This window comes from Melanerpes formicivorus, unplaced genomic scaffold, assembly GCF_026170545.1.
Source record: "Melanerpes formicivorus ecotype bairdi unplaced genomic scaffold, bMelFor1.0.p_v2 SCAF_2, whole genome shotgun sequence".
Lineage (NCBI taxonomy): Eukaryota > Metazoa > Chordata > Aves > Piciformes > Picidae > Melanerpes > Melanerpes formicivorus.
The window spans coordinates 33,139,120-33,204,928 of NW_027142354.1; the positions used below are offsets into that span (position 1 = coordinate 33,139,120).

Consider the following 65,809-nt stretch of genomic DNA (forward strand, 5'->3'; position numbering starts at 1 on the left):
TAACCTCACGGGAGGTAAGGGAAACCATAAAACATGGCAGTATAGGTATTGCTTGCAAACCCAAGGAGGAAACAGGAATAGGGTGAAACTGATGCTGTTGTTCAGAAATACACTGTCCTAAACCCAAGTTAGCACTCTAAAGGACTGCTCATCAAAAGAGTTACTCCTCACCTTAGACGAAGTTCCTCTTTGAAGCTTATTGCTGAAATTTCTTGGCAACACAGACTTCCCCAGGACTGGAAGAGTAACTCATCAGGTACCTCTGGCTGGTATTAGGCTGTTTCAGCTTTATCAGACAAGAAAAATTAATCTATTAGACATCAATTATATGCAGACTTCTCAAGAATTTTAAACAGTTTATAAGTGAGGTAATTAGGCACTTCTAGCTGCTGCTCTTATTCCTGCAGAGGTATTGAGAAGGCACAAGGCTGACATCCTGGGAAAATAAAACTATCAGAATGGGAAAATTTATGCAAAAATAAAACTACCAGCAAAAGTAAAGAAATCTTTCTGCATACAGTAGTAAGCACTGAATATATGCCCACACTCAGGAGGGTTGACACTGAATTTAGAGAGCAAGTAGCTATCTCACAGGTGAGGATAACAACACTGGACCCTTCACTAAAGGAGACTCCTGAAGGCTTCCCCAGCAACACCACTGTGCACACGGAGAGGGACAACAGCTAAGAGCTCAGAGGGCGCACACAAACACATCTAGTCCACCTGGGAACAATTCCTCCAGCAACCTGGAGAGCCCCAGTTGCCATTACATTTTTCCAAAACTTCAGAACACAGCTCCTACCCCTGACAAATTCAGCTGGCTGTCTTGCACAAGGTGCCTTGTACAGGCAGGAAACAAAGATCCTTCAAAACCACATTATGACAGAAGCTCATAGTCCTTGCTGGTCAGTCACCAACAGACTGACTCAGCTTTCAGGCCAGGTCACAGTGTGGCATCAGGAAAAGAGAAAAAAACCTGGATGCGAAAACACTAGTGACAAGATCTGAAGCATTTCTAATCTCAGAAAGCAGAAGAAACCACACCAGCTACAAAAATGTTTACATGCTATATTGCCACTCTCAGTGTGCAAGACATGAGGTCATTCCTATCATGAATGAGGAGACCCTTGAATTCTTGCCAGGGAATCTGGACACCACAGTGGGACAGCCTGCAAATCAGGAACAACTGTTTGGAAATAACACATTGTGTTTGACTTTGATCTCTCAAATGTCAGCCTTACAGACTAGCTGTTTCTTATGAGATTTGTCTGAAGCTATGAGCTTTCCTTCCTTTGTCCTTTGCCAAAGGTGCACTATTTTGTATAGGAGATCCTGCCCTAGCATACTGAAACTATCCTTTGCAGTATGACAAAACCCCATGTATTTCAGATGGCGACTCTCTTAGGAGTATACTGTTACCATGCATCCAGCAGTGGATGAATACTTGTGTCACCAGAGTAAGGTGAGGATAAGTCAATGAAACCTGCTCGAAAATGTTTGGTAATTGATTACACAATTAAAACCCCAAACCCCTTACCCTCCTTCAAAAAATATTAGAAACACCCCAACCCAAACCAAGCAAAAAAACCCTCAAACAAACAAAACTCCCAAACAAACACCAAAACCAACCAACGAATCAAACCAAACAAAACAAAACCAAACCAAACAAAAATCGAAACACCAGACCCCAAAGATACAATGAGCTCTACCTGATGCACCTTCTAGTTGATACATGGCATTGTTTCTGAACATCCTCTCCAATTGTCTGATATATTCTCTACTCCTTGAAAGTTACAGCTACTTTAACGTTGCATGCAAAGCACATCATTAAAGCACACCACTTCTCCCTTTTCTTACCCTTCAGTTCAGTGATATGATTATATTATATCACTGTCTGCATTAGAAATGAACCAGTCATCCAGACCATAGTATTGTCCAGTTCTGGGCCCCTCAGTTTAAGGACATTGAGACACTTGAACGTGTCCAGAGAAGGGCAACAAGGCTGGGGGGTAGCCTTGAGCACAAGCCCTATGAGGAGAGCCTGAGGGAGCTGGGACTGTTTAGCCTGGAGAAGAGGAGGCTCAGGGCAGACCTTATTGCTGTCTACCACTACCTGAAGGGTGGTTGTAGCCGGGAGGGAATTGGTCTGTTCTCCCAGGCAGCCAGCACCAGAACAAGAGGACACAGTCTCAGCTGCGCCAGAGGAAATTTAGGCTCAAGGTGATGTGACCGTTTTAGGCTGTGCCTTTAAGAAAGGGACAGTGCTGGAACACTCTGGCTGAATGTTTTGGTATTAAAACGAAAACATGATATTCTAAAGGAATTTCATTGGTAGATTGGTAGAATGCAACTTTAGTTCAGTTTGAGTCTCTGTTCCAGTCTGTTCTGCCTTTCCAGCCTGTCTGCTTCTGAGCAACTAGCTGGAGTGACCTTGGACAACAGATAAGAGAACTAATCCCTTATGCACTTTGAGGCCTAACAAAATTTCATCCTTATTAATTACCTTTTCTCTCTCCATAGCCCTTTTTGGGAAAAAAGGGATGTAGGGGGAGAGAGGGGGCACAGGGGGGGAACCCTCCTCTGTCCGGAGGAGGGAGGGAGAGCTGGGCCTTCTCTCACCACTACAGGTGAGGAGAAAGTTCTTCACTGAGAGAGTCGTTCACCATTGGAATGTGCTGCCCAGGGAGGTGGTGGAGTCACCATCCCTGGAGGTGTTCAAGGGGGACTGGACGTGGCACTTGGTGCCATGGTTTAGTTATGAGGTCTGTGGTGACAGGTTGGACTTGATGATCTTTGAGGTCTCTTCCAACCTCAGTGATTCTCAAATTCTGTGATTCTGTGATTTTAAAGCAATAAGAAAGTTCTTTCCCTTCTCTGGCCTTAGCCTAATCTTGGCAAAAATGCAAAAGCCACAGTGAGTAACACAAGTAGTTAATTTAGCTGGTGTTGGATACATAGGGAAAAGTTTAAGGACCAGAGGAGTACACCATGAGAGTTCCTCAGAATACCCTTGCAGCATCTGACAACTTTTGCGTAGGGAATTCTTATGCCTGAGGGTGTCTGGGCAATTAATAGTCTTCAATATATATAATTTTTCTTCCCCCAATGAATTTTCTGGTTCTGTTGTGCTGTTTAAACAGCTTATCTCTAAATACATTTCTTACTAGCATAATTCTTGTCAGTCTGCTATGAATTCTCAGAAACCACATCCCAAAAGAAACAATTACAAGTATCTTAGTAGTTTTAGTCTTCTGTTTTCTCTCAAGAATTAATAGCCTGACAAATTCATATGACAGATGTGGAACATCAGGCTCAGAGCTCATAAGCAGCCCCCTGCACACTGTGATAGAAACCTCAGGGCAGCTACCATACTCTGAAAAATTAAGATGTGAAATAGAAGTTTTAAAAGAAAAATGAGATAAACATGTTGGGAATGGCAAAGGCCTAAGATAGGTTTCTCTCACCCAAGAGAAGATTTTGTATCCACACTCCTGTTTATATAACCCTATAGCAACTAGGTCAGTATTATTCAGAGGTGTTTCAGAAACAGTATCTCCTAAATTTTTAAATCCTAAGTTCTACATCTTACAAAATTGCAACTTACCAAAAAAGGGACCAAAAACTGGCAGAAATAAATACTACTGTCATTTGCCTTGAGGTGCACTACAGTGATGCACAAGCAAGTGTAGTGTCTGACAGTATTTTCGACTAACACATTTTAAATGTGCTTTATACACAGAAGTAATTTATATAGGTGAAAAATAATTAAGAAAAATTCTGTTCTATTTTTAGTCAGAAGCATCCTTTAAGGTCAGTTGCTACTACTAAGCCAGGGAATTTTAAATGCATAAATATTTAACAATATAGCTGAAATTATAACCATGTTTTATATAAGCCTTCTTTTTTAATATAACCCCCTCTTTATTTTTTAATCAATCCCTTGAGTAAGCTAAACAGATTAAAAGATATGGCAGAAGAAATAAAGCCATTAGTTTCCTTGGCCTTTAGAGAAGGACTTTGAATTAGCATCTCTTAAATATTGCAGCTGTAAGTATGATTTGTACAGGCAATTAGGAACAAGTTAGGTAAAGTCAAACTACAGAAATGAAGCCAACCCAGGATTAAACTGTCTTGCAGTTGAAATTTAATTTGCATTAGCATTAATGCTTGGGGGGAAAATAAAGTGATTTCTAAAACTCTATTGCTTGAGTGTGGCTGCTGGTTGTTCTGACAACAGCAGCCTGCACACACTCTGTGTGCTTGCCTGTCCCCACAAGGTTGGTTTTGCACAGTCTATTGCACAGTATCATAGAATCATAGAATTGTTGTGGCTGGAAAAAACCTCTAACAGCCATCATAGTAACCATATACCACTTATATCCAGTAACATCATGCCATCCTCCTGAAGGACAAACACCCTCATAGCAACCAAGGACATGAGTAGAATAACCATCCCCTTAACTGACTTCTGGCAGTTTTAAGCAGCCTTGGCATGTGGTAACCACAAGCAATTGCTGGAATGCTATTTAAGTAGCTTCAAGGGAACCATAACAACAGATAAAAAGTCCCACTAGACATCTCTAACATTAGTCTTGAGGCATATCTCAGCTACTGATGAGGCCCAGGAACCTGATGGCCTGCTACCTACCAAATAACATCTGCAAAAGAGCAACTTCTTGAGGCGCTTGATCTAAATCTGCACTGCTCTCACAAGATCAGCCTGTTTCCCCCTTCAAAATGGCCAGGAAACAGCTTCTTGTGTAGTGTGGATTTTCAGATGCATTAGGTGGCAAAAGAGGTGCAAAGAAGATGGCAGGATTCCATAGCAAAGAAAAGAAAGGCCTGGACCACCCCTGGTGTCAGGCAGACCACCTTGGAACAGTTTAAGCTATGTGTGGAGCTGAAAGGCAAAACTGAGAGTGTTTTGATAGCAACAGATGAACAGCCCCTGCTTGCCAGTAACAACTGCTACAGGCAGACTGGGAGGGGAGCCTTTGCAAATTACCTGGGCAGAGTATGCAACCCTTACAGAGATACTGAATTAATCTCAGTGAAGATGAGTTGTCTGAAAGATCTATGGCAGCCATCATCCTAAAGTAGCACTGCCTATTAAATGTATTTCTTAGGACAGGCTGCCACATCTTTTGCAGGTGCTTGCTTCTCCACAAAGCTGCATAAATAGCTCATGGTATAGGAGTAACTTATATGACCAAGGGGTGTCAAAGGCAGGATATTCCATGTTTGTGTGACAGCTTCCTCCTTCTGGGGAATACAGCTCAAACTGTTGCAAAAGTGACAAGAGCCTTGTATTTAGGTTCAGATCCTTCAAGAAACTGCTTTGTGTGATGAAGGAAATAAGCACTGGAGAAGTCAGTGAGCCAGGTTCTGGTCTGCGCTGCTGTGACATGAGGAACTGTTGTTTGCTGCCCCAGGTCCAGTACATGATGGCCTGTTTGTCACTGCTGGACTGACAGGACTTTTTCCTGGCTTGACCTTTAAACATAGAGGTGAAGGGTGATGGGACAAAACAAGGATTGCTGCCAAAAACCAATCCAAACCAGCCCCAAGATGACAATTTCAGAATGGAGTGTAAAGGCATGTAGCTTCACAGCAAAGGACGCTTGCAGAGGCAGCTTCTACCAAGAGTTTCTAGCCCCAGACAATGTCATTAAGGAAAAAGTATCTTTCTGTGTCAGTCATGTCCTTTAGGGTCAGAAAATGAAGGCACAAGATGCCTGGCTTCCAGAAACAGTGTGATGTCCCTGTTAATGAAGGAATGCATATAGGCCAGGGCTCTTGCTCAACACCATCCCTGTAAGATGCACTGGCAGGAGACAACAGAAGGTATTCTGGGATGTGCCTCTGCTGGGCCAGCTGTACCAAGGGTTAATCATAGGTCAGTCCAGCCCCCGTAGAAAATCATGCAGGCAAGACAGCAGGTGTATTTCAGCAGCTCTCACATTCCCTGTACTATCACCCTTGTAAGCTAACAGTATTGCAAGCCCATACAGCCTCATCCCAGCTTTATCAACTACCAGGCTATAAATCCTGCATTTTAGCTAGCTAGAACTAGTTACCTGCTTCTTCTTTTTTTTTTTTTTTTTTTCCAGGATGTGAAAAACAAGACCCTCTTTCCTGAGCCTTCACAACCCATCAAGAGAAAAGCAACAGAAGTACAACACCTGTGCCCCAAGAACCGAAGGACATTGTCCCATGCCCTCACACACCCCAGTGTCTCTGGTCCCTACATACTGGCCATGAAGGAAAGCCAGATGCACACTCCAGGCTATCCCAATGTGTCATGTCAGCAGCTCAAGTGTCTTCACTGATCCCAAGCACTGCCAAACAGCCCTCCATGTAGTTCTAATTCCACAAAGGGTAATGATTATTAATCTTAGACAAAATTCTAACACAGATGAAGCAGAACTGTGATGTGTGGCAGTAAAGCACGTTAGTGACTGAGTACCAAAGTGAGGTGGGAAAAAAATGTTGGGGTGGTATGTTTTTTCACCAATTGATGTTCTTCACTTCAGTGTAATTCATGTGATTGGGATATCTGGAAAAAGGATGAATGACATGCAGGGAAACCACATACTTCTCCTGAGCCTATTCTTGACTATCAGACAGATGCTCTTATTCATATAGTCCCCGACACCTTGAATCTAAAATGAATTTCCTCTTTCAAGGCAAAAAAGATGCTTCCATTCTTCTTCAAAACATGAACTTCAGCAGGCCAGACCACCTTATCAGCGGTAAAAATGGTATCCATTTTTCACCACTATGGCCTCGTTAATCTCAGCCATATTTAGCGTGGTCTTGGGATTTCTTATGGTATTCTTCAATGTTTGGCATTGCTCAATAAAATGCAATTACGTTTTTAAAACCAACTAAGAGAAAACAGAAATTACAAGCTTTTCCAAGGGCAGATTATGCTAATATTTTGCCACATGCTACAGCAAATGTTCTTATGTTTGCAGCAGTCCATACGTAATATTTGTTAGCTTTAACCAGGCTAAACTACTCGTAATACAAATGACATTTACTGATCTTTTCAAAATGGATAGTGAATGTGTTGAATCAGTGTTCCACGAATGTACAGCATTGCCTGCCAAATATATAGAGAGATGATAAAACAGTGATAAACTGGGACTTTTGGAAAGGATTGAGATTTGTTTCTAGCCCAGCAGATTCAGAGTATTTTATGCAAGCATACAGCAGCACTTTTATAGTGATGCATGAAACTTTACATGTGTACAACTATATTGTTTCCAAAATCCTGGAAATGCATTAGTAGTAAAATAAAATCAAACTGGCTAAGTTCTCAGTGTGACAAACACCACTTTATTTAGCATAATCTTAAAAAAAAAACCCCACTACCACATATAAAAATTACATTTAACAAGGTCTGAAGGTATCTCATTCCTCTCCAAGGAAGGTTAATGTTTCATGACACATTATTTTTAAAACCAAAGAGCAATACTACACTTCTCAGCCTTAATTTTTAAGTTGGAAAAGATGATGGATTGAACATAACAACAAAGAAGCAGGGTGATAAGTAAAATTTCAACCCTGGACTTTAACAGGGCAAACTTTCCACTCTTCAAAACTCTACTTAGAAATATGCAGTGGACTAGGACTCTGGAAGGAAGGGGGGCCCAAGAGAGCTGGTTAATATTGAATGACCTGGATGAGAGGATTGAGAATACCCTCAGCAAGTTTGCTGATGATACAAAACTGGGAGGTTGACTGACACCCTGTTGGGCTGTTCTGCCATCCAATGAGATCTGGACAGGGGTTATGGGGTGCTCCAAACCCCCCTTCCCCTACCTCCATCAGCATAGGTTTGAATGGGGAAAGACAAAGGCACAAAATTGCCTTCCCCTTCCCCTGGGGACAGGTAAAGCGCGCCAGGGTGGAGGTCTCTCACAGGCATTTACCAATGAGGGAAATCCGCTGGGTTTGGGAGCTATGATTAGCAGGGTGCTTTATGCCCAGTATACATTGGCCCTGGACACATTGTCTAGGAATGCCTTAAACAGAGTGACCAGAAAGCTGTCGGGGCTCTTGCTCTCATTTTCCGCTTGCTCTCATTTTCTGCTCTCATCTTGGACTTGCTCTGCATTAGTGGCAAAATCGGAGAAACCAGTAGTCAGACCTGGCTTCTCCTTGGACCTGCCTGCCGTAGGGTCCTGCTCCCTGCCTGCTGCTGGAGTAACCCTGCCTGCCATGAAACTGTGGCCTCCTTGCACTGCTCAGACAGCGATACTGCACGAGTCTTTCCTCATGGCAGCCATGTCTTTGATTCTGGTGGGTCCTTTTCCGTCAGATTTGTGCCACGTTATCTACAAATCAGATTATAAAACCTGCAGTTCTGGAGCCTGTCACCAAAGAAGGACCTAAGGACCCTCTCCAAATTCCTGCTCTGTTCTCGTGAGTAAAACAGAATTCTCATCAGCTTTTCCTAAGGTTCCTGGCTCACCTCTGATTTTATAAGTGGGGTGAAGCTATTTTGTGGCTTAGCCTTTTCCATTTTCTGAAGTCTCTAAATTGTACTAAAGTTGCCCATAAGCATCCTGATAGAATTTGTGATCAAACAGAACCAGTAAGTAATTTAGTAAGTTTTATACATCATTTTGGGGCAGGGTTTTCGGGAAAAATTCCCGCCTCGTTAATTTGACCCCAATCAAATCAACATGCTGGAGAGCTGGGTGCAGGCAAACCTCACGATGTTTAATAAGGACAAGTGCAGGGTCCTACATCTGGGGAGGAATAACAGCAGGCACCAGTACAGGTTAGGGGCTGCCCTGATGGAAAGCAAGCGAAAGACCTTGGAGTGCTGGTGGACAGCAAGTTCTCCATGGAACAACAATGTGGTCCAGAGAGCCAATGGTATCCTGGGATGCATCAAGAAGAGTGTATCCAGCAGGTCTAGGGAAGTTCTTCTACCTCTCTACTCTGCCCTGGTGACATTACACCTGGAATACTGTGTCCAGTTTTGGGCTCTCCAGTTTAAGAAGACAGAGGACTGTTGGAGAGAATCCAGCGAAGAGTGACGAGGATGATCAGGGGACTTGAGTATCTCTCCTATGAAGGACGCCGAGAAACCCCGGGGCTGTTTAGTCTTGAGAAGACTGAGAGGGGATCTCATCAATGTGTATAAATATCTGAGGGGTGGGTGTCAAGTGGAAGGGGCCAATCTCTTTTTGGTGGTGCACAGTAATAAAGACAAGGAACAACAGGTTCAAACTTGAACATAGAAGATTTCACCACAACATGAGGAGAAACTTATTTACAGCGAGGGTGACGGAGCACTGGAGCAGGCTGCCCAGTGTGGTTGTGCAGTCCCCTTTTCTGGAGACTTTCAAAACCCACCTGGATGCTTTCCTGTGCAGACTCCCCAAAGTGATCTCGCTTTGGCAGGGGGGTTGGACCCGATGATGTCTCGAGGTCCCTTCCAAGCTCTACTATACTGTGATACTCTGTAATTCATTATTTAGCAGGTATACTTGTTTTCTTGCAGCAAATGCAGTTTTATAGTATTTTGCAGAACTATAAAACTGTTCTACATTACTTAGCACAGTTTGCCTCTTCAGATATTACTACAAGTATCTAAGAGAGCATTTCAATTTTATGTCTGATTCAGCACAGAACTTACTTCTACTGAACCAACTAGTGTACTGTTTATTTTAGTTGTAAATGTCCTACAAGACCATTTTCAAGAGCACTTACTTTGAAACCATTCTTCCTTCATCTCCTTCCTGCTGCCACTAGGGTGCCTTTCTCCCAGCTGCCCTGTCATCTCTTCCTCGTCCCGTTCCAGCATCCTGTGGACGCTAAAAAAAACCTTTCTCTCCACTCGTGATGCCCAGAGAGGTTGCGGAGTCTCCTTCACTGGAGACATTCAAAACCTGCCTGGACACGTTCCTGTGCGACCTACTCTAGGTGATCCTGCTCTGGCAGGGGGCTTGGACTAGATGATCTTGCGGGTCCCTTCCAACCCCTAACATTCTGTGATTCTGTGATGTCGGCATCGTTCACACTATCTGCACCCCGGGAAGGCTCCCATAACCTCGTTCTTCGCTAGGTGCTACTCCCTGAGCATGTTTATGTCTCCTATCTCTGTTACTAGCTTCTAGTAACTCCGTTTACAGGCTGGAACCTAGGCGAACAGGCTGCCAGACTGAGGCGGGGCTGCTCGTGGAGGGTTTATGGCAAAGCATCGCTCAGGGAGTTGCTTTTAAACTCTTGCTTTTAAACTCCTGCTCGGCATCTTGTTCCGTGACAAGAAGTGCCGTGACCCAAAAAGCCACAGGGCGACATACGGAAGATTGCCTCCTCTCGTCATGCATAAAAGGCCGAAGACATGACTGACACAGCAGACGCTTTTGAGCGTATGGGAAAAGCCAGCACAACGGCGCCGGGAAGCACAGGCAGGGAGGGGCGGGCTGTCACCGCCTCACAGCCTGCGAGGCACCGTGCCCTCGGGGCGCTGCCGACCGTTTTCGCGGCCTCTCCAGCTCGGCCACGCACCGCGCACAGCGAAGCGCGGGCAGCTGCGCGCCATAACCACCGCCGGCGCCCGCACCGGGAAGAGGCGCGCCCTTGGAGCAGGGAGTTGGTGGGTAGGGCATGGCAGGTTGAGCGCCAGCGCCGCGCTCCCTCGGCTTCCCCCTCCCCCCGCGCGCGCCTCTGCGCGCGCGCGCCCTGCTCCGTGACCCATTTCAGTGAACAAAGGATTTTGCTGGAATCTCAGCGCTAGACCTAAAATGGCGCCGACGCGCTCGCCCGGCCCCGCCCCGCACGAGTACCATAGAGATGGGGCGGGACGGAGTGGCCAGAGCAGCCGCTCCCTGTGTCTTCTCTATGCGGCCGTAGTCCGGCCTCGTTGGTGCGCGGTGAGGGAGGGAACGCAGACAGGAGAAGGCTCTGTCACATCATGGCGGACGAGGGCGACTCTGAGCCGAAGAAGGTAATGGAGGATGGAGAGGCGACGAAGGACCATTCCCTCAACGCGCGCGGCCGTAACCCTCCCCGCTCAGCCCCTCCTTCCTCTTCCTCCTCGGCTCGGCTCAGCTTGGCTTGAGGCGGACGGCTGAACGAGCCATACCCGTACCGTCCCGCATCGCTGTGTCTGAGCGGCGGGGAAACCTCCGGAGAGCCGTTCCCGGTGGGTCACAAGCCGGGCTGAGCCAGATCGGGTCCCTAATCTGCACAGGCGCAGGACCCCGGCGGTGCGTGGAGCTCTTCGCGCGTGTTAAGGTTTCTCTGCCCTCCCCGCTGAAGCGCAGCCGGGCGCTGGGAGGAGGAGGAGGAGGAGCTGCGCGTCAGTGCCCGCGAAAGGAGATGTGGAGTGCTGCGCTGGGCACACGGGAGGTTATTGCGGACCGGTGGTGAATCCCTCTGGGTTCTGCTCCAGAGCAAATAGATAGGAAGCAGTACACGAAACCAGTAGCTGAACTGAGGCTCTATAGGACCGAGTGGGTGGGGTGCGAGTTTTCTGTTTATCCACGGAAGCCTTTATGCGGCTTTCACTTTGTGGGTGAAACAGTGTCACGGTACTTGAGCCTTTGTAAGGCCGGTAGTTAGCAGTGATTAGAGTCATAAGTGATTTCAAGTAGAGCAACAGGTGAAATACTATTTTAAAAGGATGCATCATACTGTGTGGACGTAGCAGAGATACTTTCTTCGCCAACAACAGCAACGTATCGAGTGACATCTTCTATATGAGAGTACTTGAAATTACTCACTGGGAATTAGACCAGCATAGACCAAGTCCATTTTGTCTCACTTGTACGGGGGGTTATGTGGAAACAGCTGATGCTTGTCCGTAGGGAACAGACAGAATTATTGCTGGGGATTTCCATGCTTGCGTACAGATTCGCCTGTTGTCCTGTGCCTGCCATCCCTGTTACCACAGTCAGACTTACTTCACAATTATTTGTCTCAAAGAGTTGTCAGCCCTCCACAAATAGTTCACTGTCGTGCTCCATCTTCAAAATATACTTTGTCCAAATAGAATAACCTGACACAAAAGTAAAGCAATTTAAAAATCATCTTGTAGGATTTTAGTCAATAGCTGCACGTGTATTTAAACACAACAGGATGAGGAAGGATGAAGACAAATTCTCACACCATCTGTAACAAAAATAAGAGCAGAAGGATGTTCAGCTGTTAATACAGTGTAGACACTGTAACTCTGAGCTGTGTAATTTGGAGGTCTTTTTCTATATAGTTTCTCAGCGCTTGTGGTGTCAATGTGCATTTTTAAGGATGTTTGTCAGGTGGAAAATATGAGTTGTATTCAAGTTAGAAAACTTGTATTGTGCAGAAGCCAGTATAGGCATCTCTGAAATGAAAAACGTACTTGCCATTTCACAGTTGGGTTTCTGAATGCCACATGCAATTACCATTTGGAAATTGCATAGAAAAATGCTAGATAGAAGCTAGGGTAAGTTATAGATATGAGACAGAGTGTGAAATGATCTTAGAGGTCTTTTCTAAACAAAATAATTCTATGATTGTGTGAAATAGTTTACACAGTTTTTAGTAGAAGGCTCATTAAAAAATGTAAGTGTTGTATATAGAAGAATTTCTGTGCACAGTCCTTGCCTGTCCATAGGATTAGATTGGTAATTCTGGTTTATAAACGATTTTCACAGAATCGTTAAGGTTGGGTAAGACCTCTAAGATCATCAAGTCCAGCTGTCATTTTGGTTAGTGTCCAGTATATGGTTCTTTACTACATGTGCATTCTTCAGCAATTTCAGAGGTGTCTTTAGCATGCCTTTTCAGATACTAAAGTTATGTGGCAGAGGTGACCACGTAATTGTAACCTTACCTGCTTGTTGTGACATATGAGCAAAGATTGTGGGTTCTTACAGATTTTATCGCTTCCTTTTTTGGGGAATGTAAGAGAAAATAAACTAGAGTACTTCTTTTATAATATTCAATATAAAGGATGGGTCAGCAGGTTTGTAGAAAATGATGTTGCCTAAATCAATAGTTAACTCTTCTGAAACCATTCCTAATACAGCTGTGGAGGTTTACTTTTGCTCAGATACACCCATGGAAGCAAGAAATTCTCAAGTAGTTGTTTTGGACTGCCAAGATAACAAGTCAGTTTGGCAATACGATTGGCATTATACTTTTTTATATATATATATACACACACGCTTATATATGACTTATACAAAAAATGGGCTTGTTTTTTCCCTCCCCCCCAGTCCTTTAAACTCCTGGGATTTCTTGATGTTGGAAGTGTCCCATGTGCACGAGAATCAGTGCTCTATGGCTCCCTGGGATCTTTCGTTGTGGGTCTTGGACATTTTTTAGCAACTAGTAAGTTTTTCTTCTGTTTCTCATATATTTCTTTGCAAGGAAAATGTAATTCCTTTTTGCTGTTTAGATTTTAGTAATGGGAAATCACCTGAGGTTTTTTTGCTTAATTTTTGTTGTTCTTTCAGGTAGAGTTAGAAGATCTTGTGACTTTGCAGTCGGTGGCTTTATTTGCACAATGTTGGGATACTGGTATGTAAAAACCCTCTTGAATTTAGACATACCTAGGGTAGCTGCTGTGTACATGATCTCTGTGTGGCCTTTCACACTGTTTTTGAAACGCTGTAAAAAACTTGCCTACCAAAGCATGTGCCAGTCCTCATTGGCCACGTAATACTTGTCTTAAAGAAACAGCAGTTACCCTAGTGTGTTCATTATTCATAGTTTCATAATGAATTTTGCTAGTGTTATTATATGTGGCTTCAACTTTTCAGCTGTGTGGATAACTCTGATTTGACACTGTCACCCATGTAAAGTGGGGAATCGTGTTTTCTTTTCATCCCGTCTTCTAGGTTTTACTGCCGGTACAATTTGGCCCAGCACAGGATTCGGCAAAGAATGCTTAAGGAAGGAATGAGAAACAAAATTTTGTTTGAAGGCAGTTCTCTTGATCCAGAACAAAAACAAACTGGCAATGAAAGAAGTGATTCATAGACTGCTGTAGAGGAATCTGTGGTCTAATACAGCTTTGGGAGAAGGTGGTCCAAAAATGGCAGTCTTCCCTGTAAATGCATGAGGTGCCTAAGGCTTGTAAATCATGCTGGTTTTCCCAGCAAACACAAGCAAGAAATTCATATCAGTTCTATTCAGTTAGTACAAGCCTTTCTTTATTTCATGTATGTATGTATGACTATGTACGCAGTGAGGATTGACATCCTATTAAATATCTGGGAACTGAGGTGGTCTTTTTACATGGTTTATGAGGTCTGTTGCAAGGTTCCATAATAAATGGAATGCTTTGTTTTAGCAAATTGGTAACTATGTCTCATTTTGATACAGGAAAATATTGTCATCATCTATTCTCTGTGTAAAGGTGTGTTTCAGTGCTACTCTTAATTGTGCTGTTCGTAAACCAGAAATATTAAACACTAGGTGAAGGCTTTGCTTGTGCAAGGTGGGTGATACCAGTAGCCTTTGTTAAGATTTCAGCTGCAGAGTAACTTCAGGTAATTTATATATGCTGTGAAGTTGAAGGATTTATATTTTTGTTTGGTCTGTGTGAAATAAATAATAAAGTGACACTTCAGAAGCACTCTTAAGCTATGTAAGTAACTAATATTTTTACTTGATTAAAAATCTTGCCCTTCTATTTAAGACATTTCCTTACAACTGGTGGAATAATAATAATTGACATTATTTGTAAGTAGCTGCGGTTGGTAGTTGGTTCTTTTGTTTGTTTTGAAAACGGCATGTTCTACTTGTATGTTTCACTGTACATTTTCAGTGATAAGAAGTATCATATAACTTCAAGGAGAACATCTTATTTCAAAATACACTGTTAGATCTAATTGCATATTAGTAGAACAGATGAGTGATGGCACAACATTGCTTTGCTGTGTCTACACCAGTAACACAGTGTATTTAAGTTTTTGCACAAAGTGCTTTGCAGTATATTATACTGTAAACACTCTTTTGGTCTAAAGGCATTCACTGAGCAAATGCTAGTGAGGCATGCTAATTACACTAAGATAATAAAACTTTTACCCTCTGGATTAGCCTCTCAAAAGAAGAAAACAAATTTGTATGCTGTTCCATTTTTCCCTCTCTTCCTCCTCTTCTGGAGAAAACAATAGAGATAAATTTTGTAGAGGACATTCGATTATTTTGATATTAAAAGTCTTCAGAAAACTTGACTGCACAATGAAAAACTTTCTGTCCTCACTGCAAAGTCTGAACTCCAAACTGGCAGCGACTCTAATGCAGAAGGGAAAAATATTTCCCCTGCTTCTATGCTGGGGAGAGGGAAACCTTTTTCCCTTTGAATAGGGTAAGGAGGTGTTAACTCAAAGCCCTTGGAGAAGCAGTGGGAAACTGATGGAGCCATGAGCCAGGACTTAGGAAATTCCTATTTTAATACATGGTTGAGTTCTTTCCTATCTTACCTAAAAAAGAACTGCAACCTAAGCAGGGGCTCTTTTGGCTGCGAGATCATAGTTCATCTGGGGAGTTAGGAAACAAAAGCATACAGATGAAAATTTACTCTTTGGCAAAGAGCAGTTTTAGAGAAAGAAGAGAATGTTGGTTTATATTGACAGGAGGGGAGTTGGCATGCATATGACATTCTTCAAAGTGCATGAGTACCGTGGCTGTGTTGAGCAAAAGGCAGAAGCATTGTCATACTCTGTGTACTAAAAAATCTGGGGAAAACAGCAACATTAGATCCTCTCTGGTGCTAATTAGTGGTGATGTAAGCTACTGCATTTAAGGCTATTAGCTCAGTAGTGGCTTAACTACAATATTAGGAATTCTGGCCAATAACTCTGGAATTCTAAATATATCTGCATTGCCTAGATAACTGATGTAATACTTCTGCCTCACCGTGCAAATGCAGAATGAGTATGCCAGATGTTAACAGAAAAATGGAGAAGAGGCAATATGCAGGCAGTCTGGCTGACACATTTGATCTTCATCATCTAGCAAATTGAGGGGGAACTGAGCTAAATAAAAGTTGGAGCCGTTACCAAATGGGACAGGGGAATAAGGCAAGGAAGCTGTGAGCAGGACTCAGTTGGCATGAAAGGAGAGGGCCTGCAACAGCAGAGGGAAGAATGCTTGCGGTTAAACATGCTGGGGGTGGGGAGGGGAGAGGGGGATGGGGACGGACAAGTCTGGCATAATTCCTTGAAGCTCGGGCTACAGCTGCCTCTCTGCTAACTATGGAAAGTGGATTGAAAGCGACTGAGGAGTTGCAGAGCCCTGGACAGGACAAACTGCCAAAATCTTATAAATTAGGATACATTCACAAGCAAATAAAAATTACAGTAACTCAATAGAAGTAATTTTGAAACCAGTCCTAATATTTTAAAATTAGTGAGCTGTATCTGTCTTGATACTGATTTCTGTAATCTAAGTTATTGGTGAAAACACAACTTGCATCTCTATTTTATTACTGGGCTTGATAGCTTTAAGCATTGCTGCTTATGACAGATGTGATAGTTCTTGCTTTATCAAAGTTCAAAATACTCCTCAAATAAAATATTACTACGCAGTTAACTAGAAATGAAGAGAAATAGCAATCGTGAGGATGTTTGGTTTTCAGCCCTCTGAATGAGCCTTAAAAAGGAGAGAATGAAGAATAACAACTTTAAGCTCTGAAGTTGATAATATCCTGTTTATTTTACTGAGGGTTATGTTACTTGGTCACCGAACAGCAACTGACAAGCACTTTTTTTGTCGTTGTTTAATCCCTGAAGATTCCTCCCTTCAAGTAACCTACAACACCACCAAAATAAATACATGGGTTTGTGGCCCCATTCACTCCTCCACACCTTAATGAAGTGGGGGAGTTCACTGGTTGTTTTTCACAAGATGTTTTTCTTTCTGTTAGAAAAACTTTGCCAACAGCTAAGAGATTATTTTCTAGACTTCTAAACATAAATAATGGTGAGGCCTTGAGCAAAAGAAGATAGAGACAGTGGCCCAAAATTTCAAGGGGGCCAAGGTAAAGATTCGCACACTAAGAAGCTGACATCAACAAGAAGTAAAGGGACTTTATCTAGTTAAATGACTCCATGCATATGTAAACTATTTCCCAGAAGTTTAATGAATATGCATAGCTCTAAGTGTACATAAAGCAGGTTGGGACCACTTTCGGGTTGAAGTGAATTTGGAGGGTGAACCCTTTGCATCCAGTGCCTTATCAAAGCAACACCTTGGCCTAATGGTTATCAGCTATTAGGTTTTGATCCCTGCCTCATTACTTTTCCTGAAGTTAACAGCAGAGACAGAGCAGTCACCCCAAACTCATCTTTTGCCTCTTTACCCAAGCAGGGATTTTGGGGAGTTGTTGGTTCTTTAGGACATTTTGCAGGCTTCCAGGCTGTGACCATTTGAGGCTATTTTCTGTGTGTCACCATCCAGATCATTGATAAAGATGACAAAGAAGACAGGCCTGAGTACTGAACTCTGGGAGACACCACTAGTGACTGGGTGCCAGCCAGATTTAGCTCCATTTACCACCACTCTTTGGGTCTGGCCAGCCAGCCAGCTTTTGATCTAATCCTCAAATGCTGGCCATAGGAGAAGAGGAGGGCCTGACCCTTGTGATCCCTCAGTTCTATACTAAGCATGATGCACATGGAATGGAATAACTTGTTAGTCAGGTTTGGGTCACCTGTCTTGTGTGCTCCTCCCTGCAAGTGTAACGTTCTTACATACTTATGGCACTACAATGTGGCACACAAGATTTAGCGGCGACCTTGCTTTCTATAGGAGTAAACAATAAGCAAGCATCTTTCTGCATACCAATCCTTCGTAGTAACTACAAACACCAAGCGCTATCACTTAACGAAGCAGACACTGTCTGCAAAAATACACTGTTACCATCCGAGCATTAGCAGAAAATCCCTTAACAGAGAATTGCTGCCGTTTTAGCTCAAAACAGGACAGACATCCACTCAACCCATTTGCCTGTGGCTCCTTCTGAAAAAGGTTTGTAGCCAGGATGCCCTCAAAGATTTGGGATATGCTACTTAAGTAATGAAAGGAAAGCTAACGTGCTCTTTCCTCTCAGGAAACATTCAGGCTCTGGATGAGGTAGTAGCAACATCACTGAGGATGAAAAGCCAATATATTGGCCAATATATTACTGGGCAGATATATTATCACAAATGTATGTGGACATGCGTGCAGCCACACTCCACACCTCAGGAACACCCCAAGGACTGCAGGATTGTGAGACACCGGAAACCATAGCCCTGTATTACACCAGGCACTCCTGGTGTGGCAGCAGACCTGACAGAATTCAGAATTCAGTTACTGATAAATCAACAACACTGTCCATCTACTGGTACCTCCAGTGGGATCCACACTAACTGAGGTACAACCACCATTCAACTTGAGGAGGAACCTGTGCACTCCCTCCCTCTCAGTTTCTCCCAGCAATAAAAAATTTTCCTTGGTTTGTTCTGGAACTAGAGAAGAACACTTACACTTGGTTCATTCTGTATAATAGACCTTTCAAGACAGTATCTGTAAAAGCAAAATTAATTCTGAAAACTTCTCATTTTTTGCACTAGGAGGATCTGCTGAAAGAAGCTGTTGGAACTCTCTCATTTCTCTTCCATGGATGTTTCCTTAAAGGATAAAAAAACAAACCCACCACCAAAAAACCTGGCTGGCTGCCAAGCCATGGGAGTGCCTAAATACCCCAGGGCTGTGCCAATGTGACTGACAAAGCAGTGGCCACAGCCCCCTCCCAAGAAATGTCCAGGAGCCACTGGGGAGATGTTTAGTTTATTGGAAGTGTCTCTCAGCCTCCACCTTCTTCACTGCTGAACTGTGAAGTTCCCAGAACGCCAAGCACTGCTGGACTTGGAACACTGCTCTGTGGCCCAGAGTGCTGTATCACAGTGATTCCTGCTGCCCCCTTCTTTCTTTCAGAGAAATCTGCTCCTACTGTGGCCACATGTGTGAGCCAGCCATCTGGTTCAAGTGCCAGGAGCGGGTGTGGCACTTGGTGGTCCCTGCTCCCTGCAGAAGATAGTTCTTTTTGTAGAAAAGGAGCAGGCTAGTTTATGCAAAAGGTGCAACTGAAGGTCTGGGCTAGGTCTGGGCACCAAATGTTTTTTATGACAAAGTATTGTGTTTTCTGATAAACACTGAAATAGTTCTTACTGTGCTGTCACAGCTGCTTTCTCCAAGGTCTCAGAGAAAACAGGGAGACTGTACGAGACATTTATTTGCACAAGTGATTTACATATTTCTGAGGTGCTTGGCTTACTATTTAACAACTTAATAAATTACCTTTCTTTAAAAATTACTTTTATTATTACAGGATAGCTGCTTGCATAACAGGGCATACACTAGAGGCTGGGAAGCAATTAGCTGAATAGCCACCCTGCTGAAAAGGATAGGACTTAGAGTGGACGCCAAGTTGAGTGTGGGCCAAGAGTCTGTTCTCATTGAAACAAGGCAAATCACGGTCTGGGCTCCATCAGGAAGTATGTGGTCAACAAGTCAAGTGATGCACTTTCTCCCCAGTACGTGACACTGTCAAGGCAGTGCATCCAATATTGCTGTCCAGCTTTGGGCCTCTGTGTCAACAAGGATGTTGAAAATACACAGAGGCTGCAGTGAAGGGCTCCTATGGTGTTCAGGATGCTCAAGCACATTCCCTCTGGAAAAACAGTGAAAGGAGTTGGACTTATTCTGAGGAGGAGCAGGCTGTAGGGTGACATTGTAACTACCTAATATTATCTGCAGGACAGTTATAAAGGTGGAGTCAAATGTCTCAACAGTTGCAGATGATGCAGCAGGGGCAGTGGCCACAAACTACAGCTAGGTAGTTTCATGCCAGACAGCAGGACAAACTGTTTTACTATGAGGGCAGTGCAACACTGGAATAGGTTGCCCAGAGGGCTCTCGTACTTTCTACCCTTGCAGGTTTGCAAGCCTCAGCTAGACAAAGCCCCAGCTGACCTGAGTACTGTTGCCAGTCCTGGTAGAAGAACAGACTGCATCTCCAGAGAGCCTTGGGAACAACATTTTTGTGATGCTGCATCCTACTGAGAGACAGAGATTGTGCAAAATCCAAGGCTTCTGCCAAAGCCCAGTGTAGTGCAGAGAACAGTACAGTAAGTTCCCGCTGTGCTTTCAGGAATGCATTCCCTTCAGCGCAGTGGTCCCATGCTGCTTTGGAGGCCCTACAGTGGGTCAGGTGCTCCAACAGCAGCAGGGAGCACAACACAGAAGACAAAATGAGCACAGTGTGGAGATTTCAGGCTTTGCCCACATAGCTTCACTGCTTGCAACCTGCACATGGTGCTGCACATGGACTTGCCTTTGCTATCTCAACTGTATCTTAGCATGATGTGAGCAAACTCCAAGTACAATTTCTTTCAGAAAACATTACAGTAAATCCCTCCAACAAGGCTTACCCATTTCCTCTTCCCATCTCTTCCCACCTTCTTACCAGAAAGACAAGTCCTTTTATAGTACAAAGGCTTATCTTACTTGTTCAACAGCCTCACAAAGCTGAAAGTTCAGTAGAGCCTGAAAGTAGCTCTAGCCTGTGTCTGAATAGCTTCCACGGAGACTGTAAAATAGAATGAAGACTTTTGTGTGTCTTGTAAACAGCCACTGGTATTTTAAGCATGCATATATGTCCAGGGAGATCTTCAGTACTATGCTGGGCCTTTTCATTTAGCAACCATCTTGGGCATCAGCACTGCTTCAGAACTCATGCTCCATCAGTGCCCTGTTGCTAGCACAGGCCTCCCCACATCTGAAGCAAGCGTAGGCTTTTTAGAACTTGGGCAAAACCCTCCAGAGCAGAGTAGCAAGAGAGTTAATGTAGAACAATGTGACACAACCAAGGCCACATTCAGACCAGAAAATACATGTCATTTTATGCCACATCATTTATCAGAGGTGTGCTAATAAGCAGCCATCTGATTCTAATTAAGGGTGAACTAACACTGGAAAAAGAAAAGTGTCCTTGTGTGCTAATCAGACAGCAGATCCTCAAATCATTAGTGTCCATTGCATCTGCCCTTGACTGCCAAGTTGTAGAATTTTTTTCAGCCTGAAAATGTTTGAGTAGAAAATTGGCTGAATTTTCTTACCCATGGTTTTGACTTCTAGGACCAAAATTACTCAGCAGATCAAAGATTGTCTACTAAACCAGAAAAGAGAACAAAAAACTTGCTCTAAGCTAACACTAGTTCATCAAGTCACTTGTATGACTTATTACTGTTTTTTTTACATTTGCCTTTTTCTCTCTTGATGTTGATTGTGTTAAGCATTTAGCATCTTTTAAGTTACAGCTGAGTTTGCATAGTAGTGGATTCCTTGCTGAGTCTTCCTGCCAATCTCAGTACGGGCAGAAGGACAAACTTAAGGCAAGAGTCACTTACAAATTTATTACTGGCCAGCTCCTGATTTCAGCCAATTCCCTGCAACAGCTAGCTCTTGAGAGGCCTGCTGCACTGGAGGATACAGCTCATGTTTTGGTCACTAAGCAAAGGAATAAAGTTGCACAAAATTGCTATTTTGCTGTTAAAAGAGAACTCCCTTGCCTCCTTCACCTACGTGAGGTGGCTTTGTCTGGGATGATGTGAACTATGCATGACAGGCACTGTTCTACCTTCCCCACAGCCAGTTTGTTAACACTAGAGCTCTTCTGAATTTCCTCTTTTTTCTCGAGGCTTTTTTTGAAATCCTGGCACTCTCCTCATCCTCCACAGCGCTTCAGGCTGAGAGAGCCTCAGCTGCCCTTCTGCCTTAATGGTTTACAACTACACTATACGCACACTTGTTCACTTGAGAGCCCAGCCCTGGCAGTTAAACATCTGCAGAAGTATTGAAAGTACCTCATACCTCTCTGTAACTCATTTTGGTTTCTGGAGGTGTAGCCTGAGGTTGCAGTTTAAAGCAAGCAAGTTTTTCAAAAAGTCAGGAACAAGCCAAATCTTAAAAGATGGCATCATCACTTCTATTGAAAACCCCCACACTGGTTGCATGTTGCAAGGTACTAAGAAAACCCAACAAACTAGTGTCTTATGCAATGAAAAAGGACCATTCTTCTTACACAAGTGTTACATGCTCGTGGCATTGCAAAAAAGACTGATATAAATCATTCTGCCATCAGAAAAATTGGGCAGAATTTCTAACGTTTTTGCTGATGCAGTTACTCTGCAATAGGCACAGAAAGGAACTTGAGTGAAGGTGCTACTCCCCCTGAGCTCCTACACACACGGGCAGTATTGCTGAGTGCTCCTAGAACAGTGCACCCTGTTAGAAGGGTGAGCTCCTAACAGAAGAGCTGTGGTTTGGATACAGCTCTTGTAAGGCACTCCAAAAGCTAGGCCCTGATGTCATGTCCCCAAGGAAGGAGTCAATTTACTCTTGGACCACCCAGGACAGACCTTTGCCAATACTGTGGTGTCAGGGAAGACCTGCCATTTACAGTGTGTATCCTAGCAACCATTACTAGCAAAGGCAGAAATACAACCGAAGGATTCTTTTACTGGCAAATTTCCTCCCAGGATACCCAAAACAGACCTGCCTGCAGGATGCAGCTAGGCACTTGTGGCCATGTCATGCAATGTAAGGTCAACAGAACCTGTTCTAACATGAGACATCCACAGCTCCAGTACAGGGTTGCAAGAGTACCAAGTGTTATGGCTACTGCCGTCAATAGCTGCAGTCACCTCGCATTCCCTGTTGCTAGGCCAGAACCAAAGCTCTTGCTTTGGTAGTAAAAACCCAACTCAAATAGAAAAGAGCAAAACTAGTCTGCAAACCCAACAAATGTGAACCCAAACCCCATGTTGTATGTCACCTCTGCATCACCCTGCCAGCAGTATGGCCCCTTACTTTCTTATGTAAACAAGGCCTCAGAAGCTTGTGAAGTTGCTCAACCTGAGATGGCTCAGCCCTCACTGTGGTAACCTAACAGCTGTGCTTTCCTCACCTTTCTGTAGCCATCAGCCAAGTTCTCTATTGTTTTTTTTCAGGCACAAACTTCAAATTTGAATTTCTAGAGTTCAATACTAGACCTTTTCTACGTAATGGCTTTTTACATAGCAAAACCAATCTCTGGGAAGCAGAACCAAGATAAATTGAGGGAGTGAATCCAGGCTGAACACAGCCTTAGGCAGGTGCTGGTCTCTACTAAGAAGCAGGGCTTTTGCCTTCCCTACCCCCTCTCTGAACTACCTACACATGCCTAGTAGTGCTTGAAGTTGAAGCCATTGTTTAATTCTGGACCTCAGAATACAGGCAGCCCATGTATTGCCCAACTTATCAAAACAGCCTTTTTGATATAGGAGTGGGTTTTTTGTAGACACAGTACTCCTCATTCAGGTGTAAGGTAGGTGAAGCACTTCCTCTCATGTGTGTTTTTTTTTTTTAAACACCATACAAAGAGTTGAAAATAAAACATCCCAGACTTTTGAATTAAAATACAAGCTTTACAACCACATAGTAAGTGTAGGTTCTTATATTTCAGTTTAAGACTGTAATCTTATAGAGTACCAAAATAAGCAAAGGATCAGCACTCCGTACAAAGTGTTAGTTTTTGTGAGGAGGGTAGAAGGGAGATGGACTTTAATTACACTAAACTGTTTTTGCAAGTCTAAAGAAAATTCCATTTCAGCAAAACAGATTTGGGGTCAGACTCCCCACATTTCTATTTCATTATATAGTGTTTCTTTAAAGACAATTTACATTTTTCTCAAAGGAAAGGGATGGGTTAAAGCAGTATTATAACAAGGAAGTGGTGCTGTTAATGTTTAATGTCAATATGCAATGTCACCTGCTATAAAGGCTAGAAGAGCAACACAACTTTACCTTTACTTCTGAAGACTATTAAAAATTGACTAACATTAAAGTTCCAAGCACACTACACTGATGCTAGGTCTAGGCTGCTGCTGAGCCTCTGCTAGTCTGTGCACTGCCCTGAGGAACTCGGCATGCAAGCTCCAACCGCCAGATGCTGGCAGTGACATGTGTTTGCACATGTGTACCAGGGTTCAATTTAGAACGGTTATGTCTCTCCCATCTTACAGTATCAAAATGCAAGGAAATTAGCAGCTAACATTGCCACTACAATTTTACAAAAGCGTTAATCTGAACAAAATAGCAGTTGAAATAAATTGAAGCTGTCTGCTCAACTCCAGGATTCATTCTGTGACAGCCCTCCTGGTCCTATTCCCTATCCTTTCTTCCTCTACTCCTTCCCTAATGCTTATTTTACAATAAATAGGTTAAGTGGATTTACATGATGCAAACATAACTCAAGACTTTTGCTCTGTACATAACCATGGTAAATTGTGAGATTATACATGTGATAGATCGCTAACAGAGCAACCACCAGTTTAAAGAAACACAAGTATTTCAGCATGTACACAGTAAAGAGTTTAGAACTGTCCAACATAATCACTTCCGTACATTCTCTTCCTCTTTATAGCCTGAAAGGGATTTTAGACCTTGATGGCAACAATCCCAGAACAAGAGTAAAATGAATTTATTTTATTGCAAACAAACGTCTATAGAGTTAAACTTCTCCACCCACTTTCTTTAAAGAGAAAAGGAATCAGCAGGCTAAGGAGATACACCCATTTGAGAATTGACATGATTAAAAATTAGATATAAAATGGGTGACTCACAGTTTCATTAGCTTACAAAATGGTGGAGTAACTACTACAAGTACACTAGGTATACAGTATTTTGTGGGGAGAGAGTTATACAGACACACAGCTAACTTCATATAGATCCCATTAGACAACTGGATTTACAACAAGTTTTGTTTAATAAGAAATGGGCAAAGCCAGCTTCTTTCAGAATCAAAATGCAGAACAAATGGAAAAGAAATTATGGTGTTGTACCTTCACAAGTTTGAGCCTCCACAAATAATGCAACCAAGTTTTACAACTTTTAAGAGCTTCTACATACACTCCACCTTCACTATTTAGCCCCAGGTTTCCTCTTTGCCCCCCAACATCTTACTGAGTTCAAACATTACAAAAAAGTCCTAGTTATTGCCAGAAACTTTTACCTCCCCCTCCTTCCCTTTTCCACCCAGAAGCTTCATAGAGAGAATGGAGTGTAATATGGAGCTTTACATAATCTCATGGTATTCATGAGGGCTATTAAGAAGCCTCTATAGGAATCTGGTTGCTAACATTTCTATTGTATTGTGACATGACTCACGACTGTTTCTTAGAAATTGGGGGATAGGGAAAAAGGAGAAAATTCTTTAATAAAAAGACACCAGGTACAAAGCAAAGTTTTACTTTTTTTGTGGTAAAAAAAAAAAGTCACATTTTACAGATAAAATGTAGAACCCTGAAATACTGACACATTCTCTTATCGTGCACAATGCTGAGGTTCTCTTACGAATCACTTTAAAACTGCAATTAAAAATGTACAAAAAAAAGAAAAGAAAAAAAAAATCAACCCACAAAGCTTCTAAAAAAGGAACCCGCAGGCACTTCCTCTTGTGGAATGTTTAAAAAGTTAGCCTACTAAAGAAAACAGTCGACTTCTTGTGAAGGTTTTGGAGAAATATGTATCAGTTCATTTATTTGGGTATTCAATAATATCCTTGGTGATAATGCTGACTCCATGGCTTCTGACCCCAGAATTGCTGCAATAAATGGATAAATAGTTAAAATTAACCTGCGATCACATTTCTTACAGAAACAGACATGAGTTCTCTTGCAACCTGAAAAGATTAAAAGTCCTCTCTAATAGCAGCAAGTTCCTAAACTACTGAAGGCAGTTAAAGGTTCACTTCACAGTAGTAATGTGAAGCCAAATACTACATACCATTAAGACCAATAAGCCATAGCTGATATCTGATATATCAAGGCCATCAAGCCAGATTAAGTTTTGCACAGAAAACTATTTATAGTGGTACTACCTTAGCATTAGAAGATTCTGTTATCTGGTTTTGATTACATACCTAACTCTTTAAGACAGCACTTTGAAACATTCAAGTTAACAATCAGAGAAAAGGTAGAAATTACGACTACTTACACCCTGCTGCCACTGGTTGTAGCCCTGAGATTGGTTTTTGTAGCCACGATTATTTCCCCTTCCTCTGAAGTTCTGCAAGAGGACAAGAGTTTAGTTACATCCATATGGATTTTTCAAGAAGTGTACTAATACCACCATCACATACCACATAGAATCTTTCAAATGCATTGTATCAGGCCTAGGTAAGAAAAAAACCCCAAAAATATCCCTCTCTGAAATACACTACAATACCAAAAGCTGACCCCTCCTCCAGGCAACTGCTGCTTAAAACATGGTGCAAGAACCTCGGAATAAGCCAGCTCAAACTGTTGTTGCCAGTGGTCTGAAAAGCTGGCTAATCCATTTTGACTCAAACTATTTCCAGCTGCCCAACTGCACCAGGACAACTAAAGATGTAAGAGGCTGCCTATTTTTAGTTTGGAAAGGCTGTAGTTGCTACAAGGATGTGTTACCCGATCAGACAAAAGGATATGGATCACATAACTGAAAAGGGAAACACTAGTCGACAGAACTTCAAGTGAAAGTTACAATACAAAAGAAGGATATTGAAACTAGTAAATAAAATGTGACATTTCTCCTGTTTGTCAGTATTAGACAAACCTGAACCATGTTTACTAGCTTGGGCTCCATCTGCTGGCTCTTCAGTAATCTAAATTATGTTTTCAAATACCTCCAGTAATAGTCCATCAATTAAGACCTAGGCTAGTATGTCTTTACTCTTGTTGTGTCTGTTACCAGACACCAAAACAAATATACTCTCCAGAGCTACTTCATAAGTTCCCTAAATACTTGCTTAAAGATCCAACTTGACCCTAAAGTCAAACAATTACTATGATTTGCAGATAAAAAGTAAAAAAAACCAACAACAACAAAACCCACAAAACCAAACACACACAAGACTTCACATACTCCCTAAAACTGTTAATCTTCAACAGACACAAGGTACAGTCCTGCTGCAACCCTCACACCAGCATCAGAATCTTTTTAGGCAACATTCAGACCCCTGGGCACATACACTGAACTAGAAGCTAGGCCTTTAGCATGGGATTAGTGTAGCATCACAACCAAATTTATTGTTACTCGCAGACACCAAACCTGTCAAACAACATCCAAAGTACTGTAATTCAACTAATAAATCCCCATAAAAGATCACCTGGTTATAGTTTCCTCTGTTGGGCATTCCTCCTCTGTTATAGTTTCCTCTGTTTGAGTAGCCACCTCTGCTGGGAAAGACAGGGCCACGAGGATACGGGTAGCCAATTGCACCACTGCTGCCACCGCCGCCGCCGCCTCCACCACCTCGCTGAGGCATGTTGCCTCCCCTCCTGTTGTATCCGCCACGATTGCCAGGGACTGTAGGGAGAGAGTTACTTCAAGTAATTGTTAGGTCTTAAGTATTTCTATTTAGTAAAGATGATAGTTCAAAATGGCAGTGGTATAAAAGTAAGCGTCCAAATTGGGTGCAAAATTGTCAAAGCAGAGATTATATCAAATTAGTTAGTGAAAAATGGAACTTTAACAATGGAGTAGCCACTCCCCCTACCCCAATACAGTCTAGTACTGAAGTGAACAGCACCAAGCCTAACACAAACTCAAACCTGCACCTCAAACCACAGGCACAATTTAATCTGTGCTTTTGACTTTTCAAGTCAAAACCTCACTTTTAAAGCTGGACAGTTAATTTTGCAGTAATCCAATAGACTTATTAAATCAGAAATCAAGGATCCCCCTACATAACTAAGTACTGCAACATTTTTGCTCCACACAGCAGCTGCAACCTCCAAAATGTACAGGGTTATTTCTGGGATTACCTCCTCCTCTGAAATTGCCACGCATGTTGAATCCTCCACGTCCTCTCTGACCCCTATTAAACTGATTTTTATTGCTCTTCTTGTTCTTCTTTGAGCCAGTATTCTGTTTCTTTTCTGGCGGAAGAGATTTCTTACTTTCTTCTTTATACTGTTCCAAAAGCTTTTGAGCTTCTTCTTTTTGCAACTCTACATAGATTATTTCATCGAAACATTCTGCTACCTCTGGCAGTGTGAAGTTCCCTATAATTGCAAAAACACTGAGTATTCAGCATCTACACTTAGCTACAATCAAAGCTTTAATTTTAACCATCTTTTACCCATTCTTCCTCCCACTCCCTGCATTCCCTCAGCATAAGGACAGAATTACATAGTTTGAACATTTAAGAAATGTACAGTGACAAAGGAATAAACAGGTCTTCATGGAGTTGTCAGTACTGTTCCAAACCTCGAAAACATTCTGCCTGTATCTTTTTTCTTTTATAAGCCTCCACTCAGAATATCAGTTTCTGCCAAATATATCACTTATATAGGGCACTTTATGCCAAGACAGCTTTGTGCATCTGCATGAAGCGTATCAGCATAACTGAGTAGTGTTAAGGACTGCAGCAGAGGGAACACATTATAGTGTTGTCCTACAAGTTACAATAGTCTTCCAGTTTTGCTTAAGTACAACTGTTTAAGAGAAAGTGATTTTTCAGACTTCACGTTTACTTAATCCTTTAAACAGATACTCAGCATCCTAAAACACAGTATAGGATTATGTTCCATGCCTTTCATTTTGAGAACTGCATGCTCTGGAAGATCTTTTCCCTCCACCTCTGCCTTCTTTTGTGTTCTTTGCTTGTAGTCTTCATCTTTTGGGCAAACAACAACTGCTTTGCGCTGGAAGCCTGCAAACAGGCACATTTTTCTCCTCTGCGCAGCTGCAGACACATTTGTCTGAAAAAAATGCAGTAACTTACTACACGTAGCTGTCATTGTAAGAGTTAAGGAAGTCAACTTATGGTGTATAGACTTCACCTCTACAAGAGCTTGCAATGAAGTTTACAAATAACTGGACATAAAGATGCTGTATAATGCAAAGTTACAAGTTCATATCCACGTGTTAAAACACTATTCCTCCCACATCCCATAAATCCAGAGACATTCAGCAAGCATTTGCAGTAATATCTCAACTTTGTGTCCCATGAGTGAGTACTAAGTGAAGCAACTGCTATTACATTGTAACTTTAATCCCATTTAATCACTACACTATACCCTATAACAAATTGCCTTAACCATTTTTCACTGAAGTTTCTACCTGATCCAAAATGAAATTCCGCTTCTTGCGAGCTGCAATCTCAATGAACTTTCCAAGACACTGTGGAGCTCTCTGCAACAGTGTGTTAAGTTTTCCAGTATCCGCCATCTGCCGCTTAAAACCTGCAACCTACAGAGAGATTTCCCAGAATTACAGTGGCCCTCAATGCCAGTGGCTGACATGTCTTTGCTAAATGCTTTCACTTCAAGGACGGTTCAAATTCAAGGCCATTGTTACAAACTCAAAACTGAAATTCCCAAACCCTCCATTAAGACACAGAGTTTCCTCAAGACTGTAGATGAATCACTTCAGAAGAATCTAAGCTATACTTATCACATTGTTGAAGCTAAATGTTCCAAGTACAGGGATATAAAAAGAAATGCAAATAGTCAACAACAGTTGACTATTTATTATAGAGTGTACAAAACTCTTCAGAATCCTGTTGTGCCATGGATGAGTTAACAGCTCAGCAAGATAAAAATCTTCGTTTCTAGCTAACCAGTAGCTCCTTCCTTTAGACCATGAATTTAGAACAATTCTCTAATATATAAACAAGTATCATATTATCACTTACCATCATTTTGTCCATAATAGTATTTGTCCCAAGAATGTTGTATTTCCCAGGATTTGCTGCTGCATGTTTGGTAACCCAAGTAGTCTTGCCAGCTCCAGGCAAGCCAATCATCATCACCACCTATGACGACAGGTTCTATACTTGAAATACTAGTTCAAAGATTTCATTTAATATGCAACTTAGACCAGCAAGCCTAATGGAAACTGAGGGTGTATGTGCAGAGATAAGAGTCACAGGATATCAAGTATTAGTGTCTCCAAACAAAATGGACAGAGTTGTATAATCTACTTAAACTCTGTCACTTCTGTTCATCTATTTCAACAACTCTTAATATTATCAACACAAGGCTTACCTCACAATCCTTCTTTTGCTCAGGCCCTTTTGGTCCTCGGACCCTATCGTCCAGGGGGACCTTCTGAATGAAGGTGTACTCTTCAGGTACAGGAAAATAAGGTTCTTCCTTCTGACCAAAGTTGAACTCAACTGCACAGTTATGGCAGAGAACATGTGGGAAGAGTGGCCGCCCATCAAGAACTTCCTTACTGATTTTGAATGCAACACCAAGCTCTTGTCCGTTCTTGGAATATGAGAGTTCCACTTCATCACCGTCAAAATTCTGGTTTTCAGACAAAGCATTAGTTTGGACAAAATTACTCACCTGACTCTCTATAAAGTTTTATTAGTCATTTCACTATATTGGCTACATTCACTCCATTTCCTAACATTGTTCTATCATAAAGGAACTATTGCAAAGTTTTCTTTTAAAATTGAGTTATTGGTAATGACCATCTCAATCAAGTTCTGTTTTAAAGACACTGATCTGTGAATATGAAATCTTTAACATACTGACAGCAGTCACTGTTGATAGCATGTGCTTTGCCTCCTCCCTATGTCAAACAATCTACCTTGTTCATTTTTCTGTTTACTACTTCTCACATCACAAGGCAGTCTAAAAATTCAGTGAAGTTTTTCCTCAAAAGAAAATATAAATGAAAACTTACAGCAAAACATCCAATCACATCATTTTCATCAAACTTCTCACCAAAGTCTTCAGTCTCACAATTGCATGTCTTTATTCCTTTTAGAGAATACCCGTAAGAAAATTCTTCTTCACCTGAAGAAATAATTTAAACTTAATAAAAATAGGCATTTTAACCCAGCATTAAAAAACCACAATTTAATGCTTTACAGCTATTAACAATAAACTGTATTCGGAATGTTTTTATTAATGACAAAACAGGCTGCAACCCCCAGAGCTACAGCTACCTCCTGTGTTCAGATATACAATCTCACTTGAGATAGAACAGCAGTGTTTTCCCCATCCCAGTATTAAAAGCTATATGCTCCTGGTTACAGGTTTGTGTTGACATAAAGACGTGTGCCAGATAAAGACGTGAGCAAGTATTTTTAAACTCTGAAGACCTGATTATACATCAGTGTACCTGTAATGCAGTTAAGTCAGAAAGGCTTTCTGAATTTAGTCTCCAGCAGCACTTACCCCTCCCCATTTTAAAGGGAGCTTAGCAGACATTCAACCTGTGCGACAGCTGAGGATGAAGCTGCAAGGAACAAGCTAACAGGAAGTGTCAAACAGAGACTCAAGTGGAACTTAAATACTTCACTAGCAAGCTGCTACTGATAACACAATACACCAATTCATATGCATTTTCCACAACAATAGGTCTCAGCAGCAGGTATTAGTTATAAAGACCATTATGGCCGGTTCTTGTATGGCTAATGAAATTGTGTGGGTTGTTTTTTGTTTGTTTGTTTTTTTAAATCTTCCTACCTGCTGCTTTCAGAAATTAAGATTCTTACCCCCGCAAGTGAAAAAAACAACAGTGATGTAGTTACCCAGGAATTTATCTTCACTTCTTATACCATACCACACCCTGAAACAAACAAACTCCGCCCCCCCCCCCAAGAAAACAAACAAAAAAACCCTACAGTTGGAAATCCCCCTCTTCCTGTCTATGACACTACAACCAGAGGAGAAATCCATTATCTTGTCTGGTCTTAAAGAATGTGCTCCACAATGCATACTTAAACACTGAAAGAATGAACTCTCAAATCATGTGCTCCTTACAGGCCTGAATACTTAACTACTTTATTTTGTCTCAGTAATGCACTTCCTTACACCACATCCAGTGAACGATTCAAGTTTTTCAGCATTAACATCACTAAACTTTTCCCATATGCTGCCTTAGAACTTCAACCACATACACAATCAGTATGAAAGTAATGAAACGCTTAAGTCTTACCAAGCAACATTCCGCTTGTGTTCAGAGACCAGCCCACTCGTACTTCATGTATGTCAATGTCTTTTGTATAGAGATGTTTAACAGGAATCTTTTCTGTAACCTATTTTAAAATTGTTATAAGGTATGCAATATTAGATACTAACAAACTAGAAACACTAAGGTAACATCTGAAACCTTTAGATCTTTTGAGTAATTGCCTTTTTAAAAAATAAAGCATGCTTAAGTATGTGGAAGGAACTGTAAGTCAGTGACTTGGCAATGAAGTTTAAGACACTGGAAACCTTCAGAGCACTGTTAAGACTACATAGCAGGCCCTTCTCAGTGGCCAAAATCCTCTATTAAAATCAAAGATGTATACTTTTTTTTAATAGTTGACATGAAGTTGGGATCAACAGTAAACTATTTTGCCATTAAAATGTGGTAATGGATTAAAACATGCTTTATATAGACAAGAACAGTATTACACTCATCCCCTTCCACAGTAAGCAGACTTCCTGGACAAACTGCCAGCTTCCAAACAACATAACCAGATTAAAACTAACTAAATAAAAAAACCACAAACAAAACAAAAAAAAACCACAAACCAAGCCCACCTAAAGGTACTGGAATCTGTAGGCAACCAGCTGTTTTCCAACTACTTTCACAAGCTTCATGAAATTAAAGTGAAAAATGCATCAGCACACCAGTTTCCACAACTATTTAAGACAGGTGACTGAGGTGAAATTGATTTGAAAGTGAATAGGGCAATAAATACTGACATCAGTTTCACTTCATCAGCCTTCCAAAGTTATAGGTAACAGACACAAAATCAACTCTATGAAAAAGCAAGGAGAATGGGACTTCTGCCCCCTACAAGATAGTGGTCAGATTTGCAAGTACTAGTGAAAGAAAACAGAGTTAGTATTTACAGGAAAACAAATAAAACCCAACCTTTAAAGACATTAAGAGGAAAAAGAAATTTTAAAACTCAAGCTTTGTGACACCTGTTTTTCTTTCTTCAAAATGTTGCACAAATTAATACAAGGCTAATTGCTCTTTGCCATTCTTACCCTTCAGCAGAACTCTTGCTCTCAAAATTCAAGTACCTACTAAATACTCACTTCCACTGCATAAATAAGCCCAAATTATTCAGGTTGTAAGGGACCTCTGGAGGTCACCTAGCCTAAATTCCTACATAGAGCAGGTCAAATTGACAGGATGAAAAAAGAAGAGTAAAACAGACTGCCGGGATGATTTATAACCCCTTCAAAAAACCAAAACCAATTTGGATTTGTAATCTTCATAAAGCACAAGCAAACTTCTGATTAGCAAGTATCAAAATTCTTCAAGTGCTGATGTGTGAGGTGTCAAATAAAAGTACTGATTCAAGAACAAGATCAGAAGTTGCATGCGGGGCAAACACAAACTGACTTTGTTCTGGTTGTTACATAGAAGTTCTTACAAGTAAAAAATGCAGTTTTTCAAATTGAGACATCTTTTATCCAGAACCATTTCACCGGCTCTTAAGAGAAAGCTTTCTGAAAGTCCTGTTCACCTGAATTAGTTTCAGCTGTGTCTATAATACCTGACAAGTGTAAGTAAATATTATATTTAAGCATGCAAGATAACCTCCCATAAAACATTAGTTTAACTCACCTTCATTTCAAAGCAGACTTTGCCTTTAGAAACTCCATAGGAGGCTCTCCCCCCAGCCCAAAGGAAAGCAAAGCTTTCCATGGTCAGAGAGGAAGCACTAAATCGGTCTCTTGAGATTTTAAAATGTAGGTCACAGTTATCTGTCAACATAAAATGACTCTCTTTACTCTTTTCACAAAATGAGGTACAGCTGTCCAATTTTATGCATTAAAGGTAACTTCAGATTTCAAAGGTGATTTTCAAGACCAGCTGCCAGGAAGAGCTCAGCATCTTTCACAGAAGCAACTTGGAACACATGCCTAGGTGAAGCTGCAGTCTGAAACTCAGCCAAATAATCTTAGAAAAAGTTAGCTAACAAGAGTAATTTTTAAATTGTCATCTTAATTTGTCACAAAATTCCCTCTATTTATTTTCATCTCCTTCAAGAACTACACCTCATCTCATCAAGCCTTTTTTTGTTGGTTACCTATTTCCATCAACACAGAGGGCAACTGAACCAGCTTTGTGTTCTTTCAATTATTATATAGATACCCTTCTCAATGTAAAGAGTTTTCTTACCCCTCATGTCCAAACTTAATGAAAGCTGACAACAGGAACACAAGCATTTTTAAGTGCTGAAAGTAGTATTGTCTTTGGTTACTACAGTCAGTTAACAAGCCAAATTAGAGTAAGCCCATTAAAATAAAGTGCAGATAGGCTGGGCATGCAGAATGTGGTAAAGAACCTATCTCACTCTAACAAAACCTGCACAATGAAGTAACCTATCACTCCAAGGACTTAAGTGAAGCCTTTGTTTTACAGGTATCTTCAGAGTGGCACACTATGAAATTTCAAACTAATCTTCTAGTAGGCTTCAAAAAGACCACACAAAATGGTAGTGGGGTGTACAGGATATAAAATATGATTTCCCCAAAGAAAGAACCCACAGGAGAGACTACAAATCTATCTGATGCTTAAAAGTAAAGGTTGCAAAATGAGCAAGCAGGGAGTTCTGCCCTGGTGTAAAACCTGCATGCTGGCAGAGTACAGTAAAATGCAGTCTTCCCTGTATTGCTGATAGATCTCATGCATGAGGCCTTGTTTGCATACAACCACCCCCAGCTGCCACTATGTTTGTGATCTAAGCATATTCGCATTAGTACTTACATGAAAACCAGCTATGAATCATATGGATGAAACCCACCTCTGTAGATTACTTTCCCATAACTGAGAGCAGAAATTGAAGTAACAGCTTCCTTGTAAGACATAGGTAATCAAAAGCACTTAAGAGTACTAAACCTCTTACACCTCTGGATCATTATGGTCCAGAAAAGAGGGTGCCAAGCTGTTACACAATTCAGTCTTAAATCTATGTTTGATTCTGATCTCCAAACGGTCTACTAGGAAGAAATAAAAATATAGCTACTGTTCTTGGGAAACATCAGAATCTTCACAAAGGTGGCTTCTCACACCACTAGCAGCTAGAAACTTCAGATTTAATTACAAACGTGTCCAGGATGGCATATTCAGTGATTTACATGGCTGTAATCCAGTATCTCCTTCCACTTAAAAAGACTTCTCAGGGGAAAACTCACACCTTTAAATATGCCAACAAATATAGCACCTAAGGAAAATTTTAAGCTTTCTTTCCATGGCACTTTTAAGAAAATAAGTTTGAGCATCACTCAAGTTTTCTAATGCTATACTAAGTTTTCATACTTACCTTTAGAAATACAAATGCTAACTTTGCCTCAGCCACTCTGCATCACAAAACCCTGACTTTTTTAATCCACCTCAACACCCCTGTCCCCTGCCAAAATCCCAGGCTGCATGAACAGTTTGAGAGACTTTACCCAATTTTTTGGTTTAAGTTTTCCAGACAGGAAAAAAAAAAAAAAAAAAGGCCATGTTGGTATGTGAATAGAGCTGAGCCTCAACAAGCTATGCAGGAAGCTCACTTCACAAATTGGCTGACTGTAATCACCTACGCTACTGAATCCTAGACTTACAGTTTCAGAGTGTCCAGTGTGCTAAATAATCACATTCTCAAGCTGTTTCTAGGGGTCTTATTGCTCACGCTATACTTGGCCAGCTTGGTTTCCCTTCAAGATTAGTGTTTCAATATTTTAAAAAAAATTCTCCACCCTTCTGCCCTTTTCTGTAATGGAACGAGGTATAAATACAATTTTAAATTATTCTGAAGTTGGTAACGTGCCAACAAATGTATTCAACCTAAACTTCTGAAAGTATGTTCTTTAAAAGTATCTCCTTAAGATTAAAAGCGAAACACCATGTATTTCCAGAGTAAAGGAAGGCATGTTTACTTACAAGTATCAAGACAAACCACTGTATCATCAAAATGTTCATCTTCTTCTTCAACAGGAGGCTGAGGGGACTTGGCCCTGAACAAAAAGACAATAAAGCAACAAAATAAACATATCTGTACTTTACAAGCATTTCTCATTCACGAAACACTGTACGGCATCAAGGTATTTACCTGCTGTACTTATTTTCCTCAATGTATTCAAAATATCCACGGCCATGGTCTTCACGTGGTCTCTTCACTCCTCTCTTTTTCTCACCAGGTTTTTGTTCTGTTTTAGCATCTCCTGTAATAGAATCAATGATTTATTTTTATTGCTCAGCTCCTTAATTTGGATAAAGTTCTATACTCTAAGAGCCTACACCAAGTGAAAAGTAGTCATAATCCTAAAAAAGGTTCTTATTTTGTTCTATGACAAAACCCCGCATCTCGAATTTTCTCAGAGAACTCAAAATTTGTCTGTTAAATCATCTCTGATGGGTGACAGATGTGGCCACACAGCAGCAGCTGATATAGTCCTCCACGTTAAGATCCCCACAGAACAGCCAGGCTACTCCCAAGCGGTAGGCAGGAAGGGGAAGAAAAGAAAGGAGGAGGAAAAAAAAAAAAAGAAAGAAAGAAAAAAAAAAAAAAAAAAAAAAAAAAAAATCAGGACAGAAAAAAACCCTGACTCCCGCAAGGCCAGACCCATACCACTCCCCCCGCGCCAGCAGGAAACTCCCGGCTTCTCCCAAGGACACAGAGCGCTCCGCACGACTGCGCCTCCTCTCGGCAGGCCGTGCGTGGCGGCCCGGTAGAGAGCCCCGCGTGGGGCCACCCGCCTGCCTGAAGGGAAGGGATTCCGCCTCCTCCCGCCTCCATTGTACCAGGCCTTCCCAGCGCCATCCCGAGCCGCCACCAGGCCGGACGTGACGTCACGCAGCCCAGCGCCTCGCAGCACAATACAGCGCGCCCCAGTGGCCTCTCCGCCATCACCCCTCCCCCCAACCAAACCTCACCCCCCCGCCTTCCCCCGCGCGGCCCAGCGCCCCGGCCCCTTCCTCGCCCTGCCCCGCGCAACAGCCCCTCCTCCGTCGCCAGCCCCGTGCAGCGGCCCCACACGGGACCCTCGCCCCACCCCCGCCGGTGGCGCAGGGCCCGGCGCAGCGCCTGGAGCGGAGCACGCGGTGTCGCGCGGCAGGACCCCGCTCCCCCTCCCCTCGGAAGAGGCGCCGCCATCACGCCTGCTCCCGCGCGCGCCCCGGAAACCGCCCTCCAGGCCGCAGCTTTCCCCCCTCAAACCCTTTCGCGGGGGAGGGGGGGTTCCAGCGGGGGAGAGACGCGACGGATTAACGGGCTTTCTCGACATCCCCACCCCCCCCATTCCCATTGCGCACACTCACCCCCAGTAGCCTGAGCCCCGGGGCGGCCGCCGCCACCGCCACCTTCCGCTTTCTTCTGCTGCTGCTGCTGCTTGGCGGGGCCTCCTGGGCCAGAGGGAGACGCCACCTGCGGCCCCGAGGCGCCGCCAGAGGTTTTGCCAGGGGCTTCCTTGGCAGCGCCGCGCGGCTGAAGGAGCGGTGGGGGCTGCTGCTGTTGCTGGGGTGGCTGCTGCTCCCCATGCCCGTTGGCGTCCCCAGCCGCTGCCTCCTCCTCGTCGGCGAGCTCGTCCTCCCCCTCTTGGAAACCCTGGTCGTCTCCGTTCTCATCCTCCTCCTCCTCCTCTTCCTCCTCCTCGCCGCCCGCCTCCTCTTCCATCGGGCCGCCTCCGGCCCCCGCCCGCTCGCCGTTCTCCTCGCCCAGCTCCATGGCGTCGCCATCGGCGGCCTCCAGCCCTTCCTCGTCGTCGTCCTCCGCGGTGGAGGCCGCGGCCTGGTCGAGGCCTCCCCCTTGGTGGAGCTGCGAGGCACCCCCGCCGCTCTCGGCTGCCTCCCCCTCCATGCTGCCGTTGCCAGGCTCAATTGCGCTGCTGGCGGGGCCTCCCCCACCAGCCTCCTCCTGGTCTAACGCGGCCTGGAGCCTCTCCATGAGCTCGGCCTTAAGGCCCTTGTCGGAAAGGCGCCGCTTTTTCAGCTCTTCCTTCAGCTCCGACACCTTCAGCTTCTTCACGTTCACGGGCGAGCAGCTCATGGCGGCGGCGGCTCGATCCCTTGGGCTGCGCGCGGGCGGCTCTGGGCTGGGGCGGGCAGCGGCGGCTCTAGGTCGAGGCCCCGGCGGGAGGCGGTGGGTGGGTGGCGCGGCTGGTTCGTGCGGCTGCGGCAGCTGCAGAGCGGACCCGCCTGGCGCCAAATCCTTTCACCGAGCTCGCGAGGGCGACGCGCCTCGCGGGGCCGAGCACGCAGCACAGTTCGCCCCGCCCCCGCGCACGTAGTCCCTCCTTCCCCTCCCCCAACCCCCCTGCGCCGTCTCCCCGCCGCTACCGTAACGGCTGCTTTCGCGCCCCCATACCGTAAATACCCGCCCGAGCGCCGCGGCTCTGCGTGTACCCCGCCGCCCTCACGTGTGGGGCGCCGAGCTTCCCTCCTCGCCAGGCCGCCGAGCGAAGCTGGCGGGGACAGAGCAGCAATCTCTGCCGGAACGCCCACTGCGCGCCAACAGCTGTAACTGCGCCATGTTGGGCAGGCGACAGTAGGAAGTGCAGCTGCAGGCAGTACAGTTGTCCCTTCTCCGATGCACCCCTTCGGCAAAACAATCTACTCCAGGCCGGAAACGAGTCGCTCTGTAACACCGTCCACCCTTCGGGCGTGGATTAAACCCGAATGACGACCCCCTAGACAGCCTTCCGTTACCCCACCTTCTCCCCGGCGCTGTTTTCAGGCCACAGCCTGGCAGCTAAGGCAGTTCCTGACCTCCACTCGGTGCCGGCCGCGCGGGCCTAGTCCACGCAGTTTGTTGTTCAAAAGGTTTGAACACTGCTAACTCAAAATAGTGCCCCCGATACTGGCTGCAGCACGCAGAAGCACGTATGGTCATGATCTTGAACTAGACCAGAACGAGCAAGGATCGATGAAGTGCATTAACTCTCCACAGGACAAGTAGAAGTCTGGAGCTCGGCACAGAGCCCATACATTAACAGAAACCGCTCAGTTTTCCCTCATAATTCCTCTGCACAGCATTAATTTGAGGCTCTGCCGCTAAGTTTCCAGTTTGGTCAGAGGAGGTTTCACAGGAACAGAAAGCCAGCAAGCCTGCTTCTGCAAGCCTGCTTCCTTAGGGAGACAGGATAAAAACCTAACTTTCACTTGCAGAAATCGAAAAGCAAGTCAACCAACTAACACATTGGTATGAAGTGCCACAGAAGGGAAGGTATGTTTGGCATGAAGTTGCCCTGTATTGGTTCAGGTTGCATGGCCTTCTGAACCAGAACAAATTACACGTACCTACACCAAGAAGAAGGAAGGCGAGATGAAGAAGGCCCCCTGTTTTAACTACACAACAAAAGGACACTTTCAAGCACATACACACACTGTTCTGTCCTTGGTCAGGCTGGATTATTTGGAGGAAACATGACTCAGTCAGCAAGGTTAGCTCAACCCATCACACAACAGCTTGTTCGAACAGAGACAGGGAGAGCTCCTTCACGCAATATGCACAGAGAAGAAGGTTGCCAGAACCTTCCCCTTCCAGTTAATGCAAGTTAGCCGTTTTTGTCCAAGTCCAGTAAACCAGAGTCTTCTCAACAGGAGAAGAGTGCATGAGATCAAGAGGCACTAATTTTAAATCATTACCTTTGTCTAGTTCTTCATGACGACAGTCTTAGCTAGTCTGCTGACGTACTCTTGCTATATACTGTTCTGCCAAGGTGGGAACAAAAGTAAATAGGGTTCACCTACTTAATATTTCAAGATTACTGACAGAAGCTTACAGATGACTTTACATTATCTAAGATGTCTTCGCCTGTCCAACCGTCCTGGTTTGGTGTGGCTTTTTATTTGTTTGGGTTTTTTAATGTAGAAAAGATTAAACAGTCATCAAGTCATCAGGTCTTCATGACTTGTATTATATGTGTACCTCAGAGTCCTGCGTTTAGACCTAGTTCCATCACAGGCCTCTTTGTATGTTGAGCTATGTTTCTGGGAGAGCTTCACCAACCTGATGTCTGACAATGCCTCCTGCCACTACAAACTTTGTAGATTGATAGGTTCTTTTAGGCCAGTTTTGGATCCTTAAGCCTTGCCATAAATTAACACATCTGTACACATTCACAGCACCTGTGTTAGAAAAATGCCTGTATTCAGAGTCACCCTGCAGTCCTCACCTGTCATTCCATTCCTAAACAATGTCATGTCTGCCTACTTCAGTAACACGTTCCTGCTGCTTTATACTCCTGTTACCATGGAGAAACAAAACAGCAAACAGCTTTGAGGCATATCAAGAGATTACTTACCCTAAAACATTCAAGATTGTGTATAAAGACATGCATAAAGTAAGAATTAAATGTTTTCCCCCTGAAATGTGACACCATCAACCTGAGAATCTTTTTTTTACAAGTTACTAAGGCTATCACTTGGAAGGTTGAACATTATTTTTAAAAAAGGTAATTCATACTATAGTAGTAAGGGTACTTAGTATCTAACAACCAACCACCAAACAAGTGTGGCAGGACTGTTTTTCAGACTACAGTTATGTTATCCATGATTATAGAAGTGAGAAATCCCAGTTGATTGTCAGATGTCAAGTGATTCAATTGTGGTAAGAAAAGCATTTCTTATAAAGTTCAGTACATAAAATAACTGAAATAGCTTTGTGTAAAGTTTTAGTGTAAAGTTTTCATAATTTTTGATGTTTAAGTTAAATACATATTTCTTATACACTTGCCTTTCAGAAAAAAAACCCTTAAGATAGCTCCCCTGTCCCTCTCTATGAGTTCTGAATTTCAGGAGTTGGCCTTTTCCCTATTCATACATTGAGGCAGAAATACTAGCTAAGGGGATGTGCTCTCCTCATTGATGTACCCTCTGTTAATTCAATTGGTAAATCCCTCAATCCAGCTTTTCCTAGATCATGCAGGTAGATCCCAGCCATATCATAAAAATGTGTGTTTTCTAATGCCAACTTCTGAAAGAAGTAAGTGCCAAAGTAAAGCACTTTAATTTGCAAAGCTGCCACTTCTATGATAATGATGGCCATATGAAAAACAAAACATCATTGCTGTTAACCACAGTGACTCCTCTATTGAAATAGCTTTTTCTTTGTTTTCAAAGTATATTAAAAGTCCCAACATCTTCTTTTACGTTTAAATGGAAAGTGACTTCTGCCCATGCATAACAGATGCAATCCTATGTACTTTATGTATCGATCATATAACATTTTCTTCCTAACTGTGTTACTTTCTGATTTAAGAGAAAGTTTCTCCCCAAACCAGTCTCCCCACTAAAAAGTAAGTTGGGCTCCTCCCAACCTGGCCCTTCAATAGAGCAGTTACTCTGGTTTCTCTCACTTGTATGTGTGCTCCTTTAGACTTTAAATAGTTGCTCTCTTCAGTTGTAATGTTCTTTCCATTATTCACTCAGTCCTTCCAAGTCCCCTTCTTCCTCCTTTTTTTGTGGAGAGCAGTGACAAAGGGGTGACAAAGAGAAGAGCAAGCTTTCAGGAGGTGAATAGTCGGAGGAGGCCCATCTCACCTGGGCTTTGAATCTTTTATTGAACCTTTCCACACACCTTTAGTGTTGCAGGAGAACCCAGGCACTTATCTTTTCCTAGGCCTGCTCTCTTACAGCTTTGTCTGCCCTGTTCTGGCTGTTCTGTGCTTTACCATAACTCTGAGCATCATAATATGCTCTTAGTCTCTTCTGTATGTCCTTAACCCATCTACCCTCAATTAACATTGTCTTCACAAGTTCCACATTCAACTCATCACTACTTAAAAGATAATATTATTCTTTAAATACTCTGCTGCCTTTTAAGATAGTAGGCAGCATGTGAAGTGAGTCCTTTTCTTTTTCCCTTTTAATCTTGTGAAATCCTCATTAATCATTATTAGAGCCAATCATAAATTTTCAGACATTTTTAAAGTCCTGATTTATTGCAAGTGAGGATGCATGGCAAAGGGTCAGTTCTGATAATTCTGTAGCCCAAATAGCCCCCTATCTATATCTCTGTATAGGTGGGCTCTATCTTTAGAGACTCCTAGTTTGAGAGCTTGTTTTGGAGAAATACCAGTATACTTGATCTGTGTCTCTCTCTCTCATGCCCTGGCATTCACTAATGGTCACTATTAGAGTAAGGATGCTGAACTAGGTTGACCTTGCCTTGTACTAGCTATAATTTTCCCATGATGTTTTAATATCCAATGAAGTCCAGTTCATCTTAGAAACAAGGTGGTCATTTGCTCTACTAAGGCCTATTATTTACACAGGAACTAGATCAGTTCGGTCCTATGGATGGTTTCAAACCCAAGGATAATTAGTACCTGATTTTAAGAGAGCTAACAATGTTCAAGGGACTGAAATTCAGGTTTGTGGCACCATTTTGGTTTGCTAGTTCCTCTTCAGTAGCATATTTTTCTTATTATGCTTCTTATAGCATTCCTCTTTCTGCCATATGTACCCTTGAGGCCTCCAGGTGGGTTGGCAGTCAAGGGTCAGTATACAAGTATTTTTTAAGAACCTAATGCTATTTTGCTTTTCCTGTGCTGGATGAAGTACTGTAGCAATCCCACCAAACAGAAGGACTGCAAAGCTACACTAGGAGATCACAGATTTGCCACAGTCCATGTTTTTCACCCCTCAGTGGGGAGCACACACTAACCCCATAGCAACAAGACTCCCCATTTCCTCATTTTCAAAAAAGTAGCTTTTCTTGCTTAAAAAAAGCCAAAAAACCAAACCCCAACGTTTCTGAGAAACAATTTCTCATTTCAGAGCATTCAGAGGCACACAGCCTGGCTTTGGAAAACAAGGCTGCATCCTCCGACATTAAAGCTGATATTCATTTTGTCTTCGTTTAGAGTCATTCAGAGGTTTACTGACCACACACTTATCAAGTATTGCATATGAATTACTTCATTAAAAGATAATCAGTTCCTGAAGTCAGACATCTGCAGTTCCTTGAGATTTTTCTTGTAACCTGCCACATAAACACATTTACTAGAGTGGAGCAAAGGAACTTCCAAAAAATACTCCTTTCCTGTGAGAAAGCTGTGAAAAGACAATTTCAAGAGAGCATCAGTTCCTTTGATGAACAATTAGACAGTCATAAGTAGCTTTTAAAGCTTAGTGTCAGCCAGCTCCAGCGTACCTTCCTGCCCATATACCAGAACAGCCATATGGCTGATATATGTAAAACCAATTTATCTCAGAAGATGGATGCAAGTGTAGATGGCAGGACAACTTGCAACTAGCAGCCAGCAGACCAGCTCCTGCCTAATGCATCTTTTATCTTCTCTTCCTCTCCTGACTTTAATAATTAAAAAAAAAGAAGATAACAACCTTGAAATAAAAAAAAACCCAACAAACCAACCAATAAAAAAATACCCAAAGAAACCAAGCAAACACTGCCCCCCACCCCCAATAATGTCCAGATGCCCATATTCTTGTGTGCCTTTTCCCCTCCCGTTCTGAAGCTCTGCACCCTCTACAGTACATACAGTACACTGCTGTCATCATTTTATTCTTTAAGCCTTTTCAAGACACCTTTCCTCTTTCCCTCTTGAGATTTTATGGTCAAAAAAGGGAAGCATCATAGTATCATAGAATCAGTCAGGGTTGGAAGGGACCACAAGGATCATCTAGTTCCAACCCCCCTGCCATGGGCAGAGACACCCCACACTAGATCAGGCTGGCCAGAGCCTCATCCAGCCTGGTCTTAAACACCTCCAGGGACGGGGCCTCAACCACCTCCCTGGACAACCCATTCCAGGGTTTCACCACTCTCATGGTGAGGGACTTCCTCCTCACGTCCAGTCTGAATCTCCCACCTCCAGCTTCATTCCATTCCCCCTAGCCCTATCACTACCTGAGATCCTGAGAAGTCCCTCCCCAGCCTTCCTGTAGGCCCCCTTCAGATACTGGAAGGCCACAATGAGGTCACCTCAGAGCCTTCTCTTCTCCAGACTGAACAGCCCCAACTCCTTCAGTCTGTCCTCATAGGAGAGGTGATCCAGCCCTCGTGGCCCTTCTCTGGACACGTTCCACCATGCCCATATCCCTCTTGTAATAGGGGCTCCAGAACTGGATGCAGTACTCCAGGTGGGGTCTCACCAGAGCTGAGTAGAGAGGGAGGATCACCTCCCTTGACCTGCTGGCCACACTTCTCTTGATGCAGCCCAGGATCTGATTGGCTTTGCGTGCTGCAAGTGCACACTGAGAGCTCATGTTGAGCTTCTTGTCCACCAGCAACCCCCAAGTCTCTCTCCTCAGGGCTTCTTTCCAGCCAGTCACTGCCCAGCCTGGATTTGTGCCTGGGATTGCCTCGACCCAGATGCAGGACCCTGCACTTGCTCTTATTGAACTTCATGAGGTTGGCTTGTGCCCACCTCTCCAGCCTGTCAAGGTCCCTCTGGATGGCCTCCCTTCCCTCCAGCGTGTCTGCTGCACCACACAGCTTGGTGTCATCAGCAAACCTGCTGAGGGTGCACTCAATGCCACTGTCCATGTCACCCACAAAGATGTTGAAGAAGACAGGTCCCAGGACTGATCCTTGAGGGCCTCCGCTTGTCACTGGCCTCCACTGGGACATGGAGCCATTGACAGCCACTCTTTGGGTGCGGCCATCCACACACATGTTGTGTCACCAGTGCTGCTAGCTCTTAGGCCATTTTCACTGTCCTTTCTCATCAGTTCACAAAGGATGACTTCTACAGATTAGGAAGGCCTTGCTAAACAAAACTACATACACCCACTAAATCTGATAAGAATATTGTATGCTAGCAAGAAGTACTACCATGGTCCAACCGCATACATTAAATTGGTGATGGACAAAGCTGAGTAAGCAAATTGTATTTGAACATTCATTTATACCAACCTGACCAACCTGGTTGCCTTCTATGTGCAGGTGACAAAATTAATAGATGAGGGGCGAGCAACTGATGTCATTTACCTGGACCTGAGCAAAGCCTTCGACACTGTCCCACACCACATCCTGGTCTCCAAACTGGTGACACATGGGTTTGATGGGTGGACCACTAGATGGATAAGGAACTGGCTTGATGGCCGCACCCAAAGAGTGGCTGTCAATGGCTCCATGTCCCAGTGGAGGCCAGTGACAAGCGGAGTCCCTCAGGGATCAGTCCTGGGACCTGTCTTGTTCAACATCTTTGTGGGTGACATGGACAGTGGCATTGAGTGCACCCTCAGCAAGTTTGCTGATGACACCAAGCTGTGTGGTGCAGCAGACACGCTGGAGGGAAGGGAGGCCATCCAGAGGGACCTTGACAGGCTGGAGAGGTGGGCACAAGCCAACCTCAGGAGGTTCAATAAGAGCAAGTGCAGGGTCCTGCATCTGGGTCGAGGCAATCCCAGGCACAAATCCAGGTTGGGCAGTGACTGGCTGGAAAGCAGCCCTGAGGAGAGAGACTTGGGGGTTGCTGGTGGACAAGAAGCTCAACATGGGCTCTCAGTGTGCACTTGCAGCCCGCAAAGCCAATCAGATCCTGGGCTGCATCAGGAGAAGTGTGGCTAGCAGGTCGAGGGAGGTGATCCTCCCCCCCCACTCAGCTCTGGTGAGACCCCACCTGGAGTACTGCATCCAGTTCTGGAGCCCCTATTACAAGAGGGATGTGGAGGTGCTGGAACGTGTCCAGAGAAGGGCCACCAGGATGATCAGAGGGCTGGAGCACCTCTCCTATGAGGACAGACTGAAGGAGTTGGGGCTGTTCAGTCTGTAGAAGAGAAGGCTCCGAGGTGACCTCATTGTGGCCTTCCAGTATCTGAAGGGGGCCTACAGGAAGGCTGGGGAGGGACTTCTCAGGATCTCAGGTAGTGATAGCACTAGGGGAAATGGAATGAAGCTGGAGGTGGGGAGATTCAGGCTGGATGTGAGGAGGAAGTCCTTCACCATGAGAGTGGTGAAACCCTGGAATGGGTTGTCCAGGGAGGTGGTTGAGGCCCCGTCCCTGGAGGTGTTTAAGACCAGGCTGGATGAGGCTCTGGCCAGCCTGATCTAGTGTGGGGTGTCCCTGCCCATGGCAGGGGGGTTGGAACTAGATGATCCTTGTGGTCCCTTCCAACCCTGACTGATACTATGATACTATGATAATACATGTAAACGTGTCTTCAATATGGCCTTTTTTATAGTGAGAACATGTCAGACAGTTGAAGCCCAAAGCATTCACAATTATACATATCTTAGCAACAGGAGGCTTATTTTTTTTACTGCTAAAGCTGTTTGCTTGTTTAAAGTTCTACAGCTTCAGGAGAACTATATACAGAGAGAGGTGGTATCTCAAATGTCTCCCCAGCACTACTTCTCACACAGGAAACCCATCCAGTATGTTGAAGTGAAAGGAAAAAATAGCTGGATACAAGGTAACTCTCCCTGTCTAGGAACTGCTCTGGCAGTTCCAGAAGGCTGTTGCTTTAAAGTCTGAGGTGTGCTAAGATAGCTCCAGGAGACACCAAAGCATCAGAAAACAATTTGGAAAGTGCAAAACTACCTTTCTCCAGTGTCTTTGTATCAGATCCCTTCATTTTTACCTTTGGGAGTAGTATTCTTAAGTCTGACTACATCTGTGTTAGGCCCCAGAGTAATTTAACACTGAAAAAGAAATCCCCTCCTTGTACCAATCACTGAGAGAAAGAAACTGAGCCTTACCCTTTCTGCCCTCTCACCTCCCATCACACATGCATGGGCTCAGAAAGCTACACAAAACCTATCTGTGCATGAGCAAGCCACAGCACAGGCATCAGCAATGCTTAACTTTAAGACAGTACACTGTAACATTTTAAAATCAAGAAATACAGAAAAGTGGGACAAAGAAAGGAAGTCAGAAGTTTGCTTAGTTGTTTGTTTGGGTTTGATGTTGTTTGCTTGTGGGGCTTTTGTTTGTTTTGTTTGGGTTTTCTTTGTTTTTAGGAAATGGTATTTTATCTAAATAAGTTCACCTGACTGTAGAATGCTCCCTGGAAAGAAAGCCATTTTCTCCTAGACCGCTCTTTAACCCGCTCTGCTGAGCAAATCTGCTCAGCCTTTCTTTATTTTCAGGACAAGGAAAACCAGCATCATTTCATATGACAGACTTAGCAGTAACAGAAACTCTTCTGGCAACACAATAAAATAACTGCTAGTAAAGGGCTACAGATAATCTCCTAGGAAAGAATAAAAATATTCAGTAGGCTCCCTGCTAAATCTCTGAGAACAATTATTTGACAAAAATCATCAGAAGAAAAGCATTGTCACTTAACCTTGCTGTTCCACATCCATAGTCTAAGGAGACACCCAGGTGAGCACTCTTGACAGAAGACCAACACCCTTTCCAACAGGCATTGTAAACCACAAGGAGGTATCCCATCAGGTCACACTGCTTTAAAGGAGCAGTGCCAGCAAAATGAGGCCAGAGGAGGGTCAAATGTTCTCTAGGGGCTTTTTGCTGTAAGGTAGCTAATTTAAGAGTTAACAAGCTCCTAAACTATACCGGTAATTATTTTTTTTTAATGGCAAACCTTTCCTTTTAAATAGCATCCAGCCAATATATTTTGTGTAGCACCCCAAATCATCAGTATCTGCAATCAAAGCTTCTGTATCATATAACTTACGTCCTGGGACTTTGACTCTTGATAGAGTTCATTATTAGGTCAGGGCCTCAACAAGATTCTGAATTTTGTGTTCATTTTCATGCAAAAGAAAACAGACTTGCCCAGCAGTTCCTCTGTAAGGTGAGGCATCTGCATCTGTTTCTTCTGCTCCCTCCTGCTCCACTTGGCAGCAGAATAAGAGATCCCCAACAGGAAAAATTAAAGCAAGAATCAAGGTAAGCATAGCATGCCAGTCACAACAAGGAACTGTTTTAACAATCATAAAAGCTGGTCACTACGTGACAATAGCTTGCTTGTCTACAAACTCAAGAACTTAAAGTATTGTTAAAAACTAATGGGAATAAAAAGTGTACTCCAAGCACAAATCTCACACCTTCAAAACAGAGAAGAATCAGATTGTTCACAATAGCTAGTAAGTTTTTCTTACTGCCAGTATTTTCACAGAGCAAAGGCTCAGATCAATCATGAATTTACTAGCAGGACAGAACGTCTTCCAGACAGCTGGCCTGCAGAGCTGGCAGAAGGAGCCAGGGAGCTGCATAGTTTCCCTATGTTCCAGGAGCAGGTAGTCGGAGCTCTCCTCAGCCGCTTGGATACCCACAAGTCCATGGGACCAGATGGGATCCATCCTAGGGTGCTGAGAGAGCTGTCAGATGAGCTGGCAGCAGTCCTGGCTCACTGGAGAGGTCCCAGAAGACTGGAAGCTGGCCAACGTGGTGCCCATCCACAAGAAGGGCCGGTTGGATGAGCCAGGGAATTATAGGCCTGTCAGCCTGACCTCAGTGCCAGGCAAGATCATGGAACAGGTCATCCTGAGTGCAATCACACAGCACTTAGAGGATGGCCAAGGGATCAGGCCCAGACAGCATGGATTTAGGAAGGGCAGGTCCTGCCTGACCAACCTGATCTCCTTCTACGAGCAGGTGACCCGCCTGGTGGATGTGGGGAGGCCTGTGGATGTAGTCTACCTGGACCTGAACAAGGCCTTTGACACCATCCCCCATAGCAAACTCCTGGCCAAGCTGTCAGCCCATGGCTTGGACAGGAGCACACTGCGATGGGTTAGGAACTGGCTGGATGGCCGAGCCCAGGGAGTGGTGGTGAATGGTGCCACATCCAGCTGGCGGCCAGTCACTAGTGGTGTACCCCAAGGATCAGTGCTGGGCCCTGTCCTCTTTAACATCTTTATTGATGATCTGGATGAGGGCATTGAGTCCATCATCAGTAAATTTGCTGATGACACCAAGCTGGGGGCAGGAGTTGATCTGCTGGAGGGTAGAGAGGCTCTGCAGAGAGACCTCGACAGGCTGGACAGATGGGCAGAGTCCAACGGCATGAGATTTAACACATCCAAGTGCCGGGTTCTGCACATTGGCCACAACAACCCCATGCAGCGCTACAGGCTGGGGTCAGAGTGGCTGGAGAGTGGCCAGGCAGAGAGGGACCTGGGGGTGCTGGTCGATGGTAGGATGAACATGAGCCTGCAGTGTGCCCAGGTGGCCAGGAGGGCCAATGGCATCCTGGCCTGCATCAAGAACAGTGTGGCCAGCAAGAGCAGGGAGGTCATTCTGCCCCTGTACACTGCACTGCTTAGGCCACACCTCGAGTCCTGTGTCCAGTTCTGGGCCCCTCAGTTTAGGAAGGATGTTGACTTGCTGGAGCGTGTCCAGAGAAGGGCAACGAAGTTGGTGAGGGGCTTGGAACACAAGCCCTATGAGGAGAGGCTGAGGGAGCTGAAGTTGCTTAGCCTGGAGAAGAGGAGACTCAGGGGTGACCTTATCACTCTCTACAACTACCTGAAGGGAGGTTGTAGACAGGCGGATGTTGGTCTCTTCTCCCAGGCAGCCAGCACCAGAACAAGAGGACACAGTCTCAGGCTGTGCCAGGGGAGGTTCAGGTTGGATATTAGGAAGAAGTTCTATACAGAGAGAGTGATTGCCCATTGGAATGGGCTGCCCGGGGAGGTGGTGGAGTCGCCGTCATTGGAGGTGTTCATGAGGAGACTTGATGGGGTGCTTGGTGCCATGTGTTAGTTGTTTAGGTGGGTTGGATTGGTTGATGGGTTGGACGTGATGATCTTGAAGGTCTCTTCCAACCTGGTCTATTCTATTCTATTCTATTCTATGAACAATATTATGAAATTTTAATATACTGAAATACAAAAGGCGATTAAGAGTATAAAAACATCTTTAAAAGAAACAATTATGTGAGAATTTTATTACCCAGGCAATGATAGACCAGTCAGCCTCAACTCCATTCCTGGAAAGGTAATGGAGCAGCTTATCCTCAGCACTATCCTTAGGCATATCAAGGACAAGAGGGTCATTAGGAGCAGTCAACATGGATTTACCAAGGGGAAGTTATGTCTGACCAACCTGATAGCCTTTTACGAGGACATAACCAGGTGGATAGATGATGGTGGAGCAGTGGATGTGGTTTATCTTGATTTCAGTAAAGCATTTGACACCATCTCCCACAGCATCCTCATAGCTAAACTGAGGCAGTGTGGTCTGGATGGTCAGGTAGTGAGGTGGATTTGGAACTGGTTGAAGGAGAGAAGTCAGAGAGTTGTGGTCAATAGATAGGAGTCTAGTTGGAGGCCCGTACCTAGTGGAACAGGCTGGAGCAGGCTGTCCAGGGGGCTTATGGAATCTCCCTCTCTGGAGATATTCAAGACCCACATGGATACATTCCTGTGTGACCTGGTATAGGTGATTCTGCTTTGGCAGGGGGGGTTGGACCAGAGGTCCCTTCCAGCCCCTAACACTCTGTGAAAGTAATGTTTTAACTGATCAGCTTTAAATGAAATGAGTCTAAATAACTGACCAGCTTTAAAGGAATGCGGAGCATTCAGATGGCAAATCTTTAAATGAATGTTTAAACCCAGATTTTTCCTTTGTCCTCTATTTCTGCTCTGAAGCTGGTCCCATCACAAAAGCTAACAGCTTTAATTCCATAGTAACAAACTCTAGCAATCGCTGTCCAAGTTATTAGGCTTGACAATATGAGAGTTTGTATCTAATGCCATGCTTTAGCAAACAGCAGTAAATCAGAAGTATGTGTTAGGTCCACTGTTTATTTGATGCATCCTTATTATGAGGAAATATTTCTGGTAATAACTTCCCTTAGTTCTTTCTACTTGTCACTTACTGGTTTATAGCTTTCCCTATACTGTCTCCCCCAATTTCTGTGTATTTCAAATACTTTCATATATTTGAAATACTTCATCATGATGATGCTGAACTTCACTTTGCTGGAACACTGAAATGTCTGGTTTGAACCTGACCTGCACTGGTGGTGTGGATCACCATTTGCAATGACCCATATGAAATGAGTTGAAGATCTCCATCTGCTTCCAAGTGAACAAGGGCTGCTTTGGAGAATGCTACCCCAGATAAACCCCAGTGACAGCCTGTGTGGGAAGTGAATGAACATGTGTGCGAAGTAACCTTTCACTTTTTTTGGTTTGAACAGGTAACAAATTGATAGAAGCCAACTGGGATAGTTAGCAACAAAACTTGTATAAGGGTGAAAATGCTCCTCCTCTCACATTCTCCCTCCCCCTCCTCTTCCTCCACCTGAAAACTGTTACTGGTGTGATGGGAATCACATTGGAAACTTGAACTTTTGAAGCCAGGGGCAGAGCACTTACCTTTGCAAGACAACTAGCTGAAACCCTTCAGGAGCCAAGGGCCAGTATGCATTCATTAGCCACATCTGGCAGTGCCTTGTGCCCAATCTGCCAGGGAATAAGCACCTGGAGGCCAAAGATCCCTCTGAGTCAAAGCTGGAAAAAGTCAGGAGCCTGATGCAAGAAAGGAAAGAATTTGGTTGGGATAAGTGCTATGGTCTTACAGGGAGGCTGTTGCTTGCAAGCAGAGAGCAGGAAGAATGTGTGTGAAGCACAAGAGATGGAGCAGCATACACTGTGCTGGCTGAAGCAGAAAGGCTGGTGGAGCAGTGAGGAGCCTGCTTGAGCAAGGATGGGCTGTCAGCAGCCTTATGCTGGGATGCTACAGGATGCTTGCTTGGGTAATATCCAGAATGGGTTTGAATACAGCAAAGTTTAAAAAAAACATTGAATAAATACCAGTGGTAAACACTGTGCTTTCCCAGAATGTGTTCTGGATTTTACTGAGTTTTGTTGAAATGTGAAGTTTACTTGGTCACATTTATTACACTAATTTATTACTGCTTCTCTTGGAATCACTTCAGAGATTCTGTTAATTATAGAGAATTAAAAAAAGGGGATTTATGAAACATGGTATTTTAATTAGCAATAAAGTTGCTTGTTGCAGGGCATCAAGCTCTCTTAAAAGCCTAAGAGCCTATATTTTAAAGCAAAAGCATTTAAAACTGGGTAACACTATGTTAATTTTCCCCTTTTCTGCCGTTAGGTATATTAGGAACCACTTGTGTAAGAATAAAGGAGAATTATTTTCTTTCAGTACTTTTTACAGTCTGATGTTTCAAGTGAATTGCAAATTTCATCTGATTTCTGTCTTTTTTTTCCCAGTCTTTACTGTGGCTGCATCTGCTGAAACTGGGGGTGTAAGGAAGGGAGAAGTGTGATTTACACTGGTGGAGCTTACTGCTGAACTAACTGGTGTTGTGCGAGGTAAAGCTAAGCATAGGTATAGGTATATGCCTCACGACTGGAACCAAGTACAGGACTGGCATTTTTCCATTAGCCATTTAGATCTCTTGATATTTTGGATGCCTAGATCTTCCTCCTTAAAGACCCTATATATAATTCTGACAAGTTTTCTATCTGATTACCCATATCCATTTTTTTATCTCTTTATGTTGTTTTCTGATGCTTCTGCTTCGACTGTTTGACTGTTTTCTCACTTATGTTCTTAATTTTGTTCACTTTTGATATCCTCTTATGTAGGTTTGATTCTAATTCTTTTTCTATACCTCACGGATATCTTCTCTTTCTAGTGCGTATTGTCTGTCTTTCTCAGTAGATAACACATATACTATCTCCAATTCCCCATGTTAACATTTTTATTCTGATTTCCAAGTGTCAATATAAGTGATTAATTCTACACAGTTAATTGTGATCACAAAGTTGACAAAAAAAGAGCTCTTACAAGTTAGGTTTGTCTGCAAAACCTTGTATTTAATACAAGAATCCAGAGAAGGGCCACAAGGATGATCAGAGGGCTGGAGCACCTCTCCTGTGAGGACAGACTGAAGGAGTTGGGGCTGTTCAGTCTGGAGAAGAGAAGGCTCTGAGGTGACCTCATTGTGGCCTTCCAGTATCTGAAGGGGGCCTACAGGAAGGCTGGGGAAGGACTTCTCAGGATTTCAGGTAGTGATAGGACTAGGGGGAATGGAATGAAGCTGGAGGTGGGGAGATTCAGGCTGGATGTGAGGAGGAGGTTCTTCACCATGAGTGTGGTGAAACCCTGGAATGGGTTGTCCAGGGAGGTGGTCGAGGTCCCATCCCTGGAGGTGTTTAAGACCAGGCTGGATGAGGCTCTGGCCAGCCTGATCTAGTGTGGGGTGTCCCTGCCCATGGCAGGGGGATTGGAACTAGATGATCCTTGTGGTCCCTTCCAACCCTGACTGATACTATGATACTAAATTTAACTTTTAGCTGCTGTAATTCACCAGGCTACTGAAGGATGTTGGGAAGATGGACAGAAAGATCTAGTGATGGCTATCTTGAAAGCAGAGGTCATCTTCCCAATATCAACCATTGGGTTACTGCTAATGGCACTGTCCCATTAATAACTAATAACTAATCTTACACAGAGGCAAATGCCAGACCTGAAGCTTTGAGTTATCTGTGAATTTTTTGAGCTTTCCACACCCTACCCTGCTTTGTAACTGTGATATTATGGAGGATTGTATCTGCTGAGAAAAAAGTGATTGGTATTTACTTCTTTCAGAGTCTCAGATCAGAAATTCTCCTCTGTGTTTCTCATTACTCAAATCTATAGGGAAGCCAATAGCTCTAGGCTGATAACTTTATGCATTCATATTTTATGGCAATGAATATGGGCATGAGAGTGGTAAGAAGAGAGCTATGAAAATCAGCTTCTTCCTTTTACTGTTGAATTGAAGTAATTCCACAATATAGAAAGCCTTTTAGTCCTTTCTGGGATTGCATAATATTTACTGAGGAGGTCTTCAGTCATTTGGGAAACTGGAGTTTTGAAAATACGCTGAAATCTTTGGGTTTTAGAGTTGTTTAGGAGAATGAGAGATTCTCAGACTTACGAAATTTTAGATCAGAAGAATCATGTGTATCTCCATGGCTACCAGATCAGTTCATGAACATCCCAGCAGAATTCTGGTAGCCATCTTGTAAGATTTTGTAGATAAACTGCTTAGTGAAAAGACTTGGAGCCATGTAGGCTTGCTGGTGAGACCAGGGCTGATTATATTTCACTATCAGTCATAAGGGAGGACATGTTACCGCATCACCTTGCTATCTGACCTTGTTAAATTTGCTGGTGTCAGGCCTAGAGATCAACAAAACAGCCATTTAGCCTTTTTGGAACTGGTGGCCATGGGTCTGTCTACATCTCTGTGAAATGTGGACTTCTAGAGTGCAAGTATTTCACTATGGGAACAGGAGAAACGGTGGTGCCACTGAAGGCACAGAGAGTGGTTGTGAATGGTGCAGCATCCAGTTGGTGTCCAATGACCAGCGCTGTCCCCCAGGGATCAGTACTGGGCACAGTTCCATTCAACATCTTTATCAATGAGCTGGGTGAGGGGATCAAGTCAACTGTTAATAAATTTGCAGATGACACCAAGGTGGGAGGGATTGTGGATCTCCTGGAGGGTAGAAGGATGCTGCAGAGGGACCTAGACAGGCTGGGTTGATGGGCTGAGGCCAGTGGTATAAGGTTTGACAAGGCCAAGTGCAGAGTCCTGCACTTTGGCCACAATAACCCCATGCGGTGCTACAGACTGGGGCATGAGTGGCTGGAGAGCAGCCTGGCAGAGAGGGACCTGGGAGTGCTGGTTGGCAACAGCTGAATGTGAGCCAGCAGTGTGCCCAGGTGGCACAAAAGGCCAATGTCATCCTGGCTTGGATCAGGAATAGTGTGGCCAGCAGGAGCAGGGATGTAATTCTGCCCCTGTGCTCAGCACTGGTGAGGCCTTACCTTGAGTACTGTGTGCAGCTCTGGGCCTCTCACTTCAGGAAGGATATTGAGGTGCTGGAGTGGGTCCAGAAGAGAGCAATGAGACTGGTGAGGGGGGTGGAGGGAAAGTTGTATGAAGAAAGGCTGAGGGAGCTGGGGTTGTTCAGCCTGGAGGAGACTTAGAGGGAACCTTATCACTCTCTACAACTACTTAAAAGGAAGTTGTAGCCAGGCAGGGGTCAGGTTCTTCTCCCAGGCAACTAGTGACAGGACAAGAGAGCATGGTATGAAGCTGCACCAGGGGAGGTTTAGGTTAGGTATGAGGAAGCACTTCCTCACAGAAAGGGTGATTAGGCACTGGAATGGAGGTGGTGGAGTCGCCATCACTGGAGGTCTTTAAGAAAAGATTGGATGTGCATTTGGTGGCATGATTTAACTGATGTCCTGGTGTTAGGTCATAGGCTGGACTTGGTGATCTCAGAGGCCTTTTCCAGCCTCAATAATTCAGTGATTCTGTGATTCCATGAAAGGGAGGCTCAAAGGATTTTTCTGCTTCCAGGAAGATCATGATATTTAGAGGTAGAAAAGATACAGAAGGAGAATCTTTTCAAAGGCTCAGCACCTGGGAATGCCAGCTTCCCTTAGTTCCCACATTATTCCTATGTGTCTCCTTTCTTGCTGTGTGCTCTACATTTTCATGGAATCATGGAAACACAGAATGTTAGGTGTAGAGGCAGTTAGGGGCAGAGTCTGTCTAGTTTAACTACAGCAGTTTATGATCTTACTGTCCCGGCAGCTGTGCTGCTGTAGAAGTGACTAAATGGGATGTGTGATCACTGCCTGGGACATATCTTTGTTTATCAATTTAAGGTATTAAATATGCTCTAATATGTGGAACAGCCAGAGTGATGTGAAAGGAGGTGGAAGGAGGTGTACTGGGACATCCACACTTACTGTTACCTGATTTATCTGTTTCAAAGGGGGAGATGCCATGTGGCAGTGGAAGGTAAGCTCAGCAAGTGACAATAATATTGACTCAAATCACTACAGCAAGGTTTGGTCTTCAGGCTTCCAGATCTTGTGGTTTAGTTAAAAACTACCCTCCCTCTCAGGCTCCGTGTTTGGCTGAGTTAATCTACAATGACTGTAGCTATAGCTCTCAACATAGTGATGATGGGTACAGCAACTCTGATAACTACTGCTGTATCATGAAAGCATATATAAAACAGATAAACCTGTATTCAATTATATGCTTCAATAAGCAATTATAAGAAAATAACTACCTCATATTTTAACAAATGCCACTTTTAGGTTTAGTTACGTAAATACATTTACCAATTCCTGATGGTAAATTATGATGCCAATAACAGAATAGGGAAGAGGTTACCTGTCTAGGGTTTACAGGCCTTCTGTTTCAGATGGATTAATAAATTTGTATTTCTACTTTGCAAAGTTCAGTTAGCAAATATGTATATACTATGCATATACTAGATATATATGTTTTCACTGTCCTGCATAATCTTAGCCATAGCTTTCTTATGTGAGGAGGTGGTTGATCACAGCTTGCCTAATGCTGCAAATCTTTCCATGTTGGGTATAATCTTACACACTGATCTGTGTATGATCAGTGTGTCTGATCAGCAACCATGGCTCCTGTTGTCACTCCCTACATTACGCTGTGTAAATATTGATGTGGCTATTCAGCAAATGAGAACTCGCCTCACAGAAAAACAACCCATTCATATTTTGTTGCCTATTTGGTTTTCCTGGGTTATTTTTCAGATTGTCACTTCTCTGGTGTGGTTTACTGCACAACTTCACAGCTCTGAATGTCCAACCCTAAGACAATTTAAATAGTTTTATCAGAATTTTTAAGTTCCTCTTCCTGTTAAGTCTCCTTTTACTGAACCTACCTGGAGTATGTGTAAGAATCAATTTACTGTGTTGCAGTTTTCCCCACTCTTAAGGGCTCTGCATGTGCTAACTGCTTGTCCTACTGTCCCACAAGACTAACATCTTTATCATGTCTAATTTTGCAAACGCTCACATCTACCTTGCAGATGCCAACTAGCCATTTTACTCCAACAGTCCAAATGTTGTAACATAATAAAGCTTCTTTTGTGTGTTTCGTTTTTCAGTGATGGCCACTCTACTGTGTTGAAGGGTTGGCACTTCTATTTTAGTGCCATAAAAGGGATCATATGTTCAAAATTAGCCTATTGTTTGTTTGGGTTTTTGGTTGGTTGGTTTTTCTTCCCAGCTTAGTCTGCTACTATAATAAATACCTATGCTTCTTTTTTCAAGACCTGCTTTTACTTCCTCAGTGGGCCTCCATGTGAATGGATCATGACTGGAAGCTAGTTCAGGACAGCAGCTATTTGAGCTGGGAGAAGACAAGCCAGCAATGGAACAAAAACCTCTTCCACCCACTGATGGAGGACTATGCCAAAATTCTCAGCCAGCTGCCTGGTGGTAGGTTTGTGTTTCTTCAACCCTAGTCAGTTGTTCTTGCGCTGTCCCTTCTGCTACACTAGCCCAGCTCACAACCAGGTAACCACAAAGAGCAAAAAGTATTTTTCAGATTAATCAGTTTCCTACTCATATCCTTTCATGGCTATGCCCTGGGGCATGGCAGAAGTGAAACAAAAGGCAGGTGGTGCTTCTGCTTGCCCTGGTAAAGTGCCACTGAAAACTTGACCAAAGTATTTGTTACCTCTCCTAGTTTGAGTTACTGTGTCTAAATGGCTCAGTAGACAAATGCTTCCTATTTCTGGCTTTACAACATATCTAAGTGATTACACTGGCCAAATTTACACATGCAGGAACAGTTTTGGTGGCTCATTTTTCCCATTTCCAACAATGAAGAGCACAGCAAAATGTCTACTCTTTCTGGTAAAATTGACTAAACTTCAGCTTTTGACAGTATTCTGTTATGCATATTTTACATTCATAGCCAACATGCAAAGTCTCTGAGCACAGATTAGATTACAGTTATCTATCTTCCAGCCACAGTGCATCAAAGCCCCCTATCCTTCATGAGGGAATCAACCAGGAGTTCAATTTCTTTATTATTCTAAAGCTAGAGAAAATATTACTGGCATGTGTCTTAATTCTGTTCTGTTTTCCCCCTCTTAAAGGAACAAAGTATATTTTTATTTCAAAGCAACTTACATTTTACTATAGTAAGTCTGTATAGGAAAGTTTACAAAACATACTCCATACAGTATCTCTAGTTAAATCAAAGTTAATATTACTTAAATATAACAATGAATTTAATCTCTGCAAAGTTAAAGCTTAAGTAATATGAAATTGTCACACACCTGGAAAAACAAGCTAGCCACATGAGGAGCGATAGGGCCCGAATCAATGTCGACCTCTAGATGAACATCCCAACCAAATGTTCAACATAATTAGAATCTGCTCATTAGTGAGATATTTATCTATCCTTAGTGTATAACCATTAGCAAAATATGCATGCTCATTAGTGAAAGATGTAGCTTGGACAAAATACAGTCTATGAGTGGGGATCACCATCACTGGAGGTGTTTAGGAAGAGACTGGATGGGGCACTTGGTGCCATGGTTTCGTTGATTAGATAGTGTTGGATGATAGGTTGAACTCGATTATCTCAAGGTCTTTTCCAACCTGGTTAATTCTATTCTATTCTATCCTATTCTAAAGATGTATTTAACTTTCCTTGCTTAGTACAGTATCAAGGCCATATAACCAAATGTCCAGCCATATTTAGTAAATCATCAAGGCCTTGTAGGTGAATGGCGTTGCTTGGTGGACCATTGAAGACCATATTTAGGAGATTGTCAAGGCCATGCAGCCAGGTGTTCAGCCCTGTTGGGAAGGATGTGGTCAAAACCAAACAGACATGCATACTCCCATAGTTCCTCCCTGGGCCCTGGCCAGGGCATGGGAGGAATCCGACAGGAGAACAAAGCCAGACATTCCTGCATTTGAAGTTCTGTAAACTTGTTCGTTCATTGGTATAAAAGCTGGCCTCTCTCAGAGCCATTTTGGAAGCCTCACCTATTAGTGGACACACCGTGCAGGACTTCCCAATTGCTGGGAAAGGCGCTCCAAATCCTTGCTGTAGTCAGGGCTCCCCAGTGACTGAGGATCTGTATGATGGTAAAGTATTGGGGCACACGGTGATGTATTTTTCTTAATCACTATCGCTAACCTTCCGTAGCAATGATTAGGTGCATTACCTGGATGTATTTTACCTTTGCCATATTATTATTATTTTGCTTGTTCTTTTACTGCTCTATACATTATATACATAAGTAAAAGATGAGTTTAATTCTTTGACTTAGTGTCTGTGTCTCTTGTGCTAACCCTGTCAACTGGCAATACATAAACTGGACAGGATTCAAAGGACAAATATATTGTGTGAGAGCTGGGATTCATCTTTAAGCAAAGATAAAATCTTGGTGTTTTTGCAGAGGAATCTCTTGATATTTAGCAGAGGTGGAACCTCTTAGAAAATTTCAGTTGAGAATCTTTTTTGTGCTTCTACTCAGAATTCCACCATTCAGCAATACACCATGCAATTAGCCCTCTGAATAAAAAAACACTGAGTTGAATGAGAATTGAGGTGATGCTTATGCTATAACACTAGTCTTAATCCTGTGCCATTTGCATCAGTGGAGGTGAATAAATTGTGAATCAAATTAAGATGAGTCCCACAGACCTTAACCATATTACCACTGAGCTTCAGAAATTGGGGCCAGACTTGTAAAGTGAAATCCTGAACACATTAAATTAATGGGACTCATTAGAGCATGATTTTCTCCTTTACTGTCCCACTGTAGATTAAGAAATATAATGCGACATAAATTCTCCAAACATTATCTTCACAAGCAGATGGTCTAGAATTTAATAAATGAACACTTGGATTCTGAAGAAAACAGAAAAAATTTAAGTGCTTAGGTCAATAGGTTTTCTTAAACCCACATTCATTTTGGTTTTGATTATCACTAATCTAGTGAGTACAGCAACATCTCTGTGCCCAAATAAACTTGATAGATTAAAAGATCTAAAAGGAAATCGTTCTGCTATTTATGTGCTAGGAGCATTATCCTAAGTATTAAAAAGCACTACATCTTGCGTCATATAAGCTGATTAATTGCCACGTATGATCACTCAGGTGTGTAAACTTAGTTCCTCCCAAAGCTAACTATTTCTCTGTCATAGCATTGTACATTTGTAAAATATACTTTGGGACAATGCTATGGCCTTTATACCATTAAATTGCATGTTATCATATAACAAACAATGTAATAAGAGCCTTTTTAATAAGCTTGGTTTCACAATATTGGTAACGTAAACACAATTCCAGTGTCTGACATTCCATTCACTTGTGATGGCCCAAATGCCAGTCTGAACCTATGACTTTGTTATATTTTTCCCCCTCATATATCTCTATTTTTACACAGCTTCTAGGTAACTACCTTATTAGGCAGTCTCCCTTAAATATTAAACAATGATTGAAGAGTCTTTCACTTTTTTTTTTTTAAGAACACTAAACCAAGCCTTCTTGGTCATATCAAAGACCCATGTCTTTGACTCTGCTTTCTTTTAGTGAGGCCTAAAGCAGGTCCTCAGTGGAGAATCAGGCAAATGGATACCTTGAATATACTTTTTCTCTCAACCTCCTACAAATGGTTTGTGACTCAAGGACTTCCTGAGCTAGGGGTCTTAAAGAGCACTTCTGTGTATTCAGTACCACTTGTGTATTTTTCTTCTTTTCTTCCTAAGCACGTAAGTTCAGTGATATGACTGTATGTTATTTAGGGATTTTTTGGTATGGTACTGAAACTTACAAAGAACTTTTGCAAAAGAAACAGAGAAGGGGAGAAAGTAGCTTGCATTCATGTTGCTGACATCATTGCTTTTGTCTCTTGTGAGAGCAGTTTCACTGACAACATCTTGGTGCTCCAGAAGTCCCACATTTCTCTATTTCAGGCTGCTGTCTGGCACCTTCTAGGCTCCATAGGGACACAGGTGTCTTGCATGTGGACATGGAAACCAAAGTCTTCATTTGAGGTAGCAGGGTTTCTTAGCACTGTGGGGCCCTTGAACTTGGCTGTGTTCTGTGGCAAGCCCCTGATGCCAGTGGAGCATGGGGAGAAGTACTCATGGCAACCCATGTTGCTAGGCAGATGGAAGATTGTGTTTTGTTCCTGCCACTCTGTTCTTGGGGATCCTGGCTTCACTTCTAGATATAACTGATGTTAATAAAATCTAAAGGTTAAACTATGTGGATCTCTAGGGCCATTTCTGTGCCTGACTAAGATGGAGAACAGCATCCTGGTGCTCAGATATAAAAGCAAGAGCTTTTTCCTGCTGCAGCTCTTTAGGCATAATCCCAGAGGCTGAGCACATTGAGGAATATTGCTGAGGGAAAGAAATGCTTACTTTTGCCTAATAATTAATTTTTAATGCATATTCACTCACTTTTTCTTAAATGTGACTTTGTCGAAGCTGAACAGGCACAACTGAAGAGCCATAGGATTGTAGTTGTATATGAGTAGCAAGAGATACTTGCCAGGACATTTCCAAAGCCATCCCATTGACCATGAAGGATTTGAGATACTGCTATTATAAGTGGTCTTCAAACCTATTTTTCCCCCTTTCTTTCTCTGAGTTTTACTCACAGAATCATCCAACCACTGAGCCTTTTCCCGCTAAAAGAACATCTCACCCTTCCTTCCTTCTTCCCTTCTCCACTTCTAATTGCATGGTCCAGCTTCCTGACTGTGCTGGTTCAGATGTTTGTCAGACTCTTTACCAAATTTCTTAAGATGTCAGACAACTATTCACTTTTTGCTTGATTGTTTTTTTAATACTGCCCTCGATGAATGGCAGATAAGAAAAGTAGAACAGTTGAGAAGGAAGGAAAAGACTTGAAGAAAGAGCTGGATGCTTCCCTTTCAGCACTGGTTAATTCAACATCTCAAGGAATCATACACTAGTATTTTATTTAAGAGCAGATTTTGGGCTCCCAGATTTATCACCTATATGAAAAATAAAAGAACTCCCTTGCCAATTTACGTGCATTTTGCTGTTCTGTAACTCAGAGCAGGATGACTTTTACTTTTCAAAAGGCAAACAAAATGACGAGAGTTAAGGTTAGTATGAAAATACCATCAGCCTGGAAGGTGTCAACTGTAGAGCAAATATTGGTGGGCATGCTTATTTGTGTGTCTCTAACCACTCTGTTCGGTTTCTCTTCATCTGCTCCACGCACAGGATCAAAGCCTGCCATAACAAAGTGAACAAGACAGAAGAAAAGCTGTCTTCTCTCCCACACATCAAAGAATGAAGTAGCTGATCTCAGCGCAATATTACTCAAAATCTGAAGGGAAAGATGCAGCATAGGCAAGGAATGATGGAGTCTTTCTCATGTATATCTTGTTTGCTATGTATCATTTGGATGAACAGATAATGTTTAGGTAACACTATGTTTTGAAGAAGCTGTTTCTGAGTTACTCGGGTCAGTTGCTGATCCCAGACAAAGAGTGGAATGAAGATGCCAAATCCACTTGGGTTATTTGTGTTATATTGGCAAGAAAGGGTACCGTGACATGGAAGCACGTCCAAAGTGATAGGGCTGTACCCATATAGAGGAGTTATAGGTAGACTCCTATTACAGAATTGTAGTTATTAATTAACTTGTTTTGTGCAGGACAAATGAACAAGTTTCTCTGTGCCTTCTGTTATATGGTTCCCTAGGACCCTCAGAGGAAGTTTTATAGTGAAGGTCTTCAACAAGTGTTTGAAGCAAAGATGCGTCCAAACCTTGCAACCATAAAGACATGGGAGTACCCTGCTTTGTAGGACATTATTCTACCACCTTGAACTGTTCTATCTTTTACAGCACTTCTTCCATTTTAGAGCTGGTTTTTATTTCTGAATAAAATTTTTGAACATATGTATGAAAAATTAACACAGAATGTGTGATAGGACCCTGATAGCTGAGAGGAATGTATGCAATGCAATTGGTACAGAGGCAAGGGTACCTTATGGCTATTCGAGTTCAGTGAATTCAGACATTACATCAACAATGCTGGTTTCTTCCCTGTTTTCCCAGAGATATTTTCTGACGTTTTAAAGATGAAAAATTGCAAATTTAAAAGGGTATGTTCTCTTCATAGGAGCTCTTTAAAGATCTTGCATGCAGCAGCTGATATTTCAAGCTGTTGAATTAGTAGCTCTGGGTTTCCTTTTGTACTTGTCTGTGCCAAAATGTGGTTAGTTGTTTCAGCCCACTCATTCCCTTGGTTTGAGCTGTCTGTGCATTAAGTTAGAAAGGAAACAGTCATGTGGTTCAGGTCCAGTACTTGATCTGCATTATAACTGTTAACATCTTTTTCCTACATGCAATTCTCAAGATATGTTGCAAGGAAATTTTAAAGCAGAAAGTTCTCATTTTGGACTGCTTTCTCATTCCATATTTTGTTCTACTCCTGGAGACAAGCAAGACACCAAAGCCCTGTATGTCAGGAATTAGGGTAAGAAGGGGAAACAGGGGCTGACAACTGGCTGCAAGCTATTGAAATCAGAAGGAAACTCCAGGCTGGAGCAGATGAGCAAATGAAACACTTTGATTTATACTAATTGTCCTGAGTGGAATCTCAGGAACAGTGGCAGGACAGTACTGTATTAGCCGCAAGTCACAAAAGATTCTGCAGTTAGCCTAAAAGTATCAAACTTAATGAGCACAAACATTCAGGATTTGATTAAATATTAGTATATACTCAGAAAAACTTTCTCTCCCCAAGAAGGTATTGTAGCAGCTCATGAGGACTGGAGTCAGCTGCTACAATGAGACATTAGCTATTGTGGCACACACAACACGTTGCAGCTGTTGTGTACTTCAAAATTTCCCCTTTCTTGATTGGCTTTAACACACTGCTTTTGTTACCATCCCTCTTGGAGGAAATAAAGATAAGCATGTGTCAAATAGGACAGGGTGGTGACAAAAGCCAAGCATAAGCCCTGGTGAAATCGCTGGGAAGATGTCAAAGGTAGAGAGGCCTGAGTTGAGTTACTGTCTTTTCAAGTCATATTTGCAATGACTCACCTCTGTTCAAAGGCTACTGTAAAAACACAAGACTCTCAATGAACACACACAATAGGCAGCATTTGTACCTATTTTAAAGCTGAATGTTCGTCATATATTGGGAATTAACAGAATTTTTAAAAGCTTTTATTAGGGAAGTGTGGTAGACACTGAGTTAGCTTAGCATTTGTAGAAGAGCTGTAAATATCCTATGATGAATTAGCTGATCTGGAAAGTGACAAAAGAAATCTCATGCTGGGCACTGTATTCAAGAACATGAAATTCCACATTTAGGGTAGGGAAGAGAAAAGAAAGGTCCATCCTGGCTAAAATGATGTGTTTCACGCTTATAGAACAGAACAGAACAGAACAGAACAGAACAGAATAGAACAGAACCAGACCAAACCAGGTTGGAAGAGACCTTCAAGATAATTGTGTCCAACCTATCATCCAACACCACCTAACCAACTAAACCATGCAACCAAGCACCCTATCAAGTCTCCTCATGAACAGTTCCAGTGATGGTGACTCCACCACCTCCTCAGGCAGCCCATTCCAATGGGCAATCACTCTCTCTGTATAGAACTTCCTCCTAACCTCCTGCCTAAACCTCCCCTGGCGCAGCCTGAGACTGTGTCCTCTTGTTCTAGTACTGGTTGCCTGGGAGAAGAGACCAACCCCTGCCTGTCTACAACCCCCCTTCAGGTAGTTGTAGAGAGCAATAAGGTCACCCCTGAGTCTCCTCTTCTCCAGGCTAAGCAACCCCAGCTCCCTCAGCCTCTCCTCATAGGGCTTGTGCTCCAAACCCCTCACCAACTTTGTTGCCCTTCTCTGGACACGCTCCAGCAAGTCAACATCCTTCCTAAACTGAGGGGCCCAGAACTGGACACAGTACTCGAGGTGTGGCCTAAGCAGTGCAGTGTACAGGGGCAGAATGACCTCCCTGCTCCTGCTGGCCACACTGTTCCTGATGCAGGCCAGGATGCCATTGGCCCTCTTGGCTGCCTGGGCACACTGCAGGCTCATGTTCAGCCTACCATCGACCAGCACCCCCAGGTCCCTCTCTGCCTGGCCGCTCTCCAGCCACTCTGACCCCAGCCTGTAGCTCTGCATGGGGTTGTTGTGGCCAATGTGCAGAACCCGGCACTTGGATGTGTTAAATCTCATGCCGTTGGACTCTGCCCATCTGTCCAGCCTGTCGAGGTCTCTCTGCAGAGCCTCTCTACCCTCCAGCAGATCAACTCCTGCCCCCAGCTTGGTGTCATCAGCAAATTTACTGATGATGGACTCAATGCCCTCATCCAGATCATCAATAAAGATGTTAAAGAGGACAAGGCCCAGCACTGATCCTTGGGGCACACCACTAGTGACTGGCCGCCAGCTGGATGTGGCACCATTCACCACCACTCTCTGGGCTCGGCCATCCAGCCAGTTCCTAACCCATCGCAGTGTGCTCCTGTCCAAGCCATGGGCTGACAGCTTGGCCAGGAGTTTGCTATGGGGGACAGTGTCAAAGGCCTTGTTCAGGTCCAGGTAGACTACATCCACAGGCCTCCCCACATCCACCAGGCGGGTCACCTGATCATAGAAGGAGATCAGGTTGGTCAGGCAGGACCTGCCCTTCCTAAATCCATGTTGGCTGAGCCTGATCCCTTGGCCATCCTGCAAGTGCTGTGTGATTGCACTCAGGATGACCTGTTCCATGATCTTGCCTGGCACTGAGGTCAGGCTGACAGACCTATAGTTCCCTGGCTCATCCAACCGGCCCTTCTTGTGGATGGGCACCACGTTGGCCAGCTTCCAGTCCTCTTCAGTTTCAGACATTGATCCATTACCATAGATCTCCAATCAGGAAAGGCAAAGGTCTGATGCGTGGAGGGGTTGAGGGAGTAAGAAATCAGACTTTTGTAAGACTGAAAGGGCCTTTCCTTCTGCTGCTGCATCAGCTGGTGCATCTCCTATCTTCATCTGCCATGCTGTTGTAACCAAAGCTTCTGTTACCAATTTGAGAGGAAACAAATCTGTGCTACTTTTC

The 65,809-nt window shown here is 43.3% G+C and overlaps 2 protein-coding genes across 2 annotated transcripts; one reads left to right on the forward strand and one right to left on the reverse strand.

Moving 5' to 3' along the window:
* Positions 1-10,856: 10,856 nt before the first annotated feature.
* COX20 (cytochrome c oxidase assembly factor COX20) lies at positions 10,857-14,594 on the forward strand. Its single transcript, XM_068155665.1, has 4 exons — positions 10,857-10,969; positions 13,224-13,338; positions 13,464-13,527; positions 13,848-14,594. Exons 1-4 carry the CDS (start codon positions 10,937-10,939, stop codon positions 13,987-13,989), a joined length of 354 nt encoding a protein of 117 aa, XP_068011766.1. The 5' UTR covers positions 10,857-10,936; the 3' UTR covers positions 13,990-14,594.
* A 9,905-nt stretch (positions 14,595-24,499) lies between these two features.
* HNRNPU (heterogeneous nuclear ribonucleoprotein U) lies at positions 24,500-38,212 on the reverse strand. Its single transcript, XM_068155653.1, has 14 exons — positions 37,303-38,212; positions 36,095-36,206; positions 35,926-35,999; positions 33,619-33,758; positions 31,984-32,083; positions 30,724-30,836; positions 30,075-30,338; positions 29,723-29,842; positions 29,149-29,277; positions 28,619-28,787; positions 27,849-28,088; positions 27,191-27,390; positions 26,038-26,109; positions 24,500-25,645 (listed from the first exon to the last, which is right to left on the reverse strand). The coding sequence occupies exons 1-14, from the start codon at positions 38,027-38,029 to the stop codon at positions 25,592-25,594; spliced, it is 2,514 nt and encodes an 837-aa protein (XP_068011754.1). The 5' UTR covers positions 38,030-38,212; the 3' UTR covers positions 24,500-25,591.
* Positions 38,213-65,809: the final 27,597 nt, after the last annotated feature.

Coding starts and splice junctions, on each gene's coding strand:
- COX20 (XM_068155665.1), top strand. CDS start 10,937: ATGGCGGACGAGGGCGACTCTGAGCCGAAGAAG. Junction 13,339..13,463: donor TGGACATTTTTTAGCAACTA/GTAAGTTTTTCT, acceptor TTGTTCTTTCAG/GTAGAGTTAGAAGATCTTGT. Junction 13,528..13,847: donor TGCACAATGTTGGGATACTG/GTATGTAAAAAC, acceptor CCCGTCTTCTAG/GTTTTACTGCCGGTACAATT.
- HNRNPU (XM_068155653.1), bottom strand. CDS start 38,029: ATGAGCTGCTCGCCCGTGAACGTGAAGAAGCTGAAGGTGTCGGAGCTG. Junction 36,207..37,302: donor CGGGGCTCAGGCTACTGGGG/GTGAGTGTGCGC, acceptor ATTCTATTACAG/GAGATGCTAAAACAGAACAA. Junction 28,089..28,618: donor TGCAGTTCTCAAAATGAAAG/GCATGGAACATA, acceptor TTGCAATTATAG/GGAACTTCACACTGCCAGAG.